Consider the following 72,089-nt stretch of genomic DNA (forward strand, 5'->3'; position numbering starts at 1 on the left):
TGAAAAATTTATTTTTACCATCATTATCTGTTTTATTATTCCTGGTGTGGCATTAGTCCAATCACTGAATAATTAATTTCTACTATATGTCACTAGCATGTGACTCTAAAACAGGTCAATTTTTCTTTAGAAGTCAGACTATATAACAAGGGGCCTTCAGCCTTCAATTTGCAGAAGTCCCTTATTTCTCCAGCTCCTGTTCTTTTATAACTTAGAAATGGTCCCATGTGCTGCATATCTGTCTTGGAATCACTTGTTATCTCTATCAGACATTTTTTGAAATGTACACGTGTCAGAGCATTTCAGATTACATCTTATCGTTTGGTTATTGTCTTAGCTACTCAGCAATCTCTGTAGACATTTCCTCTAAGAGTGAATTTAGGCCTCATCTAGAATGTTCTAAAATCTGAAGCATAGTTCAAGCTAGTGTGTAATGTTTAACAAAAAAATGTCCTGAATGCTTAGAGTCACCAGGAGTATGTAGTAGAGATGAGTTGGACTATGACTGAAGTTGGACAGACTTCTTAGGACTCAGAAGCCCTGCTAAGCACTGGGTAGCCTAGCTCTGAGTGGCTTTTTACCAGTTATGGCCCAACCTAACCTTCACCTATGAGAATTTCCAAATGTCTCCATGTGTCAGAGTCCAGGTTCCCAACCATTTCAGTCACAAAGAAAGAAGTCACTTTTCCCTCAAAATCTAGTATCTCATTCCTAGCACAGTGTCTGACCCAGAATCACAGATTCAGAATAGACAGTTGTATGTCTTGTCTTTAGTTACTTCCTCATATCAAATTAGTAATTGAAGATGGGCATGGTGGTGTACACATGTAATCCCAGCAGCTTGGGAGGCTAAGGTAGAAGAATGGAGAGTTCAAAACCAGCCTCACCAAAAGTGAGATACTCTAAGCAACTTAGTGAGACCCTATCTTTAACAATATACAAAATAGGGCTGGGGATGTGGCTCAGTGGGGTGGAGTGCCCTTGAGTTAAATTCTAGGTATCCCCCTCCCCCAAATTAGTAATTGTGAATAATACCAAGAGGTACTTAAAAGATGATTTTACTCTTCAAGTCATGCCAAAAAAGTGACCTTGGAAAGGTCTAGATGAGGCACATCTCTTAACTTTAGACTAGACGTTTGGTTGTATCCCTGAAAGGAATGTGTATTCTTTCAATAATTGTGCAGATCCATAAAAAATGCTACTAAGCAGGACACTCACCCCTTAAATCTATAGTGTCTGTATCCAGATTTCAGTGCCATCACTATTTTTCTCCAAGAACCATCAAGAGCTGTTTGTCTTTCTTCATGAAACTTACAAGGTTCACTTACTGATTTCTCAAATAAAAAACATGAAGGAGAACTGATGTCTTTGCTACCAGAAACCAAATACTACTAAGTTTTAAATAGCCCCTCTCCTGCAAAAGCAAAAATCAAGTTAGCAAAACAACACAAGTCCAAAATCAATCAATAAATACAAGCCTTTTGTTTTCCCCATTGCACTTGTTAATCTTAGGATAAAACAGCCATTGCTTTGCACCAATAAGAAGTTCAGTGGCTGCCTTTTTCTTGAGTGGTCTTCTCCTACAAGATCATGTTCTTTCTTTAGGACAGGGTCCTATAAATCTACAGGGGAGGAGGCATATCAAAATAATTTCAAAGGGGTAAATTCCCCTTGGGTAGACTTCAAAATGTATTAAAATATAGAAAACATGGATCTAATTTAACATTCCCTGCAGGATCCCAATACATGTCCCTCTTTTTTTTTTTAAGAGAGAGAGAGAGAGAGAGAGAGAGAGAGAGAGAGAGAGAGAGAGAGAGAGAGTTTTTTTAATATTTATTTTTTAGTTTTCGGGAGACACAACATCTTTGTTTGTATGTGGTGCTGAGGATGGAACCCGGGCCTCACGCATGCCAGGCAAGCGCGCTACCGCTTGAGCCACATCCACAGCCTTCTTTTTTGTTTTTTTATAATTTTTAAAATTGTAGATAGACACAATACCTTTATTTTTTTTATGCAGTGCTGAGTAACAAACCGTGTGCCTCACATATGCTAGGCAAGTGCTCTACCATTGAGCCACTACCCCAGCCCACATGTCCCCTTTATCTCCCTGTCTAACCATGAGACATGGAGCAGTGCTCCCTCAGTAGAAATGGGTGATTTGCCCACTTAATATGCTGACCTGATTATTCATTCTTTGTAGCTGCTTGTAATAAGATGTGTGTTTGGGGTTTTTATCCATGGTTCCTGGCATATTGCTTTAGTAGTCTCCATTATTTTCTAAGTGACTAGAATAATGTTTGGGTGCTTTAAGCCTCAGAGTCAGGCCTTGAAAAGCTATGTCTCTTCATAAAAACCCAATGGAACAGTGTTTTGAAAGCTTAGATAACTGAGCACAAGGAGAAGGGCACAAAAGCAGAGCAGGGACTCCTCCATGTGCCAGGTCAGAGGCATCACCCAGATCCTGAGCTTGGGCCATTACCCTAACATTCCAGACACTATCCCAACAACATAACATGTCTCTGAGTTCTGTGAAGTACCCTAAAAAATTAATTGAATCCGAGAAAGAGGTCTTGGGAACTGCAACAAGAAGCCAGTCCATCAGAAGTTCTGGAAGCCTGAATTTACAACTGAGACTGATCTGGGGGCAGTGTCAGAATTGAATTTAGTGAAGTGGGATTTGCTAGAATGGCTCTGCCTCCCAGAAACAAAAAGAGGAAGGAGCAGGAATGAGAACTCCTGATTCCTGAGTGGCCACAAGGTCGCCCATAGTGTACAGCTATAGCAGTTCTTACTAGCACAGAGAAATGCCCACATATTTTGGAATCACAAAAGTGATCTCTTTGTGAGTGTATGGTGAGGAAAATTGAGTCTGAGGTTGTATTTTCTACTCACCTCTGTTGGACAATGCCTACTACACTACCTGGCATATACTTGACATTTCTTAAATAGTTTTAGAATATATAAGTGTTCATGGTATATCAAATGCTATTTGGGATGTTACGTACTAAACTGGGGGTTTTTCTCCTAAGATGTGAGTTAAAATAAAATATTAGACATATTTATACACAGAACAAAGAAGACATATAGAACAAAGCATAAGGTACATTGGCATAAGCATGGATTCCTAGGATGCAGAGTTGTTTTGAAACATGTTAGTCTATGGACATAGATATGGTGCATGTAGATTCTTCACCTTCCAAATAATTTCAGATGGCTTACAATTGCACATGAAAAACAATATGCCACATTATCTTAAAACATAAATAAGAGAAATATAAAAGTATAGGTATGCATAGCAGTGCCTCAAAACCCTAGGAACTGTGAGTTGATTCATGGAGGAAACAAGACTTGCTTTTTAACCTTTAAGAAACAATTTAAATGTTCAGAATGAGATGCAAAAGGCATACGGGGACTAAAAAACTCAGGTACCCTTTTAAGATAAGAGAATGTAATAAATGTGTTTGACATATGAATAAAAGAAGTTCATTTCTTTTATTTTGGGGGGTAAAATCTCTTTAAGCAGAGGAATACAGAATTATGAAAATAAAATTAGGAAAAGCCTTTTGGGGGGCCTTTGCAAATGAGAGGTCCTTAGCTTTAAACTTGATTGACTTCTAGACACAACTGCCTGTGCATGTGGTAAAGAGCTCTGTTCTAGTGAGATCTAGTACATTTTGGTGAAGGAAAAATGATACTGGAGAGAAGATGTGAAATTTACAAAGATGCTAATATCCCAAGATGTGAAATTTAAGTTTGACTTCTATTAGAACTGACAAGCTATTCAACACTTTTCCCTTGATGACATGAAAAGTGGAAACTGGTGTCCTTAAAAGATTAATTTAAACAGAGATTGGGTTTAGAAAAGAACTGATAAAATGATAACCTTTAAAAAGATGTAAGTGTAATTCAAGAAGTAATAAACATTTTAACAGACTTCATGTAATATGCTATGAGAATGTACACACCCCATATCTATGTCCACAATTTCACCAATTCGTGAAAATTATACTTTTCAATAGTGCAAAAGGCGACAAAATAGACCATTGCATGTGAATAAATCAATTACATGCAGGGAGGAATATTATTCTATTAAAATCATTTTGTCTAATAAGTGAGAAAAATAATGACTTAGAGCTTTCCACATAGTCTAATAATTACTAGAAAAGTCAGGCAAAACAGTCTCCACCTGAGGTATTTTTTAAACCAAATGTTAAAGTTATTAAGAACTTTCCCTTTCTTTTGGTTTTGATTAATATGCATGTGTTGAAATATGGTGGACTCAAATCTCTTATCACATTTCCTTCTGTATTTAGAAGTTCTGCAGACTGCATAGAAAGTTTCCTGCAGTGATAGAGTCCTTCAGTGTTAGAGATACATAAAGGGAGATGGGAAATCAAAGCAAGCTATCCTGTTCTTCAATTGGCAAATGAAGCTGAAATTTGATTTTTTGGTATTCCAGTAAAATAGTTATGTTTTCTAACAAAATGTCAAGATATCTTCTTGAGTTAAACTAGATCAAAACCAAAATATTTGTGGGAAAAGGAAGTTTCTGATTACTTTTCTTTAGTATATTTTTAGACATTGTTGGACCTTTATTTTATCCATTTATTTATACGCAGCGCTGAGAATCGAACCCAGTGCCCCACACAGGCTAGTCACTTGCTCTACCACTGAGCCACAACCCAGCCCCATCTGATTACTTTTTTAAACTCTTATAGAGACAGGTTCAGGGGCATGCCTCTAATCTCAACTATTCAAAAGGTTAAGGCAGGAGGATTGTAAATTTGAGGCCAACCTGGCCAATTTAGCAAGACCCTAAGATAAATAAAATAAAAAGGATTGAGGATGTATCTCAGTGGTGGAATGCCCAGACTTAGGACAAAATGGAGTAAATGGTAATTATTAAATTGAAAAATAAAATTGGGGAAATCAGTATTACAATGTGCCTGCTGAGGACCTTCAATGTATACGGAAACTATTGCTGAAAAATGTTGAGGGCCACAGGTATCCATTGGTGAGAAGCTATCCCTCAGTAGATTCCTCACTTCCTGCAGTGGGACAGTGAGAAATAATGGGCAAACAGGATTGGAACTGTATTTGAAGAAAAAGTCTATTCATTATAAAACCATTTGGGAGAAGGGATACCCGGAGGAAATTGAATATGAATTAGTCACCAGGAATGAAATGTATCATCCAAGTATATCAAATAACAGTTTGGGCCACTTGTTTTGTGTAAGTGTGGGGGTTACCCACCTGGATGAGTGTGTCATAGGGGTGGATGGAGATGAGGAGAGAATCTTTCCAATAGACTCCTGTGGGATGTGTCTTAACGAAGAGATTAGCAGACAGTAGAGAATGGAAGATTGAGCATGTAAAACAAATATTTATGAAGCCATTCTCCCATTTTGTAGCCTCTGTTTTCTATGGTTTGCTTTTTACCCTTTTAAGGTACAATTTCTCCTTCACTGTTTCTCTGGAAGCCCTTCAGTGTTTTTTTTTTCTGGAGCTCCCAGAAGAAAACTCCAAAGCTTCTTTTTATGCAGGAAAAAATGATAAAATTTTGGATCACACCTATCTCATATTTCACAGTTAAAAATATTTTTGAATTATTTCCTAAAATAAATAAGTAAATAAATAAAAATACAAAAACCATTTCCCTCAAGTGTCCACCTTTATCAGCATAAAAAGCAAACAAAAAGCTTGCTTTACATACAGTCTCCTCTACCACATGCAGTTTTTGGGTAGCAGGCTGGAGAGCATACATTGTTTGTTTAATAAAAATACTAAATGTTAAGGGCCCTCTAACCCCTAGTATCCTCAGAAGATGCCCACTACGGTTCCTAAATACGGCATGCATTTTTAGATTCTGGCCTCTGTTTGCATACTATGTTACATGGGCACACTTGCTTTTTCCTTGGTCTCTTGGCTCAACCCTCCTTCCAATCTTTTGTTCGTAGGCATTTGATTTGTCAAGTTCTACAAGTTCTTTACAACACTAAGATCTTTAGAGGCCTGCAACATGGGGGAGCCATGGGTGTGGTTGCTGAGTAATGATAAAGACCGAGAAGATCCAGGCTGGTACTGCATCATAGTGTCAGAGAACCATTGTTCCTACTCTATAAGCCTGAGCTGAGCTGGAAGTTTTGGTCATGTGCCCATATGACCATGGCATATCTACAGCATTGCCCTCTTCACATTGTGGGGCATTCAATTTCCTTAAGCATTTCTATTACAGACGGGTTTGCCATGTATGACAAATTAATCAGTCTGTTTCCCAGTCTATCAATAAAGGGTTCATTACACAGTGGAAATCTTTCATGTTGCTCCACTTGATTCCTCTCAGGTAGTTGTCATGACCACTATCTCTGCAGAGGTGAGAAGCAGAGGATCAGAGGGGAGAAATGATGGTGAGATCACAAATCACACCCAACAGAGAATTAGGTGTGAGGTCTGGGTTTCCTGCCTCTGGTTTCTTTATAGCATGAGGTTAGAGAATGATGTTAAATTTTATTTGAAATGTTATCTTTGTGCTTGCACTTGTCTCCTTCTATTATCTTTTCCAGCCCTAGCCTCAAGTGGGGTCATCTGACCCCATCTTCTACGCTAGACAAAAGCACAGGGGGCAAGACATTGTTCTCTTTTCCTTGACCACCTTGACTACTGTAAAATGGTACTGCTCCCCAGAGCTCCTGAGAGTTCATGAGAGGCTGCTCTCTGACCCCTTAAGGAAAAGAATCAGGGTCAACACTTTAACTAAAGTTTCTGGCCATTTCTACTCCCTTTACACCAAAAGGTCTTTTCTAATGAAACGTGGATAAAGATAAGATGAATTTTCAGGGTGGTAAAATGGCCTTGAGATGCAGAGAGAAATACAGCATGATTGTTGCGAATCATTTATTTTTCTTCTACTACCTTCCCTTCCTTAACCTTCAGGGGTCCTAACATCTGTGTCATTGCATTGATTTTTGTTTGTCTCAATTCAGGCATCAGAGTTATTGAACTTCTCTTGGAATGTAAACTCTAGAATTTCTGTAGCTGGATTTAGTAAATGAGAATATCTTCTCTAGTACGTCGTATGAATTTCTCACTATTTCTGGCCTTTAATGAATCAATATCAAAAGCTCTGGTAAAGTTATTAGGGTTGTGTTTGAGTATACAAAAGAAGCCTGACTGCCCTTAAGGAATTTACAACCTGGGCTACAAGACAAAACGAACTTGAATTTTAAAAAGATCACTCAGGAGAATCTACAAGGGCCAAGTTATGAGATGCCTCAGTGACGATAGAGAGAAAGAAGAAAGTGATCGAAATATATACTGAAGAAAATATGGCGGTGATCTCTGGGAACTCATGGGTATAAAGGAAAAGGAGGAACAATTATTTGTAAAGCTTCTTCCTAGGATGATGGGAATTTTTAGTGGTCCCTGGAAAAGAACTTTGAGTGCAAAAGGATGAAGTCAAGGTCTATATTTGAGACCTTGGAGGTGAAGAAAGAATTGCTCAACATTTCCAGTGATCCTAGAGTCTGGATTTTCTTTGGCGTTATGTGGCTCTCATAGACACTCTTCAGAGAGTTTAATCAGTTCAAGGGCTTGAACCCACTTATCCTTGACAAGAAAATACGAGAAGGAGCAAGCTAAGAAAACACCTGTTAATTTTTTTTTCTGTTTGTTAATGATGTTTAACCTGATGGAAAACAGAAATTTTCAGTATCTTTAAAACAAGCAACTTTTCCCATTCAACATACTACTGTTAAGAATTATTTCTATCCATCTCAGGGATAAAAAAAAGGGAGGGCTACATTTAAAATGTCTTTGAAGGAACTAAACATGATTTCAGAAACCAGCATTTGAGCACTCAATAGACATAATAAAATCCTATATGTGTTCTTTAAAATTTCTATAAGTTCTCAGAAATATGTTGGTAGCACACTTCAAAAATTTAGACCACTGTCAGCCACTGGACCAAAGTTTCACTGATGAACTGAAGAGATAAGGCCGTACGCTTTTAGTAATAATATAATACTTTGTACTTCTGATAATGCTTTTATCTGAAGAGCTCAAGGCACATTAAAGGAAAAATAGAGATAGGAGAAATGGGAGTAATAATAGCACAGTTAAAGCAAGTATAGAAATATTCTGTATAGATCAAGGTCAAGAATTTCCAAAACGGATCAATATCATAACTGCATCACTCCTGATCTCATACACAAATGTAGCAGCCCCTGCGGATGTGCAGCAGAAAACACAGCATAGAAATTGAAACTACAGAAATATTACTCCAAAGAACTTCAGCCTTGCTGCAGTTCTTTAGATAGGAGAGTTATAAACCCTTTAAACCCCTGGAATAATATCTTATCTATTTACTACTGAAGTACTGAACATTACTGTGTCGACAGTAACAAGGAAAAATATATACCAAGTTAAAATGTTTTAGCACCACATGCTCTATGAGGACAATTTCATAGTAAAGCTGGCAGAATTGAGTTACAAAGTTGTCTTAGCCCCTTTTGTGTTGCTATAATAAAACACCTGGTGCTATTATGATGAAAAAAAATGCTCATTGGACTCACCATATAGTGGTCGGAAAGTCTGAATAGCACAGCACAGGCATTTGGTGAGGGCCCCTGGCTGCATGATAATGTGGTGATGGCATTGCATGACAGAAGCATATGTGAGAGAGATGAGCAGACAGGGATCAGGAAAATGCATCATTTCCCTTAAAGCCTCAATCACATCTTGATAGCCTCATCACCTCAATACCTTTACACTGAGAATTAAACCTAAATATGAGTTTCTGGGTGAGGACAGATCACATTCAGACATAGCAAAAGGAGAAAGGTAATTTCCCCAAGTGTTCTCTAGGCTACTGTGAAATTTCACTAGGCATTATGACTAGAATTATACATGGTCAAACACACAGGAAAGAGTGCTCATGCTTACCACTTGTGGAAATTAAATAAATACACTTAAACCATCTACCCTTTTTCTAACCCCAAACACTTAGTAACATCTTTTGGGACACCTGTTTTTTTTTTGTTGTTGTTTTTTTTTTTTTGAGAACAGAAATTGAAAAAAAGCTTTGTGGTGGAAATAAAATGTCTCCAGACATTAGAAGATCTTGTTTCAATGTCAACTATGAGGTAGATGAATATAGATAAGCCCGTTTGGTTTTCTAAGCCTCAGTTTATTTGCCAATAAAGTGAGGATTTTGTATCATAATCCTTAGTTCTTTCTGGCAATAAAATTATGTGACTCTATTTGAAGCATCCATTTAGAGCTCGGCATCTGTAAATATACCATATGGATATTATGCTAAATTTGCAAGAATTTATAAGAAACTTGAATTCTTAAGAAAAAAAAACAGCATTAGTATAATGATTCAGACTTACCTGCAAACTCTCATTCAGGTAAAATTTGTTCTCTTGCCAGGGAAGAGTTCATCAAATTCTGCTTTCACATGGAGAGCTTATTGGATGTAATTTCTGCAGCAATAAAATTACATAAAAGATTGGTGAGGTGCATCTTTAGATGATGGTACTTTTCATGGGAGACCAAAATGTCCCATCCAAGGACATCTTCCACAGTGAACACTTCTAATTAATTTCTCAGTGGCAGCAGTGCTTAATTTATCAGTGCTTTGAGAGCACATGGCACCTGTCTCCATGGTAAAAGCTGCAGTGGAATATGATCATGCTCAAAGACCCTCAGTGCCTTCTGTACTCCTTCAGCTCCCACTTTTGCTCAATTACCTGGTGTTAGAGACTGTGCTCAGAGTTGTAAAATCAAGAAAAAAATTCACTCAAAAATTCACTTTTAGAGACACCAAAATAGAAAACTATAACAGAAGCTTTCAGAGACTTTTCTCAGGTAGTCTGCTAAAGTGTATTCTAAATCTGGCTGCAACTCAAATGACCTGAGAACATTTAAAATGCTAATAGAGCCTCCTGGGCTCTAGCAGGACCTGTTCAATGAGAGTCTCCCCAGCAATTTTGGAAAGCTCACCAGATAGGTCTACCTGGTCTATCAGACACCAGCATACTGGCCAAAATAGGTGAGCAAGAGTGGAGCTCCTTGACCTGAAGGATGTGATCTCTTTGAAATAGTTAAACACCTACTTGGGAGCTTGGAAAGGGTGCAAATTCTGAGGGCCATTTATGGAAACGGATACTGATCCATATCCAACTATGGACATTGTTGCCCATTTAATTAGCTCATTGATGTCATGGTGAAACAGTTCTGTTTTCCTGTGAGGTAAGTACTTATGGCCATTTGTGTAAACATCCTTTGTAGACATAGCATGCTTCCCTGTTAGAGGAAATGATGAGGCCAATTTTGCAAAAGGAACACTAATATTCTTACATATAAAAGTTGGGACTGAAAGAGAATTACAAACATGTTAAAGAAGGCGAGAAAGGTATTAAAGTCTTTCTGAGTTTATGGTCTTCGCGCTCTTAGATAACTCATATGAACTCCTCTGAGCCTCAGCACCTGTAGGATATTTGGACAAGCGGGAAGAAAGAGTAAGGTGGGAGAGATAATTGTAGTTGCTCCTTCAAAGGTCAACGCGTCAAAAATTTATTGAGTATTTTAATATGCCAGATCCCATTGCTTGGTGCTTCTATGTATACCATTTCATATAATCCTCACAAGAGCACTGCAGAATGTTCAGTAATACTGTAACTGATATGGATGAAGAAAGAGCTAATTAGAATACTCCATGAATGTGTGGCATGTCAAAATACATTCTACTGTCACATATATCTTAAAAGAACCAGTAAATACAAATAAAAATGAGCTAATCAGGAGGTCCAGAGGTGGCAGATTAGACATACATGTTTATGTCTACTAACTGATAATAAAATAAAGTTGTGAAATATATACACTCAGAAAAGCAAAGAGAAAGGGAATTATACAACCCCAAGTTTAAAACCTGGAAAGCAAATGGGTCAATGGTAATTGATTTATCAAACTCCAGACCGTTGTATCTAAAATCATCAGTGACCAATGCTAATGAGCAAAACCTTTTATACCACAGAGCCCATTAAAAAGTACAAAAAGTAGCTACTACACATACATCGGAAAGTGTTCCAAACTGAAGCTAAAAAAGAGCAAATAGTAGAAAGCCTGTCTATGAAGGGCTTAGTCACTCTGCCTCATTCTATCTTTGTGTGCAACTAGGCAACAGTCCTCCTCACCCTGGCTGCAGAATGGAAGTTTCTTTTTTGAAGAGAGTGTAATGGAGGAACTGTGCATAATAGTTGTAGTTGAGAAAAAGTACACTGTACTGAACACACCAGTATTGAATGAATGATTACAAAGGAAAAATTGAGTTTTCTCCCGTATTTTTTTCCACTTGTTTCCCAGAGTACTGTCAACTAGACTCTTATCCTCCAGAAAGAAGATCAAAAGAATCTTCTCCATAGAATTTGACTAGCCCAAGAGAAAAAGACCTAACACTAAAGTCATTAAGGTTCTTTATCATTACTGCACAGCTAAGACCATCCTCCACTGAACTCAGCAATGAAGATTCAGTTCCTTGGGTATAAAGCTTCCAGTCAGCTGTTCAGCTGTTTCCTTATCAACAGGCAGCCGGAAATCACCAGGCAACCCAGGGCTTCCTCTACTATCAAAGGCAAAGACAAAATCACCCCAAGAAGAGGACTGTTTGGAGGAAATTGAGACTCTGTAAGACATGAAAACAAAACCAAATATAAATAGAGAGATACGAAAGGATATTGACTTTATGAAATAAGAACAGGGTGGTGTTATAGTTTAATATTTAGAGAACAAAAAGTATAACTTGGAAATTAAAAATATAAGAGTGGAAATTCTTTTTTAAAAAAAATGGTTTGAAAGATAAAGCAAAGAAAATTTTTCCTCAAAGAAACCAGAATATCAATAAGATCATATAAGAAAGGGTGAAAGAATTAAAGGGCCATTTCAGAAAAAATAAGAAACAGAGAAAATAATTATCAAAAAATAATTAAAAAACACTTCCATTATTGAAGGACACGTGTTCAGTTTGAGACCTCCTTTTGAGTACCAAGCAGAATAAGTAAAATAAATCGTGGACTATAATCATGATCATGAAATTTTGAAACACTGGGGAAAAAATGCTAACTATTCTCAAGAAATAAGATTCTATAATAATGATTAAAAAATAAGAATGCCATTAAATTTTCAACAACACCAAGGAATCTTAAAAATAATAGATGAATGCTTTCAAAATTTTGAGACAAAGTAAATTCTAAAAAAAATATTTTCTTACTTAATATATGTAAAGAATAATCTATGTTAAAGTACAAAATCAATAAAAATGTTTACCTCTCAAGTATGCTTTCTCTGAAAGCTAACCAAAGTGTACATTCCAGCAAAATAAAGGAATAAAGCGAAAGAGGGAGGCAAGGGTCCAGTGGACATTGATTTCAACTAAAGGGATAAGTAAAGAGAATTTCCAAAGATACTGAGCAGGGAGAGCCTCCAATGAGAGCTGACCTTTGTTGGAGTGAATCCAAAGGCTCCATGAGTGACTACTGCAGAGGAATGAAATGGATATTGAATATGTTTTAGTATTTAGGATTAAATGATAGGCAGAACCTTTGGACTTGAACTAGTGGCACTAATACAGGAAATCAAACAAGCTATAAACAAGACAACTTTTGGCTCCAGAAAAAGCAGAAGTTATGTAGGAAAGAAAATAACCCTGCAAAATGACACATAGATCCCATGACTCAGGTCAGTACCTTTGCATGGTTGAAATAAACACTGAGCAGGATTCTACACCATGTTATGTATGCTTGTATGAAGAAGGTGGAGGATAGAAACCCTGTGTTATAACCTAACAGGACCCAGGGAAGGGAAAGGCATTATAAGAGAGTAAGATCCTCACCCTCCAGAGCTGAACCGTAGTTAGTGAATGACCATATCTGAAACTAAGTGGTAAACGATGCCTGTGGGAGCAAGAAACTGGGATGGTAGGATGAGAAGGAAAAGAAACTGATCCTTTTCAAAACAAGCTCTATGGGAACATTTGACTGTCCAAACTATTCGATGTGTTAGTTTGATAAAAAAAAAAAATTAAACAGAAGTGTATTTTTGAATACTCTTCATTTCCAACACAGATCCCATTGTGATTTAGAGACCTTGTGACACAATTTGACATTTTTTATGGGTACACATTCAGAGACATGCAATTCATCAGTAAAGCACTGGTATTTACATTAGTATTTCTAATGTAGGAAATTCTCTAAAAGAAGTTATGAATTTCCTGATTCTTTTGTTCTAAAATGATTTCACAGATAAAGAGATAAAGTAATGTGTTCAAATTTGGTATTGCCCAATACCGCTATTTTATCTTTTCTGTTTTTGTTTTAGAAATGGAACTTCAAGAAAAACATAGCTTTCAAAATCAGGGAACATTTCTCATGAAAATGTTGGCAAACTGTCTTTAGGTCGGTTTTATTTAAATGAAGATTCTGTGGGTGTATCTAAGCATGAAATGTTGGATTTGAAGACATGAAACAACTCATGTTGTCAAGGAGAAAACATATCCTGTTTCATGTGTTTATAATTCTGAAGATCTCATTGAGATCAGAGGAACTGTCCAATAAGATCACAACTTTGCAAGCTGCTTTAAAATTTTAAAACCAATCCAGTAGATTTTTATACATTTACCCAGTTACTTCCAGTAATGATTATTCTAGAGCCTTGCAGAAATATCATAGTAAGACTTTGTTTTAGAATTCACAGCCCAAAATTCTAATTGTTTCATAGTGTGGTTTTTATCCATGTATGGAGTAACAGACTCACTATTTCCATGGAACACCGGGCAACCTGTAAAGGCTGCTGTGAGGGCATTCCTGTTGATGTGGATCCCTGAAGCTTGTCTGCCTCTGAGACTGGTCTATTCCATTCTTCCCAGAAATTTATGACTATTCATTCAGCTTGGGTTTTTTGTTTTTTTGAGGGGGGTGGGGGGGTACCAAGTATTGAACTCAGGGACACTCAGCCACTGAGCCACATTCCCAGTCCTATTTTGTACTTTATTTAGAGACAGTATCTCACTGAGTTCCTTAGTGCCTCCCTTTTGCTGTGGCTGTCTTTGAACTTGCAATCCTCCTGCCTCAGTCTCCTGAGCTGCTGGTATTACAGGCATGCACCCCCACGTCCGGCAACTTTCTAGTTTTGATTTTCCAACTTCTTTCTGTCATTCAAGTTCCAGCTCAAGAATATCTTCATTTGTGAGTCATTATTAGACTATTCCAACTGGAAGAATCTTACATGTATTGCTTTGTAAATTATTTTAGAATTATGTCTTGATTTCTTGTGCCAAGGCATTTAATGTTTATTCTTACCATCGTGTTTTCTCTTATATTTGTCTCCTAAACTAAAAGGTAAGGTCTTTGTAGACAGGACCCATCCCCAGCATGTTTTTCTATCACCCCTCTGATTGCCTGCACACAGTCAGCACTCAATATAATCTTGTTAACTTATCTCTGTCATTTGTTAATTTTTGTGCCAGCCAGGATCTGCTAACCTGATCATGAATAAAAGAGTTACAATAACAGAGAACATAATCTACTGGGGAAAACAGACACAGACAAAATGATGAAACAAATACATAAGCCATATGAGAGGTACATGATGCTTTCGGAGCATCTAGTGTTAGAGTCAGAGAAGACTTTCTGAAGCTTGTGCCAACATGCTCACTGAGGGTAGACTATGTCTAGATATATTGGCATGGATCCATGCCATTTGAAAATGTAAGGAGCATTAAATCAAATATGACAAAGTTCAGGTATCTAGACTGCTGTGGAGCAAAAGTTGGATGTATTAGTCAGTTTCGCATTACTATAATGAATCATCTGAGGGAATGCACTATAAAGTGAAAGGGTTTATTTTGGCTTATGGTTCTGAGGTTCCAGCCCAGTCAATATTGAATGGCCTCAATTACTTTGGGCCTCTGATAAGGGTGCGTACCATAGAAGGAATGTTTGCAGATAAAACGGCTTGCATCATGATCCAAGAAAGAGGTCCAACAATCCCTTTTACAGTATCCCCTAATGACCTATGGATTTACCACACCACCATTCAAAGATTCTCCACTTCCTGATAGTGTCACTCACCCTAGGGAGAAGAATTTTTAATATGTGCACCTTAGGGGGACATTCAACATCCAAACTACAGCATTCTGTCCCTGCTCCCCAGAGGTTCATTTTCATCTCTTGATGCAAAATGTATTAATTCTCATCTCCAAATGTCCCCCAGATCTTAACCATTTCATGTTTACTCAGAACACAGCCAAAAGTCTCTTCAAGACTCATGTCAAACACAGCTGTGAGCTTCTGCATACATAAAAAAGAATGTTACATGCTTCCAAGATAAATTGGTGAGTAAGCACAGGATATACATTCTTACTCCAAAAAAAAAGAGGACTAGGAAAGTAGGAAGAAGGTTATCAGCCCAAGGCTAGATCAAAATCCAGGAAGGAAAATGTTAAATCCTAAAGATCCATGTCCAGCACCAAGGGCATATCGTAGCAGCATGTGACCTCCCAGGGGCTTGAGTGTCTGTTTGCAGATGTATTTGCTGGTTGCAGTTCTCATGGCTGCTCTCATGATCAGGTTTTCCATGCTGCCTGCAGCGGCCAGTGGCTGTTGCTGGTTACTAGAGTCTCCACATTGATGGGGTCTTCACAGCCTCTTTGAATTCACTGTGACAGCTCTACTTTGTTTTGCCCCAAAGTCCCTGATTCTTGCAGGGACTCCATACCTGCAGTATACTGCCTGGCTTCCTAGACTTTACTTTGGGATCTGAATGAAAACCACCATGATTCCATAACTCTTGCATTCTGCAAGCCCGTAAAAACAGCATTATGTGGACAAATTTTAAGATCAGCTGCTGGCACAAACTGTCCCTGGGCCTGCTGGAATGACAGCATCAGAGGCCTTGGGAAGCCTTGTGGCCTGGACATGAATCCCAAGTTGGTCCTGAGTCTTTTCTGAAACCATTCTTTGAAACAAGTTTGCATATCTACACTTTTGAGCTTGTGATGAGTAGAGTGTTACTGTCAATCTCTAGGAGATTTTCAAGGCATCTTGTTGTCCCACTGCATATTACTTGGTTTCTTTCTATGAGTGGTTTTTTTTTTTTTTTTTTTGTAGCAACCATACCTTCTTTGGCAGCCTTTTTACTTGGTTTCTCACTCCCTTCCAGGTCAGGTTGCAAATTTTTTATATCATTCCACTGCACTAGTTTTTTTTTTTTTTGTTCTTAATTTTCATTGTAAAACAAATTAAAAGCAGCTAGTTATACTCATGCTGTAGCCCAAATATTTTACTCTCTTGAAATCTCTCCCAGATAATATGGAGCATGGTCCATCACCTTTAAGCACATGTCTCACAAAATATTATGTTCTCTAGACTGCTTCCTGAAACTCTCCCAAATTCCTTCCATAAATAATTTCAAAGGATCCTCTACATCTTCAGGTGTAATTATGGCAATAACCACCCCATTCCTGTTACCAGTTTTCTATATTAACCAGCTTTACATTACTGTAACAAAATATCTGAGGAAAATCGCTTGTAAAGAGAAGAGGATTGTTTTTGTCTTATTGTTCTAGAGGCTCTGGTCCAATATTGGCCATCTCAATTTGCTTTGGGCCTCTGAGGACAGTTGTATATAATGGCATACTACATAACAGAGCAGTGTACTGACATCATGAGCCAGGAGCCAAGATCAGATCCTACAGTGCCCTTTGAGAATACACCTGCGAAGACTTAAGGACATTCCACAAGCCCTCACCCCAAAAGGGTCTACTCTAAGAACCATCCTTTAACACATGAGCCTTTGGACACATTCAACTTCTAAAAAATAGCAGTGATAAATAGGATAAAGAGGGAGAAGCTATACATAAACCTGGACAGATAGAGAAGGTGTGACTATATATTGTCTTGTAGATCCTATAGTTAGATCTTTGCTTTCAGGCTAAATCCAAAGGAAATCTATCAAAGTGTTTTTAGTATTGAGAATGTATTAGTCTTCCATTTAGAAAAGGTCAACCTAGTCACAATATAGATAATAGATTGGAGTGACTAGAAATAAACTCAGGGGGATAAAGTTAATAGATTACTGTAGTCATGCAAGATTATTGTAGGCCACTGGCAATGTTAGGTTGAACTTAGTAAAGGGAGAAAGGCCAGTCGAAAAGAAGTGGAGGGAATTAAGAGATAGGTAAGAGTTAGCATCAAAGGGGTGATTGTAGATACAAAGGTCATGGGTAAGGACGTGTTAACAATGATTCTTCAAATTCATGTTTTTACCATTTAGTATGTACTAGTAACAGTATTGTGATTCTGAGCACTTGATTAGGAAAAGGATGGGAAAAAGGCAGAGGGTGAGGGACTTCAAGATATCCAAACAGAACATCATAGCCAGGATTATGGCGTGGAACACAGGAGGTCTGGGTAGAAGCATGCATTTGCAAGTTGCCTCCATGTTGGTGGAGTCAAGAGGATCCAGCAAAAACCTCCATGTTGGTGGAGTCAAGAGGATCCAGCAAAAACCTCCATGTTGGTGGAGTCAAGAGGATCCAGCAAAAACCTCCATGTTGGTGGAGTCAAGAGGATCCAGCAAAAACCCAGGGAGAACCACCAGAAATTTGGAATCAGGAAGAAGGGGATTATCCAGTAAAGGAGACTCAGAAGAGGGCAGAAATAAAGGGAAACAATGTGGTGTCACGCAGGCCGAGGGAAAAGAGTATTTCCAAAAGGATCAAGAGGTCAACATGTTGATGTTGTAGAAAGGTCAAGTTTGTGAGGATTTAAAATTAATCATTATATTTAGTGACATGGAACAGCTACTAATAACACAAAGGCTTAGATGAGGTCAGATTAAAGTGTGTTGATATAGGTGATGAAATAAAGGCAGCGACTTTAGGTAGATTGACTTTTTGAGAAATTTACTTGTGAAGTTTAGGAGAGATCATAACAATAAATCCTGATAGGAATATGGAATCAATTAAAGAGTATAAAACTACCATCTGTGGACTTACAAAACGCCCTGTTCACCATCATTGTATTCCACATAGTATTTTGATATAGTAGCTCATTTCAGAATACAGTAATTGCGACAATGGATACATGCTCATGGAATCCACTGGTCTTGCCATGTTATCCATGATTCTGAAGCAGCTGGATTGATAGAACAATGGAGTAGCCTTTTACAGATTCAGCTTCAGCATCAGCTATATGGCAGTGCTTTGCAAATCTGTGTAAAGTACTGCCATATAGCAGTACAAAATTTCTCCGGAATTTTGTTTATGTTCTAAATCAGGATAGAATATATGGTGCTGTTTGTCTCATAGGCAGGATGCAAGAATGAAAAGGCAAAAATGAGAGTGATACCATGTACTCTTAAACCTACTTTGGTTTCCTGTTCTTATGACTTTAAGCTATGCTGGCCTAGGGACCTTAGTTATTAAGGAAGTTATGCTGCTATCAGGAAACAGCAGTGGTTCACTGAACTGGAAGGTTAGACTACTATCCAGGCCCTTTGGGCTCCTCATACTTGAATCAACAAGCCAAGAAAAGAGTTTGGGTGTTAACTGGAGTGATTAATCCAGATCACCATAGATAGTGCTCCATAATGGAGGTAAGGACAGCTGTTTCTAGAACATGAGTGCTCATTTAGGGCATCTCTCAGTCATTTTAATTGCCATATCCAGCAATTAAGATAAAAGAGTAAACCACTATAACCCAATCCAGGCAGGATTACTAGTGGCCCAGAGGTGTCGGGAATGAATGCATGGGTCACCTTACCAGGTGAAGAATCACAGTTAGCTGAAGTAACAGTTAAAGGCAAAGGCAATGCAGAAGGATAGTGGGAAAAAAGTTAGAAATGCCAACTCTGATCATCTGAACAGCTACAGAAATTAAGACCATGACCTTCAAGAGGTACTTCCTCCTATGAGTTTGAATATGTTGTGTGTGTTAAACAAATATCTTTTTCTTCCCTCTCTTATTCCTTCATCATAACATAACATGAATTGACTTTATATCATAGAGTCTAAGTATTGTTAATTATATATTTTGATATTGAAATTACAAGATATCAAGGAGAAGAGTAAGCACCACTCAAGGATTTTACTTCCACTTCTGGGTAAGCAGTTAGGATGTTTATGGTGGCACAGATTAGCTGTTGTATCATGTTAGGTAGAATTATAACCTTGTTTTCTTTTTTGGAAATTAAACAGAATTTAAGGAAATGTGCATGGGCACCACATTGACAAGGCATGGACTTAGTGATGACTAATTTTTTGTGTCTATTTGATTTGGCCATGGGATGGCCCAGATATTTGGCTAAACATTGGTTCTGGCTTTTGACTCAAACTGAAGCATCAGTTTGTATTGTATCTTCAGCCTGTTAGCTTTCAGGCTGGAATTGACACCATTGACTATCCAGGCTTCTAGATTGCTGAACTTGGACTGGAACTGGTGCTCCTGGATCTCCAACATCCACAGCAAATCTTGGGTATTCTCAGCCTCCGTAACTGCATGAGCTGATTCCTTATACTGCTGTCTTTTTCTCTCTGTATTAGAGAACTAATACATGCAGTTGTTAAAACAGAGGCTGAAGGGTTACTGGTAGTGGAAATATGTGGGCATGTAGAAAAAAATATTGATTTTAAATCTAAATTACATAGTATTATTGAGAATTGAGATGGCAAGTTTACTTACATAATTTTTTCAAGTCGTTCTCACAAAATTTACCACTTTCTTACTCATCGTCTTGCCCTTGACTAGAGTTTTAGTTCTCTGAGAGAAGGCGTTATGATGCGTGGATCTCAGCAGGTGCCAAATCAGTACCTACTGACTAATTAATTAGTTGTGTCATCATGCAGTTTATATCTAAAGAAAACCTGTCTTGGGAAACAAGGAAACTCTTGGAGAATATACTCTGAGCTGAATTTAAGGGTTATTGACATAAGTGAATACACTTGGTGATGCAGAAATACTTGCTTTCTACTGCACAGCTTAGCTTATAATGCAGCAAGAATTTTTCCTCCAAAGATTTTGTCAGACCAGAAAAATAAAGTTTCTTTAGTTTCATTCAGGAAGTAAAAATCTCATTTTTAAAATGCCTGACAGAAATGGTTCAGTAGCTGTTTTGGTTTTTCTGTGGATGGCATGATCCGGTTCCTCCAGAGAGGTGGTCAGACTGTGAAACCTGACTTCCACTAGCTAGTTTTATCTGCACTGCCCAAGTTTAAGCACAATCACCTGCAGAGAGAGGCTGGAAGCTCTAAATAATGCACCAGAATATCTGTGGGGAGCCACACACCATATGAAGGGCAAGCGAGTCTCATTTCTCAGAAACCAGTTTCCCCTAAACACTCACATATCAACTTCTGTAATAAAAGATGAAGAGCTAAAGATTTGCACAGAAATAGAAAGCAATGCAGCTCTTAGTTTCTGATGCCACTAGTATGCAAAGGGAAAAGTCTCAAGAGCAGAGATTCCAGAGGTCTATGTCTGCAGCATTGAGGACTTGTGAGACTGTCATGAGTCAGGTGTCTCAGTTTCTACTTGTATTGTCTCTCCAGGGAAGTATATGCAACAATTTTCCTTTCTGAGTGTTGAATTCAGAATCTGGTGAATGCAGAGTAGCGACTCTATGTCTTTTGTAGCTCCAGTGAGGATGCCTCATTTTCAAATACCATCACATTGAATTTGGGGAGAACATAAACATTCAGTCTACAATGATGCTAAATAAATGTTTTCATGGTTTGTCTTAAATCTGTATTAAGGTAGTAAATAGCCATCATAGACAACATAGCACAAAGATTGCAGGCTAAACAGAAAAGACATTAACATGTAAAATTTTTAGAGTGTATTCGAAAAACTGTGAAATTAACCTCACCAGAGGAATTCTCTGAGCAAGGAATATTAAATTAAATATGGAACCCAAATTAATTAATTAAAGGGATATTTATTATTTTGTTTTATGCTAACGGTTTTGTTTTGTTTTAGTGTTTTATTCAATTGTACTTCTTAGAACAAGATTGTTTTACCTTTGGTTTCAGTACCGATTACATTATATTCAGGTTACTGATGGAATGCAGTTTTATTGGTGGATTCATATGAAATATGAACCTAATCACATGGCATGCACAGCCCCTTGGTCCCTGACCTCTGTCTCTTTACTTTCTTTACTTGGGTAATAAGAAAAATAAATCAGCAATGATTTATTATTGAGGTGATATCACATGAGGTTTAGAATAAGAATATTAAAATTATGATTAGGTCGTTATATTCTTTTCTTTTTTCCTGGTACTATACAGTATCAATAATAGTGTAGATATTAACAAGAATGTTGAGAATTTATAAATTAAAGGATGTTTGATTAAGCATTAGAGGCAATGTATTTATGAATACAAATGAAACTAATTTACTTTTACATATCTGGATCAGCAAAAGATGAAAACTATAAAAATTTCTTTAAAATCTAGGAAAACATACAGACTTCCATGATGGACTCTTGATTTTCTCAGAATAACAGAAAGGTGACTTAAAGAGGAACATAGATTCTTGCATTAAATAGAAAAACCAAATATCCCCACAACAGTTGGCCAGTGAGTTAATTACATATTTTTTTAAATGAACATCAAATTGTCTGTTTGACTAAACTTAAAGATTTACAACAGATTTTGTTTTTCCCTTCAATTGATTGGCTAAATTAACCATATAAAACTATTATCCTTTGAATCTCTAAATCAATCCAAGAATAACTAAATTCTCAATCAAATTTCCCCAAGAGACCATTAATTTGAAATGTTGGTGTAATCTTCATAAAAAATAATGAAGAGAATCAATAGGAAGAACCTTTTCTATAAAAGATTAATTCATCGCCACACATGCACAAGGGTTTCAGTTATTCCAGTAAGCAGAGGAAATAATTCATGGCATTTTCTATCTGGCACATAGTTTCTCTAATCTGAGTGTTCTAGATTGTTTTTCTCTAATTCTGAATCTCATACCTCTTGCCCTTAATCATCTGTTACTTTATTGATTATCTTCTTATGAGGTAGTACACACGTACTATTTCCTGGAACTTTTAGAATCCAAATATAAAAGCCTATATTTGTTAGTGATCTTACCTATGAAACTAAGTAATTAATTCACTAATGCTCTTATACTTACAGCTAGAACCCAGGGCAAAGCTAGGAATCAAGAGTGTAGCAAAATGTTTTAGTCCACGATGATTTCAATCTAATTAGCTACTTACTGGCTACAATTAATGGACAAAAATACATTGCTTTAACTAAAATTAGACACTGAAAATCATTTTCTTTTAATAAAAATAGATGACACTAATAAATATTTGTAAAGTAACATATTTAAACCTCACAAAGGAAATTAGAGGCAATGTTGACTAAATGGAGCGCCAATACTTTTTAATATTGATTAAAGAGTTATCACTATCAAAGGCTTAGAAATTTTATTTTTTTGGTTGGATTTTTATCTTCTTCTCCCATTTACTGCCTTTCTGGCTACTCCTCTCAACCTCCCTTCTATTCCATTGCATCCCATTCCTCTTAGTCATGTTGAACCCAAGTTATCTAAAACTAAGTTCACCAAGTAGACTGATACCCTGGAGCTAAAAAAAAAAAAAAAAAAAAAAAAAAAAAGCCAAGAAATCTCTTCTTAAGGGATTTAAAATTTGTATTTATCGATTATTTTTCCTTGTCAAGCTATTCATTATGAAATAAAACATTATTACCATTTGAAACATTATTATCATTTAACAGATAGAAAAACAGACACACAGAGATTAATAACTGGCCTATATTAACACAGTGAAAAAATATGGATCCAGGATATTTAGTAGTCATTGTGCGTCTTGCACTTTATCACAGTTCTGTTGTATATTAGAAAAGATCAGCATTTGTGGCATGAGAAGTCTGAATATCTGAATGTCTTTAAGGTGCTCCACCCACATTGGGTAATCACTATGAAGACTTCTGAACCCTTCCCAGTCTTGACTTAGAATGTCCCCTCCATATTTGGGACAGGGATATTGCAAGGACAAAAGAGTCACTACCATTGCACGAAGGAAAGTACTTTGTTGGAGGATAAATAGAGAAACTTTAGCACATGGAACTGTAAAGAGGGGGAGAAAACTGCGGAGGGGGAAGGTCTGAGGGGAGGATCTAGTGCAAAAGTGTGGCCAAGGGCTGACATTAAGAAACTAAAAAAATGGTTTCTACTTATGCTAAAGCTAAAGGGCAAATTTAATATCTGAATCACCACTTCTCAAAAATGTTGGTCTCAAATTATTATTATTTTATTTAAAATGTGTTGAGGATCCCAATAAACTTTCGTGTTTTATTTATAGATGTTAACAGTGTTAGAAATGGACACATATTTTTGAAGTGTCTAGTTATTTACAATAATGAACAAATTACGTGTTAACCTACATTTTCTAAAATATAAAATGAATTCTTTGACTTTTTTTGCAATATCTTTAATATTTGGTTTTAATAGAAGACAGCTGTGTTATGACATTTATTTCTGTATTGAACCGTTATGCTATTACAAGTCTTGTAGATTCTGGAATGCTTTAAAAGAATAATGGATTAAGAGGCTCAAACTGCTTTGACATTATCATGAAGATAGTTTTGATTTGGGGGACACACCAGGGCCACTTCGAGAACCACAGTTTTGGAGAACTCTTCCAGCTTTTTCATCATCTTGAGGCTCCCTAAGTATTAGGATGGTTTTTTCATGCCAAGTTAAAGAACTGAATGAACATTATTTGATGTTCTGGATGTATGCATAACTATAGGATTGCTTTGTAATCAAGTATCTCCTTTTTTTCTATATAAGATTAATGATGGAGTTGGTCTAAAAATTTAAGCTTTGAATAGCAAAGCTATTTCTACTGTTATCTTTTAGATTTTCAGTCTTCAAAAAGGAAAGGCAATGTTTGAGAACAGAGAAGAGGAGAAAAAGTATGTTATTTATTGACAAAAGTCATAAAGTCATTCTTTTTTATGGCTGAGTAATATTCTATGGTGCAAATATGCCACTTTTTCTTTATCCATTCATCTGTTGAAGGACACCTGGATTGGTTCCATAGCTTAGATATTTTGTGAAATGAGTGTCTATAAACATTGATGTGGCTATATCACTGTTATATGCTGATTTTAGCTCCTTTGGATATATACTGAGGAGTGGAATAACCAGGTCAAATGGTGGTGCCATTCCTAGTTTTTTGCTTACCATAGTGGTTGTACCAATTTGTAGTCTCACATTCCCGCCAACATCTATTGTTATTTGCATTCTTCATTATTGCCATTCTGATTGGAGTGAGATAAAATATCAATATAGATTTAATTGGCATTTCTCTATTTGCTAGAGATGATGAACATTTTTTTCATATATTTGTTGACCATTCATATTTCTTCTTCTGTGCAGTTTGCTCTTTTATGATTGGGTTATTTGCTCTATCTGAGATGTAGGTGGCAAAGATTTTCTCTCATTCTGTAGGCTCTTTCTTCACATTCTTAATTTTTTCCTTTGCTGTGAAGAAGCTTTTTGGATTGATACCATCCCATTTATTGAGTTTTGATTTTACTCCTTACACTTTAGGAGTCTTATTAAGGAAGTTTGTTCGTAAGCTGACATGATAAAGAGTTGGGCCTACACTTTTTTCTAGTAGGTGTAGGGTGTCTCTGGTCTAATGCCTAGGACCTTGACCCACTATGAGTTGGGTTTTTTGCAGGGTGAAAGATAGGGATTCAATTTCATTCTGCTACATAAATATTCCCAGTTTTCCCAGCACCATTTTTTGAAGAGTCATTTTCCAATAGATGGATGGATCTGGAGACCATCATGTTCATTGAAATAAGCCAACCCCCAAAAGACGAAAGTCAAATGTTGTCTCTGGTATGCAGATGCTAACACAGAGCAAGGGTTAGGAGGAGAGGAGGAATAAAAGTTCAGTGGATTTTATAAAAGAGAATGAAGGGAAGGGAGGAGGGATAGGAATAGAAAAGAAAGACAGAAGAAGGAATTGGACATAACTTTCCCATGTTCATATATGAATACACAACCAGTGAAATTCCACAGCACGTACAACCACAGGAATGGGATCCTAATTAGAGTAGGTTATACTCCATGTATGTGTAATATGTCAAAAAACACTCCACTGTCATGCATATCTAAAAAGAACAAATGGGGGGGAAAGAAAGTATGTTATTTTATCTAAGTATTATGTTATTTAGTTAAATATTTTAAAATTTATAGAAATTAAATAGTTCATCCAAAACTAAGTACCATATGAATGATTGTAGAAATCTGAACCCAGGATTATGGAAAGCTCATAAGCTTAGCTACTATAGAATAAAATTTTAAAACAATATATATAGCCCAAAGCTTGGAAAGAATAAGAAATGATACAAAAGCTTCCTTATACTGTAGTGTTGGGCATTGTCTAGCAGAAGTTTAGGGGGTTTTCTGGTTCTATAAGGGTATACACCATAGATTGTCTTTTGCTTGACTAGATTATATTTTCTTCTGTAGGGGTGGATGTTAAGGTACAGACAGAAGACTGTAAAACAATATTTCTGATTCATAGAAATACAAATAAATATTGTGTGACAGAGAGGCATTTGATTTCTACCCTGTGGAAAAGATGCCCAAGCATCAAATTTGATTGCTCCATATAGGTGTTAGCACATGATGGCCTAAAGGCCAATTCCAGTCTGAAGGCTGTTTTTAAAATGGCCTGTGAGCCAGGGGGACAATGGCACAGGCTATAGTCCCAGCAATTCCAGAGCTTGAGTCACGAGGATCACAAAATTCTGAAGCAGCCTCTGCCATTTAGCAAGACTCTGTCTCAAAATGTAAAAAATATAAATAAATAAAAGGACTAAAGATGTTGCTTAGTGGTAAAACACACCTGGGTTTAATCCATAGTACCAAAAATATTTTTTAAAAAAAATTAAAAAAGGCCTGTGAATTAAAAATGTGACTTTTTACATTTTTATTGGGTTCTATAAAAACCACACACACACACCTCAAAGAAAAAGATGGAATCAAGACCAAATGCGGTCTGCAAAGCTTAAAATATTTTTTACAGAAAACGTTTACTGATTCCTACATCTCTCAGCAAATCCATTTCTGCATACCTGATTTTCAACTGCCTTATATATTATTTATAACTTCTATAGGTCAGGAGAAATTATATACAAATTTTTATTGAAACTTTAAATCTCTTAACTTTAATTAGTGTATTAAAGACAATTTAAGTTAAAACAATTTAATTTACTTCTCAACATTTATTGATGTCTTTTGATGAAAAATAATTATATCAAACAATTTTCCGGTTTATGCATTTTAGCTGAAAAATCAGAAAAAAAATTTAATTTTAAAATCAATAATTTTGACTGTTAGCAAGTTAGAGTGAATTCCAAACAGAATATGATAACTAACTAATTTAATTTGCAAATTATGAATAAAAATTAAAAATTATTATTCTTATTTCTATATTTCCTTGTATATATATTTAAGTTTATCAGAATACTTTATCTATATAGATAACAGATGTGCATTTCAAAATTAGACCATTTATTATAAACATTACCTAATTTGAAAGTAATTGCTGGATTTATGTTATTATCACATTTTACTGGCTACTATTTTTATAGAAAAGGAAAGAAAAATAAATGGAGAATAAGTTTAGTAATTTCACATAGGATTGTGATTTATTGATCATCCAAAGAAAGCCTGTGCCATCCATTGCCTAAACCCAGGTGGTTTATTTATATAATGGTAAAATCCATAATGGTCTTTTGGAGAGGAAAATAAGACTTCGGCATTGAGTTAATCTGATGGTCTTTGGGATTTTAAAAATAAATGAAATAGCTTGATCTTTTGATAACTTTTTATATTGTTTATGACAAATTCACAAACCTACTAAATGAATTGGTTATAAATCTACAATCTCAGTTTCCAAACAAATTCTGACAAAATTTGCATAGTATAAAACAACAACAACAAAACCCCTTCCCACACCACCATCATATTCTAATATTATTTTCTGCATTGTGATTAGTCATCCTCATGGAACATATTTATTTTGTAACTTGTATTTTCTTATGAGCAGAATTTTCTATTTAGCTCAGATTCTATCTTGCCACATATATTTTGAGTTGAAGTCAAAGGTAGAATGAAATAGCTTCCCTGAAATATAATTGAGGGCTGAACATCATAGAAGACATGAGATATTAAGCAAGTGATAAGGATTTCTTCAGACTCTCAATAACGTATGCATAGTGGACCTAGTGAATTAATGTGGCAATATTGATCTAAGGAAAAAGAAACAAAAAATCTAAAATAAAAAAATAGTCCTTGGAAGAGAAATTAGCAAAATGTCACTTGTTATTTCTTCCAATGTTCATGTGTACATTCTTGAAAAACACATAATACCACTGTGGAAAACTTATTCATTTAAAATTAAAGGCAGAAGTATTGTCATAGCATATTGGGAACTTTCCTAATTTATGTAGGCAATTTTTTTTCTTTTCCAAGAGGTAAAATAAAGAAATTCTGTGTGGGAGATAAGAATGAAGTATTAATAAGGCAGGTTCAGTGATTGAGGGTTATATGAACTTCTAAATATGCTCCATAAATTGTTGATCTCAAGTAGGACGGGGTTTTTTTTCCATTTAAGGTGTTGCTGTGGTGCTCCAGAAATCATGTGTTGAATGCTTAATTCCCAATGCAACACTGTTGTGAGGTGGAGTCCAGATAGAGATGGTTAGACCTTGCGTTCCCTTGCTCTTGAACTTCCCAGCCTCCAGAACTGTAAGCCAACGAATCTCTGCTTATTTTATGCTACTCGGTAGCATGAAATGAATTAAAATAGGTGTCTTTGAACTTATATGTTGAGATCAAATATTAAGATCAAATAATGAAATAGAATAATGAAGACTATAAGACATAGAGATGGGGCTGTTTTGACTTTGAACATAAACTTAGGTGCAGGAAAGCTCTTTACAAAAAAATATTTGAAATGTAGTATTTCATTGTGAAATGTTCTTTGTTCCAATGAATGGCTAAAATTAAAAATAGTGCCAATGAGAGTAACAAAAACAATCAAGAAAAGGAAAGTATTAACATGCTACTCCAAATTAAAAATATATAACACATTAATTAAAATTACATTATAGCCATAGTTCCTGTTTTAAGGGATTATATCTATCTACTAATATTGCTATTGCACAGTGTATAGTGAAAGAAAAAAATACAAAAATTTTAAAATTGCAAAGAAGAGGCTAATTTTTTGGTTCTATAACTTTGTATAAGCATTCATTTGAAATATTCGTAATGATTTACAACTGCTTAATTATTTTCCTAATATCCTGTGGAGTACTGGGATTGTGGATTGAAACTGAGAGAGGAAAATTTAAGGCACTTCCTGACATAGGAAAATATTGGGTTACAAGAATAGTTTTGCAGGAGAAGTGAGTGATAGAAGCTTAATCACCAGGGACATACAAAAGTCAACAGTGCTAAAATATTAGAAGCTTTATTTTAGGAAGCAATTTTCCCCTGCTGGAGTGTGTATGTGGACCAGTTTGCTTACTTGATCTTTCCTCATCTCGGTTGTCCGTTTCCAAGCCTAAATTTGAGCATATAATGCAACAGCCTTAACACTTGCGATTGCATTATTGATCTTGCGATGCCTGATTCATTTGGCTATCCAAGAAAAACATGGAAAAAAAATTTAATGCAATTCTCTTGATAGCTCATCAGTTAAAAAGAATACATCATATACCTGATGGTCAGCACCTCTTAAAATGACAAGCTAATGCATTAATAATCTGTCACTAAATACAGAAAACCATTCTGAAATGGAGCACGATTTACTTTAGTGAATGTTTTCACATTGGAAATTTTTCAGATACTGTATGAGTTCATTAAGGCAATTATGTCTTAAATTCTAGAAAGACACAACTGGCTTGGTCATGGTTAGTGTTAGTGATTTCCTGTGGTGTGGTGTTTATGATAGTAGCATAAACTCAGCATGAAGTTACATTTGCCTGGGGGCAGTTGTAACTTAAGTGCTTGCTTTTTTTGACATTTGTTCATATTCTTCAGGAAGAAAATGTATTCCTGTTGGTTTGTTTGACCAGTCTTAACTGTTAAAAAAAAAAAAAAAAAGACACTCGGAAACTATATGACTTATAAATGAATGTAACAAATGTACTTGCCAGAGGTGGTAGAATCCTGCTGTCTTTGGACAAAGCTGACTATTATTTTCTGCAACATGCTCCTAATGCCAAGATTCTTTTCCTTAAAAAGTGTTATTCCCCTAACTGATGTTTCTCTTCCTTAAGTCAAGAAGTCATGAAAAAAAAAATGCTGCTATGGAACTGAAAGACATTGGTAACATCCTGCTTACTGCTATAGAATAAGGAAACTTTCAATGTTGATTTCATTAAGAGCCAATAAATAGAGATGGTGCTACATGCATATTAGTTGTATCTGTTTGAGTTGTATTGTTTGCAATTTATGAAACAAGCAGTCATAGTTCTTGCTCGTCTTCATATAACATTTTGGATTTTATAATGAAACTTTATTTTTTTGTACTGACATCTCTTTAAAGATACCATCTGTATACCAGTGCACTACATGCAGGATGGGGTAATTTCCTCAATAAGACTGAACAGGGACTTAACTGCTGTTGGCGCCACCCTGCATTTGACAGTCTGAAACAGATGGGGGCTTAGGAACTGCTCCGTTTTACTTCTATTTGGTTGCAATCAGTTTGAGGATGGCCTAAAGCCTGACAGGTCTGCTTTGCTCATATATCACAAAATACTGTCAATTCACATAAACATGTACCGAAAATTGAGAGGAATATTTTTACACTGATGTCTAGAACAAACACTCAACTGGCTCATAGTTTAATATTCAAGAGTCTAGAGCAGAAAATCAAAGTCCTCACCCCCCCCTTTGTCTTTTGAAAGTGATTTCGCACAATTTGTTTGGACATTTCTGAGTTCCAAATACCAAGCATAGTAAGGGAGACATTTGGTGATATCGGATGTCACTCTTTATTTACACGTATTGTCTAATCTCGTTGGATAAGACTATATCAATTTTTGTGGATCTTTTCATTGGCAAAGTTGAATGTACTAAACAGAACAGTGAAGCTTTAAATAAGCTCTGTGACATACTTACAATCTCTGTATTTAAAAGATTATGCATTGTAAATCTTTTGATAGGGGCCAAAATTAAATAACCATGAATTATTTAGTGACATGCTGCGGGATTCAAATGCAGATTGGTTCAGGGAACTATTTGCTAAAGCTAAGCAAATAAGAAGGGTTTGGCAGTGAGCCTCCTCCCTGTTTGTGGGCTGTGACTTTTCAAGGGAATCTGGCCTTCTCCTTCTGCAGCCACTAGTAGCCCATCCTAGGGTAGCTGAGCAAGAACCGTTGCGTCACTTTGTTTGGGTTTTTGGACTGGACCCAGGGAAATCCCTGGGAAATAACAAGGCAGAGTTGTTTATATACAAGAAAGAGACTTACTTAAAACAGATTTAAAGCACTTAATCCATTTTGCGAAGCATAATTAAGTAAAATAAACACGGAGTTGTAAAACAAAATAATAAATAAATAAAAATCATTTGGTACTAGCAGAGCAGTATTCATGCAACTTAACTTGGGGTAAACTTGCGATTATGTGATATTTATCAAAAAGGCACAGTAAGTGGAATCAGACAGAGTTGGGTTGCATCCTATTCGGTAACTTTCTAGTCATATGGACCCTGGCTTAAGTTCTCTGAATCCCAGAGAGTACTTTGTTGTTATTATTGTTAATAAAAATGACCTTGCTGATAGATATCCAATACTACCACTTCACTTACAAACATGGGGTCAGGAGGGAACACTATCATTTTCTTTTTGATGATTCTGAATGTCATTGTCTTACTTTCAGAACACCTTAAGGTTATATGCTTTCTTCCCATCCCTTCTCCCATAATCTCTTGATTTTTTTTCTTATAAACTTCACTATCTACATTAATTTTTGGAGCACATTTCCTGAATATCTCTGTAATACATGTGAGCTTGAAACTTTTCTGTACCATTCATACATTTACTGATGGATTCAATTAACATTTTATAGAAGGGTTCCTCTGAGCAAAATTTTGTTCAAAGTGCTAGAAAAGTTATAAATAAGCATGAGCCTTGCTTTCTACTTCAAAAAACCTATGATAATATAAGGATTAAAAAAGTACATGAAAAAACTACAAAATAAACTTTGACAACATTTATATATAAGTATTTACTAGAAAACTACTAACCATAATGATGTCAGTTGCTATCTACCTATGATTTTCTACAAGCTTTTCAGGTATGAACTGATTTAATTCTACCTTTAATCTGCAGAGATTAGCACTATTATGAACTTCAGTTTACCAATAAAGAAACTCAGGCAAGAGATTAAATAATATCCTCAAAGTACATCAGCCAATCAGTGGTAGAACAATCCTTTAGGAAGAAGCACTACATATCTGGGTTCTGGGCCAGTACTTGGACCTCCCATTGAACACACATTTAATGCTGGTGCAGCACAGGCACCCAGAAGCACCACCCCAATGTGGAATCCACTTAGTGTCAGTTTCTTGAGCTGTAATTTTATTTAATTGCAGTAAGAGACCAGTCAGTGGGGGAACTTCTTATTAATAACTGGCTTGTACAGGTAATGTTTCTTGGAGAAAGGAGCTTCTGAAAAATTTTTAAAAAAGAGCAGATGAAGTATTTTTTGTCATATTTAATGTTTTTATAATAAAGTCAATACAAGCACATGGCAGAAAATTTAGAAAACACCAAAAAAAGAAGAAAATTTAAAATTCTCTCTCTCTCTCTCTCTCTCTCTCTCTATATATATATATATATATATATATATATATACACACACACACACACACACACACACACACACACACACACTCAGAGTTAATAATGGCTAATGACTAACATTTTAGTATGCAACCTCTACATGAGAGGATGGGTAATTTCTCTACTTCTTCATGCTTTGCTGTATTTTTCAAATGTTTCCCAGTGCAAAGAATTAAATTTACAATAATGTTACACTTTGGATGGATTATCTCCCCAAAGCTCCTGTGTTGAAGATTTGGTCTCCAATGCAGCAATGACCAGAAGTAGGACTTTTGAGAAATGATTGGATCAACAGGGCCCTAACCTCATCAGTGGATTAATCCATTTGATGGATTGATAATTTGGACAATTGGGAGAAGGTGAAATATGTGGGAAAGTAGGGCATGGTTGGAAGAAATAGGTCTCTTGGGGTGTGGCCTTGGGGACTATATTTTTCCTTGTCCCCTTCTTCCCTTTCTCACTCTCTGTTTCTGTTCTACCATGAGCTGGTCTTTTTTTTTTTTTTTTTTTTGCTCTGTCATGCCCTTGTACCACAATGTTCTGCTTTATATCAGACACAAAGCAACAGAGCTAGACAAATCATGAATTGAAACCTCTAAAACCATAAGCCCAAATGAATATTTCCTCCATTAAGGTGTTCATACCAGGCATTTTGGTCAGAGGAAAAAGAAAATACTAACACAAATAAGAAAAAAAAAAAAAAAAAAGCACAACATTTAAAAAAAAAAATTTTTTTCTTCACCCTTAATTTCTGTTTTTAGAAAGTTTTCCTTATGTAGGAACCAGGATTGAATAGAATACAAATATTTATACATTGATATGATTATACTTACACACTTATATATAATATTTCAAATATAAATACAATTTTCTATAAGTTTATTGGTATAACAGTTACCTTCTCATGTTGCTACATATTTTTCTGTAGCCCAATCTTTATAAACATGTTATGATTTTTGAGACAATAACTTAGTTTTGGACATTAAATGGAGTGGCAAAGATACTATCTGAGAAGGCTGCCCTCCCTTTCTATGATAAGTTGCTGCTAGATAGTGGTCACTCAGCTTAAATTTCATTTTCCCAATATCCCTCTGTGTCTTGGTGAGGCCAGGTGATTTTCCTCCATTAAACAGAACTGGGCAGAAATAATTTACAGCACTGGTATTTCATGGACTCTTCCCCCTATTCCTCTGCACTCTGTCTTTTTTCTTTCTCTGTGAACAAGACCAAAGTTTTACAAAACCCTAAGGGATGATAACACCACATGATAGAAGAAGCAGGTTCAGTTTTAGCATGTGGCAGGCTGCCATGAGACACCTGCACTGAATGTGAGCAAGGAATAACTTTTATTACAAGGAGCTATGACTTGGGAGTTCATGTGTTAAGCCGCCAGTCTCACCTTAATGACTAGAGATGGTTTCTGAAATTTTGTTTTCTAAGATTTCAAAGATACTTCATTGATTTTCGCCCTTTCAAACAAAAAAGTAATACATCTTTTTTTTTACATTGTGACATAAAACAAGAATCACTTTTTCCTTCTCTCTATTCCTTCTTTTTTTTCCAACAAGACTTTCTGTCCTACACTGTCTAAGTACTCTATGATCAATATTGTTATTTATATTTCCACTCTTACCTTTATATTAATTTTGAATGTTCGCAAACCTAAATACTTGTTACATTTATGCCTGATTCTAAAAATAAAAACAGATGAAAAGTAGATTTCAAGGTATTAAGCAAAGGATGGATCCATTTAAAGATGAAAACATAGCATTTTACATGAACAAATGAATATTTGTGTTCAAAATTAATCTAATGTAACTCTGAGGAAATTTGTGTTGGGATAAAACAATAAAAATTGAAACAACAGATAAAAGGATATTCACAATTTCCACTATGCTGATCCACATAGCAAAATTGCCTTTCAGAAAGACAGATTTCATACTTCTTCAGCAAGGTCATGGCTGCTGCTCTTGTTCATAGTGTTCCATATTTAATAATACCATGGAATGTTTGGTTTCATTATGTCAGTTCTATAATTCACCTAATTTCCTTTTCATTTCAGTGTGGTATCTTATAATTATCTTTCTTTTTTTATTTTAGAGAATCTTTGTATTATTTTTTTGAGAACAAAAACAAAGTTTCAGTTTAAATTATGTATCAAAGATGAATAATTAAACAAGACTATCTTCTGAGTTTCTGATGTGTAATATTCTTTTCACTATTTCTGAAGGTTTTGGCTTTCTTTTTTGGTTGGCTGGATGATTGCCTTTGTTTTCCTCATTATTTACCCATGATTTTAGGTCTGATATTTGCCCATAAACAGTACAATGAATTGTTTTTGAGACTCTTATTAACTTTTTCGGTGATATTACAAGGCCTTTCTCAGATTTTAAGCTACTTAGTGGCCAAGTTCACATGATCAAGTCATCCATGCCTAAGAAATGTGAGGAGTTACAGGTGGATGTGTATTAGACTAGCACCACAGTTTCACCTCCATTTTAGAGGAAATCAAGGGCAATCAACAAAGTCATCAAAGTAGTAAAATGTAAGGCAAAAGACCAGTTGTCAAAAGGGAATAATGAAGAGATAAGTTGAAGTTGAGGCCAGGTGTAGAGAACCTTGGAGAAAAGAGTAGAGTAAAACTAACATTTATATTATGCTGCACAGTTTTCAAAGTACACGCACTGTTTATTTATTGTTACAATGACTCTTAGAAATAGATATTACTTTTATTTTTCAAATGAGCCTTAGAAAGTTTATGTTCTGTGCCCAAGTTATTTGACTTATAGGCAAAAAGCCAGGATTTAATCCTGAGCCTTCTGGTTCCAAAACTCATACACATTCTGCTGTACTCTGCTACCTCAAAAAAAAATTATAAACAAAGATTCATTTTGTATGAGGCTTGATTTATTGGTAATGTGTATAATGGACTACAGGAAGAAGATGCCTGTCTTAGTATGTTCAGACTGTTCTGACAACTAGTACAGACTGGGCAACTTACAAACAACAGAAATTTATTATACAAGGTTCTCAAGACTGGGAAGTCCAAGATCATAACACCAGTATCTTGGGTGTCTAGCTCACTCTCTGCTTCACAGGTAACATCCTAACATGATTAGAGGGGTAATCAAGATCTTTGGAGCTACTCATCTTAAAGGACAAATCCCATTCTTGAAGGTAGAACTCTCATGAACCACATCCTAAACTCTTAATACTATTGCATTGGGAGCTAGATTTTAGCATGTGGGTTTCTGAGAGACAGAGTCCACAGCAATACCAAAGAAGATCCTTCCCTCCTTCTCATTCAGCTGTTGCAAGTAACTAAGCATCATCATAATATGATGTGCTTCAGAGCCTGTATTTTGGATTCAGATCTTCACTCATCATTTCCAAGTCAGGTAATCTTGGGCCAACTGAGGCTTAACCTTTTGTAACTCAGTTTTCTCATTTGGTCTCCTGTATTTTACAGAGTTATTTTGAAATCAAATAGAGAAATGTATGTAAAGTACCCAACGTGATAACTAGCACACAGAAAGCTTCAGTAAGTTGTAGCATTTATTCTTTAGAGTAACCAACTTTAAGCCACACACATTATGGCACAACCTGGGCATTTCATTTCTAACCTCACAAAGTTGCTATGTCCTCTATGTTAGAGATAAAGAAAAGATCTGAAAGAAAGTTTCTAATATCCTCCATATGAATCTTACTTTTTGAATGACTTATTCACTTATTGTCTTAAATTTTCTTGTATTTAAATTGTATAGTCTCAGTTATATGGAAAGGAACTGGAAGTATAGTGCTTTGTTTTTTCTCTTGTACCTGCTACGATTGCTAGTTCTGTTGTTCTGTATCTAGAACACAGGCAGTGCTCAGTGACTCTTTATTGATGGTAGCAGTGATTGTAACAATGTTGGTATTCTTAGGAGGCAGAGTGACAAAAAGTATTTCTTTGTGGGAAAAGAAAATACTTCAGAGAACTTCTAGTCTGGGGAAAGTTTCACCATGTTTTTCTCCCAAAGAAAGCTCTGGCATGGAGCTTTCTAGAATCTACCTTAGAAAAACTTACCCAGAATGATTCTTCACTACTTTGCTTATTGCTATTCTATGCTATTCTATGGTCTATAAAAGCCATGATTTTTCCAGACTACAAAAGGCACTCTGAAAAGCTGATTCAGAATGTTGACCAGGCTATACGAATTCAATGGGGCTAACCTTATTTTTTTCTCTCTATTGCTGACACAACCATGCTGGGAAAAGAGACTACATCAGAAGCAAAGGGCATTTATTGCATTTCATTGTTTTATCATCTTTTGCACAACATCTGAACCTAAGAGTGAGTCTGAGGCAAACAAAAGGAAGATATCACTTATTTCTGAAGTCAATCGAGCTTCCAAGCAGAGTGAAATTTTTGATATGTCACTCATGATTTTGTAGAGCTTCTAAGAATCTTAAGCTACAAGTCAAGGCAGGGATGTGTTACAGGCAATGGTTTAAATTCTTTAGAACCTGCAAGCTTCTTGATGACTCCTGTTTCTCGTAGCATAGCTCAGTATTTAGCATGATGGCCTGATATTAAGAAATTGATAAATATATGTGCAGAGGTGGATGATGGCCACATAGTCATTGATCAGTGTGATTCAGTGAATTCCACTATATTCTACTTTTAGGAACACCTGCTCATTAAAGGAGTTTAAATTCTTAGAAGTACATAGAACCATTCTGTTGCCTAGGGCAGCTCTTTGTGTTTGCACTATCATAACTTTCATGTCCCTTAGTTGATATCAAAACCACTGCAATTATAGCACCCTCAGTCATGATGTGCAAGACCAGCAGGTAAAGGAGTGAAATTTGGGGTTCTTAAAGGGTGAGAATGTCTTCAACTCTGGAGACTCATTTGGGCTATTGGATTGACAAGGACTCTCTCTTAGAGGGTGGCTTTGAGTGTAAGTCCATAAGGGGTGAAGGAGCAAGTCATATAGACTTCTAGGGAAAGTACTCCAGAGAGTAGAATAAGCAAGTATAAAGGCCCTGTGATGGCAAGTGTCCATTGTGTGCTGGGAGCACTAAGGAGGTCATGTGACTGATAAGCAGCCAGTGAGAGAGAAGGAGTGGGTCCTAAGGTCTGAGAGCTAATAGAGGGACCAGGAGAAGAAGGCTTGGTGGTATAATTTTGAAGATCAATGTAAAACTTTAGATTCTTACTCATGGTGTTATGGAAACTGATTTGGGAAGAATTTAAAAGAAGAATTTGCAGTCAAGACATGATCTCACATTTTTTAAAAAATAAACTTTTAATTTTAGAACAGCTTAGGTTTATAGGATTGTTGTGAAAAGGGTACAGAGTTGGCATATAGCCCACATCTGGTTTCCCCTATTGTTTACTCTTACATATCTGTCAGAATTAATCCTCTATCAATTCATTATGATCAAATAATATCCAAAGCTCATTTCCTGAGTTTTGCCTTTATATCCTTTTTCTGTTTCCAGGATGCCACACCATGCTTAGTTACCATATTTCCTTAAGCCTCTCTAGACTACAAATGATTCTCAGACCTTCCCTGTTCTTGATGACCTTGGGTGTTTGAGAACCACAGGCCAGTTATCGTATGGAATGTATTTCAATCCAGATTTGCCTAATAATGTTCATCTCATGATTAGACAGTGTTTATGGATTTCCAGGAAAAATGACTACAGAATTGCCATTCTCACCACACACTGACAAGAGTGCATTTTATTTTTATAACATCACTGTAGGTGTTGATCTTGAACCACAGACGAAAGAAGCGTTTGTTAGATTTCACCAACGAAAATTTACTCTTTTTCCCTTTCTCTTTTCTTTCAAGGAAAGTCACTGTTTAGTCAGGGTTCACAGTCCACACTTAAGGAATTGGAAGCTGTGCTCCTTGATGGGAAATTACCAACATAAATTATTTTGAAATCTACAGGTGAGATTTGTTTAATTCTTATTTATATCCTTTGAAATTTAACGTTTCTTTCCTTCAATGCCTGATAACCTCATTGAGTATGATATAAAATATCTGAATATTAAGTCTTTAAAAAAACCAATGATGCTCTTGTACAACAAACTTTTCTTATCCACTTAATGTGTGCATGTATATTAAGAGCATAAGACCATCATATTTTCAAAGCTCATCTTGACAGGTAATAAGCATTGTTGAATATAATTGATACTAGCACTTATTGAGAGTGACCAAGCATTTAATCGTTTCACTCTTCATCTCCCTAGTACTGTAAGAAAACAGAGGGATTATAAATGCCTGGCCTATTCTGGTCAAGTTTTTTAATTCATTTATTATGAAAAATAGATTGAGACAATGAAGTTGTCATATGTTACCATGCTAGTCCCAAAGATCCAGTTAATGTTTAATAATGTTTATATATCTGACATGAAAAGCCATAGATTGATTTGATAACGTCTAATAGCTGCTCAAAATCTGGCACTTTTGTAATGGTTTCAAAGAAACTGGATCAAAAGGAATTCTTTAATAGACTACTTCACACATTAATATCCTTTAAAGAAACCATTTCGATTGACTATATTTAGTTGATAAATCCTCAAATTCATCTAAGAAACTCATGTAACCCATTTATTGTTCAAATATATAAAGGATTTAAATGAGATCAAGAATGTATATACTTTGCCAATTATACATGTGAAGATATTAGTATTCTCATTTCTTGGAGGGCTCTAATTTCTATAAGATGGTATTAGGTAGCTGGGTGTGATAGCCCATGCCAGTAATACCAGTAGCTCAGGAGGCTGAGGCAGGAGGATCATGAGAACAAAGTTATCCTCAGCAAAAGTGAGTCACTAAGCAACTCAGTGAGAACTTGTCTATAAATAAAATACAAAATAGGGCTGGGGATGTGGCTCAGTGGCCAGCTGCCCCTGGATTCAATCCCTGGTACTCTCCCCTCCAGGGATTGTAAATTTTTCAATGTTATACTTCTGAAGACTTGCAACTTAAAAGCATTATGCATACACTATCTCTTTAATCCTCAAGATAACCTCACAATATTAGTAATGTGACTAATACTCTTTCCATTAATAATATTTATTATTTGCATTTTATAAAAATAATTCTCAGACCAACAGCTAATCAATAAAGAAAGGGCCAGGACTAAAACCCATCTTCTGCCTTTCAAGCAAATACATTCAATACTAGGCTATATCAGAATTCAAAACAAGTAAGAGTACACCATATGATTACTACCCTTGCTACTAGTTTCAATATATACATCTGGCAAATGACTATAACATTAATTCCTTACTTATTCCACAAATTTCAGTTAAATCCATAAATTATGTGAATTATTGTTCATAAAAGTTCATGGATTATTTAATATTTGAAGGCTTCCTTTTCCTCTGGAAGGCCCATTTTCATTCAAGTTGACCATATTCATTTGAAAGTGGACCAAGGGTTAAAGGGTCCAAACTTCTGCCTATGTTTCAAGATTTTTTTGCACATGCCTAAAAGACCACTGATGGACCAATGTGGGACTAATTACAAGACAAACAGAAGAGTATCATCTTAGTTACTTTGAGCTGCTATAATAGAATACCTGAGACAGAGTGGCTTAAAGAATAATTTATTTTTTGTAGTTTTGGGGGCTAGAAAGTCTAAGATCAATGCACTGGCAAATATGGTAAGATCCCATAAGGAAATTCTTCGGGTAGCAGATAGCTGCCATCTTGTCATATCCTCATATGGTTGAAAGATGCATCAGCATTTTTGTGTCTCTTCCATAATACCAAACATGAGGGCTCTCCCCTTATGACTAATTACCTCCCAAAGGCCTAACTCTTAATGCCAATACATTGGCTGTTAGGATTTTGACATATGAATTTGGGGGAGATGCAAACATCATTCCATGGGAATTACTAGACTAAGGAAAGAAATTTGAGGGACCTCGTTTGAACCAGACGGTGAGAGTTGAAGGCAAGTACGTGTCTTGATGTTCAGTTGGATTGTCCTCTTCTCTTCCCCAGGGCAACATTACCTGAATTCTGATAACAAGAACAATTAAAAACACTCAAGTAAATCATTTTCTGACTCTTCATAATCCTATAACATCTAAATTCTAGGAGCTGGGTGCCAAGTGAGGAAGAAATTTCTTTCTGTGCATGTCTTTTCAAATTGAAAACAACATGAAATGCAGACATGGACTATCACAGCAGAGCAGAGGGACAGGATAGGACACGTTGTTCGATGCCTTGGTTATCAGATCAGGACAGGAAAGTGGTGAAAGCCAGGAGATACTGAGAGAAAGGGTTCCTTACCCTGAGAACCAGGTTGGAGGAGTAGACAGCCTTGTCTCCAATAAGCTGGGTGGGTCCCACTGAGACTTCTCCTGGTCACCCCACGCAGGAGGGTTGGTTATAGTAGGGAAGAAAAGAATATTTCATGGGCTCTGCTTCACCTTTAGCTGGTGTGACCACCAAAAGTACTAGTATCATTGCACTAGTTCACCCTTACACATACCAGTTAAAGCAGGTACCTTTAACCCACAACAAAAAAGAGAGTTAATAAAGTTTTAGTTCCAAATTATATACGAAAATACATTTTAATTTTTTGAAAAGTTAACATTTGATATAATTTAGCTTGCTGTGTTTTAATAAGTGAAGTTTTATTTGTTTAAGTTGCATGTGTTTTCTTGAAACTAATTATATGTTGAAATGGCTATTCTTCTTTCAATGGTGAGAAAGAGCTGCAAATTGGCCTTTCAGCTTATTTGTTTTCTATTTAATTGGATTGTTTATTCCTGACATGTGTATTCATCATAAGTATTCTGAAATTAATTTTTGTGGATACTCTCCATAATCTGAATTCAAGACTTCAGTGATGAACAGAAATATTCAGAGTAGGTTTCCTTTTTCAGGATATGCTAAAAACCCCAAAATTGTATTGTAAATGTGGCCATCTATAAGAAATTTCTAAGTAGTAGGAAAAAAAGACTGTGTTTCTGTTTTAATTTATGAATTTTCAAACTAACTTTGGAGTATATATTTGAGCAAGTGCTTTTCTGAAAAGCATACATTTTAAAATGTCATTATAAACATTTTAGCTAACCTTTATTTGGAAGCTGTGTGTAGACTACGTTTTTATGATCTTATTTGATTCTTATAACATCCCCATGAGGAAAGAACTGATATTTTATTATGTTTATTTTTCTTCCATTCATGTATAAAAAATAAACAAAAAGGATGTGTTTAAAATGATTCAAGTGCTTCTTTGTGGGATTCCTTTATATGTTATCCATAATATATCAAAAAAGTTAAATTCTCTTTTAAATAATTCATGGTAAAAATTTAATTCATATTAAAAAAATGGATTTAGGATATTTCAAATGAATACAAAGAGACAAAATAATTACTTGCATATGTATACAATAAGAGATGTTTGTGAACTATTTTCATCAGAGATAATTTTTCTTTTCCTAGAGATCATCTATCACTATCATAATTTCAACCCACCTATGTTTGTTCACATGTGGTTCACTATTCTTTGTAGTTTGAGGCAAAATATGTTTATTAACTTTAAAATTATTTAGAATCATTTTTCTAATTAAGATTTCTACAAAAGCACTAACATCCAAATATCAATGCATATTTTGAAATATAAGATACTCAAAGTTGTTGACTCATGGTTTTTAACTCATTCATTTCTTTAATAATTCTGCTATGTGAAAATCATTTTTCTGAACTCTGATGTTATTGTAGTAAACCAGTCAATGCAGAGTACTGTTATTATGAAACATAGATGGGAGAATGAGAATGAACAGGTAATCAAAGAGATAAAAAAAAAAAAAGAAGTATCTTTTCATGATAGTAACTGAAAGGAGAATGTAGAATTGAATGATGAGATTGCATATTACTGTAGAAAAAAACTAAAGGAATATCTCTTTGGAAACGAACCAATTAGATTTAGCTTTACATCAGTGCAGTTTTTCAAGAATAACTTAAGCTAATATTTTATTTCTCATAATTATGGGAATATTTGTCAAAAAAGACTAGGGAATCAGAAACTAACATAATGAAAAACGCTTTAGAGACTGTCTACTTGAATACCTTCAGTGGAAATCAGAAAATGGGGCAAGAACAAAGAGTTGGTGAATCATCCAATGTTTTATAGTAACTTTATCAGATTATTGAATAATGCATAGTTCTCTGGGTTTCCAAAACTATATTCTTGTGTTACTATCTTGGAAGAAAATATATTTTTCCATATGTTATGGTTTGGACCTGGAATATTTTCCCAAATCTCCTGTGTTCAGAGTTTGGGCTCCAGGAAAGTGATTAGATCATATGGGCTCTGACCTCATCAGTGGATTAATCCACGGATGGCTGAGTGAACTACTGGAAGGTGGGCCCTCTTTGGAGAGGAAGTAGGTCACTTCCTCTTTGGAGAGGAAGTAGGGTGCTCCCTGGAAAAATTTATCTTCTCCCTCGCCCCTGCCTCTCTTTCTCTGCTTTCGGACTCCATGCTCTTCCACTGTGAAGTTTCAGCAATGGAGATAGCTGACCATTAACTGAATCCTCTAAAACCCTGGGACAAAATAAACGTTTCCTCCTTTCAGTTGGTCTCCTCAGGTATTTTGGTGATAGTGGTGAAAAGCTGACAATTACACCATGCTCACATAGACTCAATAGCACTAACAGCACCACCTTCTCTAAGAAGCTTGATAATGTATATTTTAAAAAACAATAAAAAGCTCAAAAACAAACAATAACAACAACAACAACAAAAACAAAAAAAAGCAAAATAAACGAAAATGTCCGGTGGGCGGTAACTAAATAATAATTAGATATAATTAGATGGGCCTACTTACTTAGAACAATGATATCAAAAAATTTAAAGCAAAATTATTATAACTAAGTACAAAGTTTAGAAAATAAACTTTCTGGTCACGGAAAGATAAGCACAAAAATAGTTTTTATTTTATAACTCAAATAAGCTTCTCAATTTAACCAAAAATAAAATAGAATTTAGCTATGAATATTATTTGCCAAATGAATTTTTACATTTGGCATGGTGAAAACTTATGAAGGTCATCATTTTCAGTCTGAGTTTGCAAATGCTTTACAAACTGCTATAATTATATGGGCTCTCAAAGAAAGGATAACAGTTAATATTAAATTTTAGTCTTTAATTAAAGACTGAGAGAAAGGGACAAGGAGTAGATGACACAGTGATATTATCTAAGAATATGGACAATTATGGGCTTCTGGTTTTCTGATTTGATATTGGAAGACATTTTAGAGAATTTTGAGGTGAACTTCTTCGATTTCTATAAGGGAATCTTTTTACTTCTGATGTATTAGCAGTAACGGAAAAAACTTTTCAAAATAAACATACAGAATAATGGTCCCAACTAAGAGACAAAGTACCAACTGCAAATTCAGACATACTCTTACAAGTCTGAGAGACAAGTAGAGCAAATTTGCTTAAAGGATAAATACTGAAAACGTGAAGACTCAATTCAAAGGAAGGGACAGTCAGAATACTTCAGCTGAGCCACAGATAAGATAGGACCTTTCACTGTGTTACAGGGTGATTTCTACAGAGAAAGTCTTCTCCACTTCCATTTGTGATATTTTCCCTGAGTCCTGGGTACAGGAAGAAGTTATTAAAGTTTCCTTTTAATCTTTACCATATGGGATAACTTTTATGCCACTGAGATATGGATAGCTTTACATGAAAATCCCAATCCCATCATTGGGAGTAAGTTAAAACTTTCTAAAATTTCAGCAAACTCTTGGAAGATCTTTGCCTACTGAGATCATACCAACTTCATCCTATGCCATCCTTAAAGTAGAATGTTACAATTTTCTTAGGAAGTTTGATTAAGCAAGGTTTTTAAGGAAAGTTTACTGAAATTAGTAGATTAAGTGAAAATATGGGGATTACTGAGAGGTCATATAACACTGTATGGTCTTTCCTCTTTTCCTCTTTTTCTGCTCCATTTTTTTTTCTCATTCTCACCCCTTTATGCTCTGACATATCTTCTGTTGTTTGAAAATGTCCCTGGCATCTCAGTCCCCAATCCAGTGGCCCAAGAGAAGCATATCAAGATGTATCTTTAAATAATCTCAATTTTATCACTGAGAAATTCAGTTGTTTATCCATCCTATTATTTAGTCATATCACCAAAATCTAATTTAAGGCATTGAGAATACCTAGCAGCACAAAAGCTGGGTACCAAATGGAACAGAACAAAAAGGAAAACAGATTTGTATGTAGGGCATTTCCCCTGCTTCCAGTGAGGTGATGTAGGACAGAACTGAGCTATCAGCTCAGCAGTAGCAATAGGAGACAGTTGCAACTGGCCCAGTTTAGACCAGTGAATACTGATGTAACAACCAGAAAACCAGGTTTTCTGAGACTGGTGGGAGAGGAGAAGAACAGTCTCCTTTTTGGGTATTGAGCCCTAGCAGTGATATCAGGCTCACTGTAACTTCTTAGAGGATTAGAATTGATATGCAATCTGGGAATTCAAAGTTATAATGCCAGGAGAGGAAAGAAGAAGGATATTACATGTTAAGTAGGATTTTTGCCTCAGGGAGTGACTATGAGACATTCTCTGGGGAATTCCTGAAATATTCAGAGGAATCTGAGTGGGATCTGAGGTTTCCAAAATATTCACGTGCTGTAGATGAGGGTTAGTCCTGAACAGTTCTATTGTGTCACTGCTTGTGACTTTATTCCATCCCCAGCTTGATGTCCTCTTAAAAAGCATGTATTATACTTTTATTGCACAAGGAGGTAGCAATTAGCCAAAGACCTCCTGTTCAAGTCAATAAAACCTCTTAGAAGACCCAAGTGGACTCTGATGCTGGTGCCACCTTTTTTCTGAAAGTATTCAAACTCAAACTCTCATAGTGATTTTTTTTTTTTATGGTCTCAGAGTTCTGTTATCTTCATTTAATGTTTATAGCTAGAAGGGACATTTAAAGTAATAGAGAAGGCCAAGGACATGAAAAGCATTTGGGAAAACTTAGATTTTTAGCATATCATATCATTTTCCTTATCTCTTTTGTTACTATCTAGGTATATCCTAAGGATAGCTACTTTTAAAATTGGCACCAGGAACTTTGTAATTATGGCAAAAAAAAAAAATTGTAACTGGGGACTAATTATTTGGTTTCTGAATTACTTGCCTAGTCCTTTTCCCCTTCAGTAATTCTCCTTCCAAGTTTTTGACATTTGCTTTAGCTTTCATTATTACATGCATGGCATTCACTAAACATACTAAGAATTCAAATAAGCTAATTATTTGGGGTATTTGCCAAGTTCTAGGTGCTTTACACACCTTATGTCTTTGAATCCTTAGTGCAACCCTTGAACTATTTACATTATTACCTTATTTTGTAGTTGGGACTAATGAAAGGCCAAGTTTTCTCATCTACCATGGGTAGTAAAAGGCAGCCCTAGGATTTCTGGTACCAGAGACCTTCCTATTAACCGTTAGCCTATATTGCTTCCTCAGCTTCAGTAATAGGCAGGCAACTGGCAGCATGAACAAAGAACTATTTGCCATGTTAACAACTGTGGTTCTTTTATGACTCCTCCAGTGAGTCGGAATTATCTTTCCCAGAATGCCTCCCCTGAATGGCTGACCACAGAGATAAGTGAGATTTGGGAGGCAGAAAGGGAAGACACAGCCATGACTGAAGCTTGAGTGGTCAGATTCAGGGAGAGACAATTGCTGAAGATCTGGCAGATTTTTGTTTGGCTTCCTAGTTGCTTGTCCACCTGTTTTTCCTGACTGCTTGGCATTTCCTAAGAGCAACAGGACTGGAATGGAGAGTGCCTACAATATTGTGTTGAGGGGGTCAGTGGACCAAGATTAGGTCAGGGACATAACAGGGAACGATTTTATAGGAGCTTGTAAGGACTTTGGCTTTTACAATACAAAGACGTGTGGGGGGTGGGTGGCAGAGCTTTGCAGAACATTGGTCTTGTTCTCCTCACCGTTTTGAAGGCTCACTCTGGCCCTGGTGAAGAACAAAACTGGAGCCACAGGTAAGGGTTTTGCAACCCTCCCTGTTGGGAACTCTCAGCATACAGATAGTAGTTAAGAGTCAGGTCAGGTTGTGATCATTCAGGGAATGATATCCTTAGACTGGAGAGGAGGTCAGAGGAAACAGGACCCTGGGACACACCACACCAGTTGTGACTGAGGTAAAGAAGGGAAGGATAAGCAGCCGAGGAGCCTGGGAGAGAGCATTCTGTGAAATAAGAGAGAAGATAATGTTTTCCATGTCAAGTAGAAAGTGAAGGGTATGGAAAATATGCCCCAGGGGACTTCCCTTATCTTCAAGTTCCCCTACCTGCCCTCCTACCATGTGTGTGGGGAGGTGTTTGTGGTAAATTGGAGATTTTTGTCATGGCAGCGGGATAAAATAGAAGCCCAGGCCTCAGCTGGAGGGAAGGCATGCAGGAAAAATGGGGAGAGCACAGAAGGGCATCACACCTGGCCCCCACCTGTAGCTGAACTGGTTGACCCCAGTACTGAGCCCTCCCTGGTCTCTATCCACACCCTTTGAAAGACATGGAAAGTTACAATCCCCAAGGAGAAAGGGAGAGTCATGGGCCCTTAATTTGGTGAAAACTTCCTTATACAGCTGTTCCCCTGACTGTCCAAGGTCTCCATCCAGCTGTGAGGACTCTGCCCCTCAAAACCATCAAAAACCCAGACCCTTATTGTACCCAGTATTCATTTTCCCTCTTGAAAATGTGCCCCTCTGATGCTTAATAAAGCATTGCTGATCCGTTGAGGTCTGCCTCCATTTCTTTTCCTTTCTGTATTCTCTTTCGTTTGCTTTCAGAAAGTATTACATGAGGGAAAGAGTAATTAGCTTTGTTAAGCAATGCCAAAAAAAAAAAAAAAAGGATAAGATGAGTAATAAAGATTGACTAAAAATTAGTTCTTAGCATTAAATAAAAGAAACTCAAACTACCCAAAATAAAAGGAGACAAAGTGTAAGAAATGATATCACTACTTTTTAGAAAGCCCTATTAACCTGCTATAATTGAAGCTTCTATACATTTGATGTTATCAATTTTTTGTTGTTTTTTGTTGTAATGAGGATTGAACCCAGGTATGGTTCACACTGTAGACTAAGCTACATCTTTTTCCCTGATTTTTAATTTTGAGACAGGTCTTGCTGAGTTGCCAAGCCTGGCCCTGAACTTGCCATCCTCTTTTGTCAGTCTTCCAAGTCACTGGGATTACAAGCGTGTGCCATTGCACACAACCTTCTCTATCTCTTGTTTGTAGAATATTGTGCTGACATTTTCTGTGTTCCCCTAGCATTTTCTTCATACTTCCATTGGAAGATTGCTACAGTGAATTGCAATTACCTTTAAAATGTGTTTTTCCTTTTGCAGAAGGTTGTCTTCTAGGAAGCGTGGACTTTGTATTCTCCAAATCTGGTATATATGGATGTATAAATTTAATGGAAAAGAACTTTTACTGTGCACCTAATACAAACCAGACATCTCATCAGGAGATTAATATTTCTGCAGCAATTTATTTGATACAATTTTTAGTATAATCTAATTAACTAATTTCAATCCACATTTTACATTTTTGGAAGCTGCGAAATTCATAGCTTTTAAATGTGCACATGTGTACATATGCATATCCACAGAGTAATGTATGCACAACGGAAGAACTGCAATCTGAATCATATCTGACTCCAAGACTCATGATATTTTTAGAGTATCACTAAATAACTAAACAAATGAGCAACGAAATGCATGTGTAGTACTCTTTTTCAAGAGTGTAACTATTGAATGGCTACCTATCCTCAGAGTGCTCATAGAAGCAGCTTGGATCCTGGATAGACATGAAGACAGTATCTTGGGCAGCAGTGGAAGAGTGTTAACTTCTTCATCATGGAAATTCTAACTTTTGTATATTACATTATTATGCAAAATGCTTTTCATGAATATTTTTCAAAAAATAAAAATAAATAAAAGGGATCTCAGATTAGTTTTTTTTTTTTTTAAACTCCAGTACCAGAAGTCAGCTTGGCTTTTTAATAGTATTCTTTTATAAATAGCCCAGATTCTTATATTTCCATATCTTTCCATATTGAATGAGCCACCCAGGCCCTTCTGCAGAAATAAAGACTTGTTTCCTCAGCTTCTGGGAGGGCTGCCAGCTGCAAGCCCTCAGATGACAGCCCCATACAGGGAATGTGGTGATCAGTCAGGCTCAAGGTCACACCCTCTTCCCAGGGATTCTTGTATCCAATGATTGATTGATGGGCAAATATAAAGGCCTCCTGCTTGAACTCAGGACAGCCCTGACTGGTCATCACATCTTTAGAGCTCCCAGTAGGATAGGTTAAAACAAGTGTTGAGGCTGCCTTGAAGCTCACCATTTCTCTCCAATCCTCCTTCCTTCCTTTCCCTTCCACCAAAACAGTCCCTGATAAATCTTCTGCTCCCTACTCTGTATCTCAGAGCCAGTTTTCCAGGGAACTCCACAGAGTTTCAAAACTATCACTACATTACAATCTTTTCTGTCTCAGAAAATTCTGGTGGAATAATAAAGTCAGAAGACATGACTGCAACTCCACATTTATCATTCATTAGCTGTGAGGTGTGGAGTAGGTCAGTTAACACCTCTAAGTCTTGGTTTCTTTGCCCGGAAAATGGCATTAGTGATTATAAATGAAACAAGAAAATACAGGTAATACTTCTACACATTTATCACTAGCATAGTGATTAACTCATAGAAGCTCTCAATACATGAAAAAATTGGGTTATTATTAACGAAGACATCCAACCTCTGAAACGCTAAAGAAAAGAGTCAGTGGAGATGATCTAATCTGACTTAATTTCACAGACGAGAAAGGCTTAATTTGTTCAAGATGCATAGTTGGTTAGGATAGGACTGAAACCAAAATGCAGGTTTCTTGACTCCTCTAAGCCATGCTGACTTCATCTTCACCCATCATCTTGACAATATAAAAATGGTGCTATAGAGAAACAGTTGTATTTTACAAGTGTATGCTTAGAATAGCAAGGTCTTCAGAGAAGTGGATATAATTATGCCTGGGTTATGAATATAAGACACTAGGATTCAATTACATTTTTAATTCAAGTGGACTTTTGGAAGCATTTGTATTTTTGCAGGTTTCTACTCCTGATCCAAGTTACATAGAAATGAAAGGGCGCCAGTAACTCTAGGTGTAAAAAAAAAAAAAAAAAAAAAAAGTCTTCCATTATTAGAAGAAGCTTCAGGACATGACTTAAGTGTACTAAGAATTTATGGCTCTATTGATCATCTCATTGCCATAAAATAAGGAAAGTCTTTCTATTCCTCGGGTATAAATTTATGCCTTGTTTTTCTCATAAAAATTAAGATCCAGAAAAATCAGTTTTAAGGAGAAAATTACCAAAGATAGATAAAAGTTACTTTTATCTGAATTTTAAATTACATAATAAGTGACCATAGCACTCAGTCCAAGGATTCTTTGAGCCCCGTTTAAGATATAAACTTTAATTTATTTTCCTTACTCTTTTGAGTCAATGCTTAACCAATCAACAAGTATTTATTGAACACCTATTATAAACCTAGCAGCATCTATCTTTCATTATTTCCCACAGGAGTAAAACAAACTCCATTAAAATTTGAACTTTTACTCTCACACATTTATAGAAGATATTTAAGGTCCAAGTTTAAGAAACAATCATCACAAACATCTTCCTTGTATAAGCTTCAAGAAGCCACATTTCATCCAAACCTTCATCCCTTCATTAAGGCTTGCTAAAAAAGCATCTCTTGATATATAACAATAATTAAAGATATAATTGATAGGGCACTTACTGAGAGTGACCAAGCATTTAATAGACTACCTAATTCTGAAGGCTCATGCTATGGATTGTAGAACATTTCTGTCCCAAATTTATTTTATAATTCAAGCTTTATAAGTCAATTAACACTAAATATATTTCACATTGAAATGGTGTCACAGGTGAGTGGAATTTTGATGCTCCTTTCTGAATATAAAGCAAGACGTATTGACAGTATCCACAAAGAACAAATATCAATAAAACAGCAGGTCTCTGATCAACAGATATAATTACCAGAAGGATCTGCCCATTTACACATTAGGGCAGCTGTCTTCATATATTTGTATAATTATCAAATAAAACAGTAATTCCAGAATGAATAATAGCAGTCACACAGAGTCCTGCATGGTTAAATATTTTCATCTTGGTAGGAAGACATTTGTATACAATATCTAACACAGAATCATTGCATCTCTCTCTGAACCACGAATACCAACCTGCTCTCTGAAAACCTAACCAGCCCTCATGAAAAGGGCATTTCTCTGGTGATGTTCATGTTTTTCACTGCACTGGGAAAAAAAAAAAAAAACCCTGGAACTGTCCATTTTAAGACATTGGTGCTTTTTCATCTTTAACTTTTAGTTTGGGGGGATTTCCTTTTGTAAAACCAGAAGTCCTTAAAAGAGTGGATTTGGCACTGTGACAAGAGCTTCTTTTGCTTTTCAGGCAACTATCTCAATATTCTTTTTCTTCCAGTGCTGTGATGGGCACACTAAGAACAGTTTCTTGCTGAGCTGCGCAGCTCCTACAGATGAGGACAGCAGGAGACCAGGCAGATAGCCAAGGCAGCGCGTGAGAGGGGCTGAGATCAGAGCCAAGAACTGCAGAAGGAGATCTGCTACACAAAGGCTGAAAAAGGAAAAGGTCTGCTCTGAACCCTAAGGTGCTCCTTAAAGCCTGCTGGGTTGAGTTCTCGCCCTCCCTTGACCTGGCCTTCTATAGACTGGGCCAGAGAGCTTTATGGAGTGGCCTGGTTTAGAGTCACAACTTTGCATCATAATGGGTTTGGTAAAGTCTCATTGATAGAAATAGCATGCAGGTGTATGGAGCCCCTGGGATTGATTGATAGGCCTCTTACAAGCTGTCATTCAGATGACTCTTCAAGTTCCCTCATTGGATGAGATTTTGGTCTGTTTCTCTCCAAACCATTTGCTTTAAAAAAAAAAAAAACCCTCTCTATTGTCCTTTAGGATTAGTGCCACTGTCCTTCAGACTGAGCAAGATGGAGCATTCCAGTGTCACTCACAAGTCAGTCAAATGGTGACAAAAGGCAGTCCTTCCTGTCAGGATCTTGGGGAGGAGGGGAGACTCCCAGCAGGGGCTCCTTTTGCAGCACTTAAGGCTGTCTTCCTGAAAAGAAAGAGTGGGAGGGAGCAGGAAATTGGACTTAAGTCACCTCCCAATCAGTACAGAGTTCAGTCCTAACTGATGTTTGTTTATAAAATAACTGTATAAGTAATTCCCACTGTTTCCCGTTTAACCTCTTGGACACATGTTGTTCGACCTACTGAGGAGTGTTTTTTTGGAGTCATTCATAAATGTGCCGAGTTTGACACCAACAGAAAGGAATTTGGGGTCAGTATTAGTATTTTAAACTTAGGCTTTGGGGATTTATAAAAGATGTTTCTGATATGCTAAAGCAGCTGGGAAAGCCTTTGAGATGTGTAGAGTAAGCGAGGGGCTTCCTAATTTGTATTACAGGTGAGGAAAAACAGGCCTGGGGAGACTGACTGCCTTTCTCCTGCACCTTTACCACTCTTGATCACATCTTGCAGTCCCGAGGCAGGGAACTACTAGAGGGGAAAGCAAACCCCTCGGAGCTCCCCAGACTACAACTTAGTTAAAGCTGCTCTTGAGGGGGATCCCCTGTCTCCTCCAGTCCCAGCTGAGGGTGTTTCCATCTTCTACAGATGAAAAGAAACATTCGAGGTCATTAGCCCAATTCTTCTCTCTGAGGTGGGGCTGGGATTGGCAGCTGAGCGATTCTGATGACCCAGAAATTACATGTATTCATTTCTTTCTTTTTAGATAAAAGCATTTCTATTCCAGTTTTTCTATGGCTCTTTTTCAAGAGAAGGGGAGGGGGGAGAAGTCCAACATCTTTGCTAGCAGACACTCCTTTTCTATGTGCAGTCTTTTATAATCTATCTTGATTCTCAGCCCATACCTTCCTCTTTTTTTTTGTACTTTGTGTCTTTTAATCACCTAAAGAATCTGACTCAGTGTCCTTCCTTCTGGATCACAGGCTACTCTTCCTTCATCTGTGTCTCCCAGGAGGACAGGGAGGGGCCAGAAGCCTTTTTTCCTATGTTGGCTCCTGCCCTGCCAATATAACTTCTTTCTTCTCAGGCCTTTTTTTGGGGCTGTTATTCATTCCTGAGGTTGGCTTTTTAGAAAACACTTTTATGTAATGACAGGAAAATCTGATAAGTTATCTCATTGTTAAAACAGTTAAGAGGTGGTCTCATAGATATGTGCTTACAAATGTTTGTATATGTATAAACATATATACCTACACAAATGTGTGTTATCTAAGATCATAGATGACCTTTCTTTACGTAATTGTTTAAAAATTTTGTGCAATAAAGGAAAGCCAAAATGAAAAAGTCAGAGCATTTAATAGATTATTTTAAATAATTTTTTTTCTTTGAAAAAGGGGTGGGCAGTTACATGATAAACCACTTTCTACTTCGTAAAATATTTTCTATATCGTATCTTATCGGAAGTCTTCTTTATAACTGCACTTTGCATGAGATCTTGGTAAAATAAAGGTAAAATAGGTTTCCATTGGTAAAGGAAAAGAAAATAACAGTCACTAGAGCATGATGAAAGTCATTCAAATAAGAAAAGTATTGATGGAAGGGCCAGACAAAACCTGATCCCATTTTAGGCCGTAGTTACAGTTTTGACTACAGGCTTCAGAATCATGGGCAGATTCCTTTTTCTTTTCTTTTCTTTTTTTTTTTGGTGAGAGGGTGGGGGTAGGTGAAATGTCTGCTCAAATTTTATTCTTTTCCTTTGAATTTTTTTTTTTTTTGCTGTTTTTCATCCCATACTTAAATATATTCAGTTTTGCCCAATTTGTCTGAAGGTTTATATAAAACAATGAATTTGACAGTCTATAGTCTCCTTTTAGTTGGCATTTCTAGCTTCTCTGATATGCCAGGTAGTGAGTTATGTTTAGAGTGTTATATTGCCATTTAGTTTTTCACCAAATACATGGGTGATAGGAAATACATAATTTGAAACAGCCACCACAGTAGAAATATAACTTTCATCTTACTTTGGATGCTTACTTTTTTGATTTATATATTTATCCATGAATCTCAGTAGATGAAATATCAGGAATAGAAATTTAACTCACAACCTTAACTTCCATTTGCTTCAAAATGTCACTGTCTATCTGAATTCTGAAAATCTTTGTGTTACTTTCTCCTTCCTTTTATGACAGTAAGGGAGATAGGAAAGAAAGACATATTCTGAAAAACCTTAAATGAACCATGGGTGAGAGGAAGCACTACTCTTATTTTACTTTATGCAAGACAATAAGGACAATGTTGCTCTTGTCCATTATATTATAGAAAAATAAGTCTGTACTTGTATGAATATGTAACAACAAATTCCACTTTTACATATAATTATGATGCACCCATTAAAAAAGAAAAAAAAATCTTCATATTAGAGGTACAAAAGTAACATCTCTTAAGACTCTATAAGTCTTAAGATCTTTTACATATACCACATATCACGATCCTCACACACAACCACAAGAAAACAGAATTGCGGAGGTTTTCATGTTATAAGGTCACATCCATCAAGCTTCATCAGACTCTAATGTAACCATTTTGTCTTCAGTGGCTTGTTATTTCTTTATTCATTTATGTTTTAAATATGATTGCATATTGTGTAGCAGAACTGTGCTATTTGTGAGGAATTCAATGCAGGGTTCCTGCAAGAGCTTATAAAATAATGAAGATGTATGTTAATCAAGTCATCATGTGTACAATTACATCCTCACCAAATGCTATTCTAGAATGAAAGAAATGGGGTGATAGGATGAGCAAGGGTTCCTTGAAGAAATCAAATTTGATGGTGTAATCTAAAGGATAGGTGAGTGTTAACAAGGTAATGGGGGAATGAGTAGCTGTTCAAAAAAGAAGAAATAATATAATTGCTAGCCTTTGGGGGAAAGGAAGCATACCACATACACAACCTAAGAAAGCTCACAATGCTGGAACATAGGCAGAGGGAGAGTTGGTGCAGGTAAAAGATAAAGCAAGAACCCTGAAGACCAGTGAAACCACAGTTGTGTGAGAGTGGATAGTGAAGGGCAAGCATGGAATGGAACCAGGGTAGTAGTACTTGAGATTGGAAAGAGGTGCCAGATGAAGAGTATGAAAGACGCAACACTAGTTGCCGAAGTCTGGCTGGGCACAATTCAGGAGCCACTTGTCAAAAGAAACGAACTTTATTTTTAGAAAACACACACCAAACCACACAGCTCCTCAGGAAAAACCCTCAGAGCCCAACTGTCACCACATGCTTCCCATAAGCCTCTCAACATCCCCCACTCCTCCTGCTCTTGAGGCCACTTGGCTGGGTCGTGTGGGAGGAGCCAAAAAACGTCCCCCAATGAGCAGCTCTGTGGTCTGAAAGGACGGGGAAACAGCCCAATGAGCATCACCGCAGAGGAGCCAATCAATTGGCAGCTAGAAGTTTGCTGGGGCCGCTGTGAGCCAATCATCAGCCGGCAGCTGGAAGTTTGCTGGCAGCTGGAAGTTTGCTGAGGCCCCTTCGGCTGTGGCTCGTGGCTCTCAACAACTAAACATATTTGGTGAGTGGCAGAGGGAGAAGAACTATGGAAAACTCAGGTTTTAGATATGAGTGATTCAGATGCTCAGAAGATGGTAAAACAGTCTGAGTAAGAAGATCAACTCAGAAGGTAACAAGGATGAGATCAGTGCTTTCTGAAAACGTGTTAGAGATGGTTAGCAGGCTTTATGATAATGACTCTAAACATCTGGAGAGACTGTGCTGTTAATATACATTTGGGAATTTTAACATTTAAGTAGTGTTTGAAAGCTTGAAGAGTGAATAAGATTTTCTGGTGAGAGTATGTCCAATAATAACCATAGTGCCCAAGGATCCTTATGAATACTAACTTTTTAAGGCGAAAGTAGACAAGTAGGAGCATGTGAGGAGAGACATGTGGGCATTTTGATTTTTAAGAGGGGAATTGATAAATTGGGGCAGTGATGAAAGTCATGGGGATGATAAAACAATGTCGAGTGTAGCACAGCCATCCTTTAAGACCAGGGAATTAGGGAAAATAGCAATCAGGGGTTCACTAGCATCCAAAGTGAAAGAAGTAGAAATGATAATGACATGATAATGTCAGAAATCAAATCTCACTAGACAGGAAGTGAAAAGGAGAAGAAAAGGCAGAAGAGAATGGAGACATGAGACGTCAGTAGGTCTGTGATGCAGCATCAAGAAAAAGAGTGGTTAATGGTGGTAGGTTAATACATACAAGTTAGGAAGGAGCCAATGGATGCAAAAGGTACAGGAAAGAAGGACAATAACCAGAGTAAGGATCTGGAGGACAAGCAATGGGTTAGCCTTGGGTAGAATGGGGGAATACAGACTATGGAAGCAAAGGAAAGTGGATATATGCATGTGGATCATTGACGATTTGCTTTCTTCTTTTCACTAGGAGTTCCTTGCATTAGGCAGGGTTTTCTGTTAGAACATGTAGATGAAATGATACTACACAAAAGAAGAAGAGGAAGAAGAAGAAGAAGAAGAAGAGAAGGAGGAGGAGGAGGAGGAGGAGGAGGAGGAGGAGGAGGAGGAGGAGGAGGAGGAGGGAGGAGGAGGGGGAGGAGGAGGAGGAAAAAGGACTGGTGATTTTGTGTCACAGAATGAAAACCCTATGTAGTTCATAACCAAGATCCACTGTTTCCTATTATTGTGACCATAAAAAACATAGACACACACACACAGACACACACACACACACACACACACACTTTAAATTTTATTGAGCCTTTGTATCCTGTGTGGAATAGTGATACCTTCCTCACAGTTTTATAGTTTGGGTTACAAAATATAGTATATATGTTCATTATATTACCAGTATCCAAACAGGAAAACAAAAGCCATTCTCCATAGTTCAAAGGAAGAAATTAAAACAAGAAATTGGTTACACAGGTGATTTTTTTTTTTTTTTTAGCTGAGAAAAAACAGAAGAACAGAGGCCATCTAGATATTGGATATAGGAGATAGTCACAACCACCCTTACTCTTGGAAGAACAAAGACAGAGAGTGGCTTTTACTGGAGCTTCAGGTCAAGGATAACTTGTAAAGGATGGAACCAGGTAGGGTTGGTCCCACACTGGTTGGGACTTTAAGAGTTAGCTAATATAAACCAGAGCAAGAGAAGAAGCACCAATGTTACCAAGAGTGTCAAGCCAAGTGGCTGGTCCAGGAATGCCTCCCATTGGCCAAACCAACATGGAAGCCAGGGGGAAAAGAGGTCATGCAAATGTAGTTCTACATGAAACAGCAAGCAGGAGAAACACCTGAACAAAATAGGCAAAGGACAAATGACAGGTATGTGAATTTACCTAACAACTTGCCTGGCACAGTGTAAGCACTGAATAAGTGTGACATTCCTTGGTTGCATCCATCTGTTTTAGTAAACACAGCTAGCAGTAGGTGGTTGAAAGGTAGAATGAAATGTGAAAGAGTTACATTAGAGTGGCTGCTTGTAATATCTGAGTTGATCTATGGTGCTGCTTATACAACGTAGCTAAGTTAGCCTCTGGTTACTGAAATATTTCCAGGATTTGCTCCATCACAAAATGGCAAATACATTTTTTGAGAATTTTAGGAATATTTTAATCATGTCTTAAATTTCATAAAACCCCTGGCACTGCCCAACCACTCACATTTTACAGCCAGGAAGCGGATGCCTTGTATTCCATTCTCCAGCTCCTGTACCTCATGGCTATTAATATAATACCACTACCAGCACAACAGGATATACTGCTTGAAGGATCTTGTCTTTGAAGTAAAATGAAACCCTAAAGCTTTCATTTGCCTAATGAAAACCTCAGCCAGAAAGTTTTCCCCTTTCTGATCACATATGGAGTCTTCTAAGCTCACTTTGGCTTGAGACACCAGATGCTGGCCCTGCACGTGACATTCTCATCCAAATCTGGAGCAGGTGCTAATTATCAGAACAGGAAACAGACACTCAATCCAAAGAAAATTCCTCCCTTGGTTACATAAGGAGGGCAGTTCGGTGATGAATTATAAAAAGATCCCTATTAGCTTACTGCTCGAAGTTCTAACCGAGGCAGGTTATTGTCTTCTCCCTGGCCTGTGACTTCTTCAGCACTTGGGCACAGACATTCAGATCTCAAATAAGAAGGAGATCTGTAAATATGGATGTGATCTTTCTTCCATCTAAAGGACAACATTAGGCCCACTCTGATAGCCAACCTAGTCTGAAGAAAATTATTCCAAGTGGATCTGAGGAAACGGGCACTAACCCAGATGTTTCTGTGTGGGAGCCTCTGCCCTTCCTCCCTTTTCCAAATATACAGCCCTGAGTGGTGGCTGTCAGGGTCAGGAGAGGAGGAAGTTCTCAGATGCCAGCACCAAGCAATAATCTTCAAGTGGATGCCATGCTGACAGAGGTATGGTGTTAGTTACAAGGAAGTCAGGAGGCCGAGACTGAGAGTCAAAGAAAGTTAAAAACAAAATCAGTACGAGGGGAAGGGGTCACAGAGGGAAGCAGAGACTAAGAGTCAGAAGGAAAACATCTGCAGGCCTCGCAAGAGCTAACAGGGAGGGAAGCAGGAAGAATACGACTTTTTCTTCCCTCTGTTGCCCATGGCATGGTTTTGATATCCTCTCATTGTTCTTGTAACACAAGTCCAGACTCCTCATGTGGGGAAATGAGTCATTCTCTCTTCATTGAAGGCCACCAGGCAAGCGTTAACACTCACCCCTCTTCAGTGCTATATTCCTGCTTCTTAGAACCAGACACCCAGCCCCCATCCAGAAGTTCAGCTGGGGTCTGGACTTACTGTGCTGGGAACATCAGAGACACCCTCTGGCCTCTGTCTTGCTGCATCGTCTTCATCATTGCCTTTTTCTGATATTCACTGAATAGGATTTATATTTATATTCATTGACTTCTGAGATTTGGGGAAGTGACTAAAAGCAACATTATTTTTTTTTAATTGCTTTTGCAATGGAATGAATCTGATATAACTTTCCTATGAACAAATATGAATACACCACAGTGAATCTCAACATCGTGTACGTCCACAAGACTGGGGTAATAATTAGAATGAGATATATTCCCTACTTGTATAAATATATCAAAATAGATTCTACTGTCAAGTATAACTAAAAAGAACAAAATAAAAAAAATATTTTTGTCCTTATAAGCAGAGAAAGGAGACATACTCTCAATTTCACAGCACATTATAAGGTACAACCTCTCTTTTTATTGCATTTTATTTTCTTGTTTTTCCTCCATCATCTCTCCCCACATTCATCCAACCCTTTTCCATAGGCACCTGCACTAATATGATTAATTTTTTTTTTAATATACAAATGGATCCTCATAAACTGTAATGCTGGTAGGACATATAAAAAATGTAAATGGTATTATCCTGTAAACTTCTTGCTGCTTCTTTTTTTCTACTCCATACTGTACTTCTAAATTCTGGACATATTTCTATGTGTAGATTTATATGTCTAGATTATTAATCTACCATATTTTCATTATCCATTTATTCATTCTCATACTGATGGATTCCTACGATGTCTCAAAGTCTCTTCTTCTGTAAAAACAGTCATGATGAACAATCTTACACATGTTCCCTTAGGACTCACTATGAGAAGTCCTTTGGGACTCATACCCAGCATAAAGATGGCTGGAATTCTGGCTATACACACATATTATTCCCCTCACTACTATCAGATTGTAAAGCAAATATTTAACAATTCTTTTAGCCATCTGGTTTCCATTTGACCTCCAAACTACACAAAAATCTCAAATCAATACTCTTTAGCCTCATCTCTCACTGTTCCAAAATTTCCTGTGTAAATTTGCTTCTTCCCACCTGTCGTCTTTTGTAAAACCACATTATGGCCCACAGACGTTTTGCTGCATCAAAAATAAGACTGGGCTTACTTCTGAAACATTTGAGTTACCTTTATTAGAATTAATATGGATTGAGATACCACAATATGATTTTAAAGCCATTACTACTACTAACCTGATCATTAAACAATTGAATTTGAAGTATTTTCAAACCATGCTGACAGTTCCAGGTAAGATGTACTTTATGCTGAATAATGTGGGTAAAGAATTCAAGTTCATTTCAAAGTCCTCCAATTCTGCATGAAATACTTTTGCAGCATGAACAGTCATAACCTCTTAAGAAGATCAGAAAACATTGCTTCACTAGCAAAGGAGCAAAAGCTATGAAATATGAGTCTTTCATAAATAGTTTTGTCAAGAAATCTTATGAAATTTCTGCAACTCTTTCATTTTAATAGCCATAAAATGTTGGCATTTGTTGATGGCAAGTATAAATTCCCATTTATAAATCCTCAGCAAAAGACGGAACTGCATACTCTCCTGGTTTTCCTCCAACTTCAATGACTGCTGCTCAGCTGTCTTTGCAGCCTCCGCCTACTGTACCTTCTATCTGCACCCTCTTCTCAGCTTAATATGACTTCCTTAGAGGGAGCATCCCTAGAAGAAATGTAAAGTAGCCAAAAAGCCCATCTCATTCTCTTTTCTTCCTCCGTTCTTCTCTGCCTCTCTCTTGCTATTAGGATACACTTCCCCATAAAACACACATTCTACAAAAGCAAGGTCCTCATCTGCTTTGTTGATTTGTGCACCTAAAACAAAATGGATGATTTTTGGACAACCGAATAACTAATGGTAAAGGGAATGCTGGTGGCTTGTTCAGGAAGAACTTTAATGATAGGAGATGAAGCTCCCTAGATCCTCACCACTTCTCTTCACAGTGTTCTCAAGAGAGAGAGTCTTCAAAGTGACAATGGCACAAGAACTACAATCTCTTTATTGACACCTGGGCTTGTGCCCAGATCCCAGTACAGAGCTCTACTCTTGAGTTCTGAGGTATCTCTATTAAATTCTAACCTACATCTTGGAGTATTTTCATTTTCTGGTTGGCATGATAGAATTGTGGAATACTAAAAAGAAGAGAGGATATATATTTAAGATGGAAAGTATTAAGAGGTCAGTTGGCCGAGACTACCTCCTTATGTTATTGTCAGGGTGTGCAGTGGGAATCCAGGTCTCTGGTGTCCCGAACAAAGAATCGAACAAGACACACAAGTAACTGACAAAGTACAGTTTCATTAAAAGTGGCAGTGAGGGTAGCATTCTTTAAGGTAGAGTAGAGAGGTCAAGCGAGAAAGAGAGGCTCAAGGCCCAGGTGTCTGGAAATTAGTGTCTAATATGCCAAGCTGTGAGGCATTCTCTTTCCTACAGGAACCAGATTAAAAACTTACCCCATTTGTTCCCATTGGTTACCTTATGTTACTTTATTAAAATATTTTCCCCCATTGGTTAGTTTAGAAAACCTAATTATAATACCACCCAATTTACCCCCCAATGGTCATCTTAAAACACGGAAACTGTGGCAGGAGTTTTCATGGAATAAGTGCTCAGAGACAGGAGTTGTCTTGGTAACAGGACTTATTGTCAATAGGGACATGACTTGTCTTCCTGTCTTATTCTTCAGCAACATCTTTCTTATATCCTGCCTCCACCATCTTGGTGTCCCTAACTCCTACGGAATACTTGGAAGTCAGCCTTAGAGAGCAGGGAGGAAGAAGAGAAAGTCATATCCTTGCATGGCTTTCGCTGCACCCTGATCCCTCTCATGAATAACCATGGCCATGCATGGTCTGGAATCAGACAAATCCACTAATTTTGTATGCTTCTTGAAGAGCTACAGGAATAGGAGTGTAAAGAGGAGGTGACCAAAAGGGCCTCTGTCCCATATGCTTTCACTTAATCTCCATCTTTTATCCAATTTACTCATTGCCTGTCCTCCAGCTGTCACTTTGAACTTTAGAGGAGGAGCGGAAGAGATATTTATTTAAGCGTTTTATAATATTCAAAGCACTTTTATTACAAAATGATCTCTTTGGATTTTACTACAACCTTGTGTGGTAGACAGGGCAAATACATCATCTTCATCTTAAGGAATAAGAAACTCTTGGTTCCATTTTCAGGAAGTTTTGCCAGAGCCCTTGGCCAAATGCAGTAAAGTGCTCTCTCCTTTTGTTCTTCTAATCATTCTTCACATCTGTCAAGGGGCTAGGACAAGGCTCTCTATAAACACAGGCCTTTGATATATCAATTTCTATGATTGATCCTACTAATTACTTGGGATTTAGTTATTTTGGCTTTATACGGACAGTTCTTCAAAAAGCCCAAAGGCATATTCTATATCATTTTTACCAGCTTTCTGCTTTATAACTGATGAGACACAACCAAGGTTTAAACTGAAAAAAATAAAAACATAAAAAAGCAAAATGCATTTCTATACTGTGGAATAGAGGAATATATATAGGAGTTTACAGTCTATATAATCATGGTTGAAAATTTAAACTTTTAATTTTATTATGTTCATGCAGAAAAGATGAAAGGTCTACAATTTACGCAGAAAAATCTCAAACTCCCTTGCAGTAATCAAAGCAAATGTCTCTTCTCTGTGAGAAGAAAATCCAAAGCTTAAAATTTTGCAGATGGAGATCCTTAAAACACAGAAATTCTGTCTCCTTGGCATGAGTATTAAATACCTTTTACTTAGATGTGTATTAAGTTGCTTGCTTTTAGTTGAAGTTTGAGTTTATACCCGTCTATGCCACACTTTTTGGCTCAAGCTGAAGCTAAAGCAACAGGGAATGTGTTTTATCCCTGAAGGATATTACTGTGTGAGACACCCTATAAAAGTTAAATTTATTTAATACTTGCAGCAAGTCAACACTTTTATGATTAATATGGCTATTGACCACAGCCTTTTTATATACTATTTCTAGTTTGTGTTTGAAGATCTCAATAAATCATCTAATTTCACTGAATTTGGGGCCTTGCCTAAGAAACTTTGATCCATTTTATTGAGCCACACACAACAGATTTGCCATAAATAATAATGTTTTATTCATGGCTTTCCCCACTCCACTTAATAAAACATAAAAACAAATGATGGAATAAACTTGGAAGAATAATAGTAAAAGCTGGGTAAATTCTTTCTATCCTAACTAAATAGCTATACAGAGTTACTATATTTATATTGCCTTGTTGAGGCGTGTGTGTGTGTGTGTGTGTGTGTGTTTGTGCATGTGTGTACACATGTGTGGTATATAATATTATTTTTTCTCTGACACTCAGCAGCCAATCATATATGGATGTATTTCATGTATTGTTGATTGTCTTTTAAGATTTCATATACTTATTTGATCTGCTTAATTTGTGATTTTATTGTAAATAGTTAAACAAGTAAGTACCTTTAACGAGACACTGAATGGTTCTATCATAGACAACTATTACTGATTTACCTTCAATCACAAATGTTTCTTTCTCTTTATAATTAGAATCCTTTATGACTATGTACAAAATGTAGAGAAGAACTCCAAATAATGCACAGAGTGGAGCAGCACATGAGTGCAATCAGCCTTTCCCCACCTTTGTATTTACTATTACAGTAGGAGAAAGCTGAATATCGGAAACCAATAGTGACAGAGGCTGTCACTACTTTCGGAAAAGGATGTGAAAACATTTTTCATCTAATAATTTGCATTGGAGCAAAAAAAATCGAGGTAGACTGATAAGAGAATCTTAAAATCTATTAGTTTTCTCTTGATTTCAAATTGCAATATTGTAAATAAATGAATATCATATTTTGAAGTACCTAGCACAAGGGTTATACAAAGAAGCATCCAACAAACATTTATTGAATGTGTATGTGTGGCTTTGTTATCATTTGACATCAACTTCTTTGATGTCAAATAATCATTAGAGTCAGTTTCCAGGCAATAATAACTTGTTTCCAAATAGCAACTTAGCACCCACATTGTTTACTTGAAGAAGTATGACTGCCCTCACTATAGAAAGACACTGTCTTGTTTTTGTGCCTGGGCTCCCAGCTGACCTGTGGCATAGGCTTTGTTAATTATATAATGAAAGTCCTAGAGTTGTTCAAATCACTGTTACTCAGTGTCAGGCTTCCACTCTGAGTATCTCACCCATGTAGACCTATTATCTCTGCAAGTTCTCCACACATGTACACAGTGGGTACGTAAGACATACTGTGTTCTGCTCTGAGAGTATTGCTTGGAGTTTGATAACCATGGGCCACAGTGTGAGAACTCTTTAGCACAGAGGAATATCTCTTATCTGAACTCAGGATAAGACTTAACATTTAAACTCAACATTCCCTGGTCACCTTCTAAAAGCAAAAAGGATTTGGATAGGGAAATAAAAATCAATTTCAACTCGTTAAATCCTCCTAAAGGTCTATGATGAATGCTATTATTTCATTACACAAGGGAAGAAATTAATTAATTATTCAAAGTCACCATATAGCCAGTTTACAGTTAGGTTTCTGGAGAAGTAGAGGCCTATGCTCAATGTGGAAGATCAGGGAGTTTAATAAAGAAGGTACTTATAAGGTGGTGAGGAAGTATTATGAAAAGTTATGAAAAGGATTCTTGCTGCATATTGAGGCTGATAATAGTTGGGAACTACCTCCATCCCTCAACCTGAAAGGGATCAGAGGACAGAGAGTTCCAGTGACCCAAAAGTGGGCCATTACCTAGGTTATTTGGCCCTCAGTGAAAAGCCACAGCTCTGGGAGGAAAACAAAGGAAAAGCACACTAACTTCATTCTTCTCCTATCCTCCATATCTTCCTTCCTCCTATTATCTAGGAATTTTGGGAAAAGTCGAATTCAACTCATCATGTGTTTCTGTATCTAAACATATAGTTTCTCTGGGACATTTACAATTTTCTTTTTCTAAAAAAATTCTTCTCATTATAAATAATTATCCTTTGATTTACATGCCTTACTTTTGCTTTATCAAATTTCAAAAAATGGGAAATGTCTGCATATTATTGTAAGAAATAGGGCTCATGTTATTTTTCTTGAGTTCAACTTTCTTTTTATTATAATTATTAAAGCATATCAATTGTACAGATTAATGGGTTGTGCTGTGACATTTCCATGCATACATATATTGTACTTTGATCATGTCCCCTTTTCTTTTTACTTCCTTTTTTTTGAGGTCATGCGAATGGGATTGCTTTCCTGATTGCTTTCTCAGCAAGTTCATTATTAATGTGTACAACAGTTATAGATTTTTGTATGTTGACTTTGTATTTTGCTACTTTGCTGAATTTATCAGTTCCAAGAGTCTTTTGGTGGAGTCTTTGGGGTTTTCTAAGTATAGAATCACATCATCTGCAAATAGGGATAAATTGACTTCCTCCTCCTTATTTGTATTCTTTTTATTTCTTTCTTTTGCCTAATAGCTCTGACTGAAATTTCAGGTTCCATAGTGAATAAGAGTGGTGAGAATGTACACCCATCTCATTTCTAATTTTAGAGAAAATGCTTTCAATTTTTTTTCTCATCCAGTGTGATGTTGGTTATGGGTTTGTCATATAGAGCCTTTATTATGTTGAAGTATGATCCTTCTGTACTTCATTTGGCCAGGACTCTATTGTAAAGGGATGGCGAATTTTATCCAAGCATTTTCTGCATCTGTAGAGATGATTTTATGATTTTCACTGGATTCTATTTACATGCTGTATTATATATTGATTATATATTGATTTGCATCTGTCCCTCCAATGAACCCAACCTGAACATGGTGTATAATCTTTTTAATTGTGCTGTTGAACTCAATTTTCAAGTAATTCATTGAGGATTTTTTTCATCTCTGGTTTATTAAGGATATTGGCATACAGTTTTCTTATATGTCATTGTATCCTTATCAGGTTTGGGTAGCAAAGCATACTGACTTTATAGAATGTATTTAGAAGTATCCCTTTTCTTTCTATTTTGTGCAACAGTTTGAGGAGCACTGCTAATAATTACCCTTTAAAAGTTTGATGGAATTCAGCAGTAAATTTTCTTCCCTTATTTCATCAATGGCCCACCATTCATTCAAACATGGATTACTCAATTTCCATGTATTTGTAAAATTCATGTAGTTTCTCTTGATATATTTTAGTTTTATTTCATTATGTTATGGTAACATATAAGAAATTATTTCATTTTTTTAATTTGGTGAGACTTGAATTTTTTCCTAATATTTGATTCATAGTTGAAAAATCTTCAGGTGCTGAAAAAAGGATGTGTATTCTGTAGCTATTGGATGAAACATTCTGTAAATGTATCTTAAGTCCATTTGATCTATAGCATAATTTTATTCTGATGTTTTTTGGTTTATGGTTTAACATGGGTGATCCATCTATTGGTGAAAATGGGATATTGGACTTACTCACTATTATTGTATTGGGGCCTATGTCTCCCTTTATGTCCAGTAGTGTTTGTTTATAAAATTGTGTTCCAAAAATTTGGTGCATATATATTTAGAATTGTTATATTTTTAAAAAATATTTGTTTATGTTTTAGTTGTAGATACCTTTATTTTATTCATTTATTCATTTTTATGTGGTTATGAGGACTGAACCCAGGGCCTCGCACATGCTAGGCAAGCGCTCTACCACAGAGCCACTACACCAGCCCCAAGAATTATTATATATTCTTGATGAACTGCTCCCTTTATCAATATGTAGTAATCTTTTTTTCTTCAATGTTATTTTGAATTAAATTCTGTTTTTGTCAGATATTAGTTTAACTACTTCTGCCGACTTTTGGCTTCCATTTGTTCGGAATAACATTTTCCATCATTTTACTTTTATTCTGTGTGTATTTTTCCCAGTAAGGATAGTTTCTTGCCAGCAGCATATTGTTGGGTCTTGTTTAGAAATCCAATCAGCCAGTCTGCATCTTTTCATTGGAGAATTAATACTATTTACATTCAGGGTTATTATTGAAAGGTATGTACTTGTTCCTATCATTTTGTTCCCTGAAACTCTGGTTGTTTTAAACATTCAATTTTTATTTTTTCCTTTCTTATGTATCTTAAAGTTTGAGAGTATTATGTATTAATAATATTTCATTCTTTTGTAATTCTACTCTTCTAGTGAAATTTATTCTTTTCCATGGTTACATGATTATCTTTCCTCCTCTTTTGGGTGTAAGGTTCCCTTAAGTAGCTCTCGTAATCCTGGTTTGGTGATCACAAATGTTTTTGGTTTATATTTATCATGGAGGGTTTTTGTTTCTTCTTCAATTTTTAAGGATAACATTGCTGGGTATAGTAAGCTAGGTTGGCAGTTTCTTTCAGGACTTGAAATACCCTATTACACTCTACTATCCTTTAGAGTTTCTGCTGATAAATCTGCTGTGATTCTGATATGTTTGTCTTAAAATATGACTTTGTGTTTCTTTCTTGTAGATTTTAAAATTTTTTCTTAGTTCTACACTTTTGACAGTTTAGCTATAATAAGTCATGGAGAGGTTCTTTTTTTGGACATGACTAATAGTGTTTCTAATGCCTCCTATACTTGTTTTTCCAAAGATTTGGTACTTTTTTTTGCTGTTATTTCACTATTAGATTTTCTATTCCTTCAGCATGTATTTTTCTTCCTTGTCTATTCCAGTTATGCATGTTTTGTCCATGTATTTTGGATGTTCTGTTCATTGTTTCTTATTTTTTTCTTTACAATTGTCTGACTATGATAATTCTTTAGCCTTATATTTAAAAACATGATATTATATCTTCAGCTTGACTTAGTGTCTTTGTGAGACTTTCAAATGAGTTTTTAATCTGATTTATTGAGCTTGCTATTCCAAGATCTCTGTTTGGTTCTTTTTCAAAATCTCTCTCTCTCTTTATTAAATCTCTAATTCATTTACTGTACTGTCTTCCTCAATTCGTTCAGCTGTTTATTTATATTATTTTGAAATCCATGTAGATTTTTAAAAATCATTCTTTGGAATTTTTTTGCTGACATTTCATCCACTTTGATATCTTTGGACTCAGTTTCCAGAGAGTCGTGAACTTTACGAGGTGTCATATGGCCTAGCATTTTCATATGTCTGGTGTGTCTATTTTGAATTTGTGCACATGTTGATAAGAACATCTCTTGCCACTATTATGTGAAGGCCTTCTCAGTAAACAGCTGTCTCATTAGGCCATGTTCTACAATATCACTTTGTTGTATTAATTTCCATTGAACTTCCTAGTATAATTTCCCTGTGGCTTCTTTGGCTTTGATTAGTGAATTTTGACTTGATATGTACTTTTTCGGAGCTTCAAGGACCCCTTTCTCACAAGGTCTTGCAAATTCGGGTCCTTTTGATAGTTCAGGCAGATGTGGTATAAACAGCTGAATATATGGGGTACACCCTCTATGATTACTCTTACCATCTTCTCAGCAGTATCTGCTCTGACAAGGTATAGGAGTGACCTATTCTGAGGTTCCTTGTAGATAAAGTGTATATGACCATTTCTGATGTTGCTACAGTGGTAAATGTCCAGGAGTGGAACATCAGACCCCCTTATCATCTTCCTTGGGACTGGGTTGACGACTAAGGACTTTTTCTCTCTCATTGTTTAAGTTGAAGTATCAGTCAAGGTTCCAGCAGGGATAGGTTGTGACTGAATATGCAACATGTATGGCAAAGGTTTCCTCTGGTGCCCTTTGTGTTACACATTCCAAGGACAGGACTGTCCTCAGGTATTGCAGGACACATCGAGGACTCTGGCACCTTTTGTGCTGCATGCTTGGCAGGAAGGTGGGAGAGAAGCCATTGAGTATCAACTCTCTATGCTCATAAGGGTTGGGGTGGGGATAGGGGCCCACTTTTTATAATCCATCAGCCATGACTCTGGTGTTATAAGATTTAGCTCTCATGTGCAATCACATGTTACTTCTTGTTCTCTTGGACTCCCGCAGCTGACCTTCTGAACCACCAGTTTAAAAGTGGAAGCATCCTCTATTCCGTTATATGCTACAGTCTGGTTTCCTGTCACATAGGATTCTCAGTGGATTTGTGTCAGAGGCTCTCCTTCTGGGCCACTCTCAAGTCTGCCACCCATTGAGATAGTATAATAATATTGCTGTCGAGACTTCAAAATAGGAAAATGCAGTATTTGGGCTGTTGACTTCTAGAGTGGTAAGCTCGAGGAAGAATTTCTTCAATTGACTCACAATTACAGCACCCTGAGAATATGCTGGGAAGTTCAGAGGACTTCTATAGAGCCAGTTTGCTAGGCAGATCCCATCCTGGGTCTATTGTGTTTAGACTGTATTTCTGCAAGGTTTCGACTCCTGTGCTAGCGATGCTCACTGGGACTCTCTTTCACCTTTATGCTTGCCCTCTTCTGAGCTGCTTTGTGATCAGTGCTGAGGTGCATCTTATAACTCTGTTCCAGCATGCAAACTCTCAGGGTTTCTTCAAGTTTCTGTCTGTCTACTATTTAACTTCAGTGTTCTCCCACAGTCACCCACCTAGATACACAGCTGTTCTCCAGCTGTTTTTATCTATTTTGAAGAGAAGCAGGAAAGTGCTGGATGCCTCTAATCTGCCAGCTTGAATCCTCTGAGTTCAACTTTTTTTTTTAAATAAAAACTAAGTGATTAGTCGTGAACTAGCATAATATCATTATAAATGTGCATATATATATGTCCATGAAGATATATATGTATGTATGTGTGTGTGTGTGTGTATATATATATATATATATATATACATGCATACACACACAAATATACATACACATGTGATTTTTTAAGATACAGCTATAGTTTTTCACCATAATGTGGCATATTTACTGATATTCTAATTTTCTTGACTTTTTCTTTAGTTTTGCTCTGCATTTCCTACGGGCTCACCTAGTCCTAAGTTATGTAGTCCTAAGTTTAGTGTAGGGCTTTAACTGTACTTGTATGGCCCAGCAAGTATAAACCCATACAGTAACCTTTACTGAAAGCTAATGGAAAGAGAAATTAGGAGCTGATAACTATAAAATATTGATCCCTTATTAATTGAAAGTAACATTGCTAAGTTTTTTTTTTTTAAACATGGATGTGGAATGGTGCTAGGTGCTGAAATGAGATTGGTCCTGGATTTAGACAAGGGGTACCATCTAAAATCTGTTGCAGATTAGTTGTACAGCTTTAGAGAAGTTCTTCTGCAAGTCTGGATGGAGACACGAGGGTATACTAAGTAGCACCTTCAAATCCTTCCTTAGTTCCCTATTTTGAAGAGCAACTGAGCTCTTCAGCGGTAACTAAGGAAAAGGAGGATCTCTGGTGGGACTGTCCAGCTCACAAACTTGCTTATCTTTTTTGCAATAAAAAGACTTGTCTCCACAGCATAAAGCTTAGAGGTCCTCCGTAGTTACCAATGCCACTGGATTTTAATCGTCTCTTTTCCCCCATCCCTAGACACTCCAGGCAATTTGTTGCCAAAATATTTCTTCTTCAGCCCTACTATATCCCTGAGAAGAGTTTTTATAAAATTTCTTTCATCTTTTAAAAATTGTAATGCTATTTGAGCACCCACATCATGTCTTAGTATTGTTAAGGATTCGTGCTTTCAGACAATAGACAATTTTCTTATCTTCCAAGTAGCATGGTTGCGTGAGATCAATAGTTTCCTAGTCTAAGAATCAGAATCATCTGAGGACATTAACACACACACCCACACACTCACTCACTCACTCACTCACTCACCTATTCTCTGCTCCCTCCCTAGACAAACCACATGAGAAAATTCCGGAAGTGAAGACTTAAGATGTATGTCTTCATAAAACTTCCTTGGATGATGTGGATGCATTGGGTCCACAGACTGGTACCTGTGACATGCAACATGATTTGTAACGGCTTTCTCACTCTGAAGACCCGGAAGTGAAAGACATTAAGTAAAATAAATGCTGGTTAAATGCATTACTATGCTCCCCAAGGAGGTTTTTATTTCTCAACAGATACGTCATCACCACTTTAAGGAATTCACTGCAGTCATTATTACCCTTGGCTACACAGGGGACCCGAAAAGGTAAGGAACTTTCGAAAGGTCATGGGCCTTGGAAGAGGATACAGAGCTCCTGATTTCTAGTGCAATGATCTTTAAATTATAGTGATTCTTATCAGTGGAACAATACTAAAGAAGAAGGGTTTAAATGTCAGTATCGACTCATTAATGCTTTCTCCTTCCTTCAATTCTAGGCCAAAGGAAAGAAATGACTTCTTCTGGGTAGGCTGTGGTTTTCCTCTTTAAATGAGCCCATTAAAACCGTCCTCTCCTCTTCCTGCCTAACTAGTCTCTCTTGGTTCTCAGTTGATGAAATAACGTACACTACTTAAGATTCATATTTCCTTTGTAACTATGCCTTGAAGGAGAAGGATTAACTTTCTCAGCTTCTTCCCCAGCAGTAAACTCTAATTGGCTGACAGCTTGCTCAGACAAACACACAGCCCCTGAGGGCTTTTATGGTAAAAGAAAAGAAAACATGGTCACAGATTCACCATTTCTTTATACATTTCTCCCACAAAGTATAAAAATAGGACTGCATCAAGAAGGCTGAAACAAAAAATGCTAGACACTGGCCAATAAAATTTGAAAATCACCCAAATATCATTCCTTCTTCCTTGAATGCTCTTTCTATGTCTCATATAGAAAATATTCTCAACTTTGTAAATTCCGGTCATGTGTCACTATATAACACAATGCTTTGAAGAATCACCCCAGACAGAAAGCTTGCAATGGTCTACAAATTGACCACTCCTATGCTGTCTTTATGTTTGCTTTATCTATACCAGTGTCTGCAGGAGACATTGCTAAGTTTTTTCTTCAATTTCCATTATATTCCTTTTTGACTGCTAGAGGCAGTGGACTTTAACAAGGTCGGACCCCCATCTACCAATGCAGCCTCATGTGCGTGGACATGGATTGAATAAGGCTCCTCCAGGATAAACAACCAGTGCATGAACTCTCTGGTATTAGGGAGAAGTATGGACCAAAAGTCCAAGGCTTTCTCCAGGAACGTGGCACTGAAGAGTGATTTCTTCCAAGATAATGTGAGCTTCAAAAGCCTGAACTGCTGCAGCCATTTTGCGATCATGAGTAAAACTGTCCTGCAGATGAAGCTTGCACGGTGGAATGAGCAGAAACAAGAACATCACATAGAAATACTGCATGATCCATTTCTTACTGCCTATTTTACAGTGATAAAATGTATCAGAAATATGCAGAGCTGGGATTTGTTCTTTCTATTCTCCATTAAGCCAAGTATAAAAAAGGGTTTTAATAAGCTTATAAGAAGATAGATGAAGAGGATGTCATAGATTTCAGAAAAGCTTTGGTAAAATCTTTCATGAAACTTTTAAATCCTATGGGAAAATATAGTTTGGGTGAATGATCAATCAAGTGTCAAGGTCTTCAGAGTTGTGTCACAAGGCTCTGGGATAATCAACGTTCATGTAACTGATTGGAGTTAAGAAACAGAAAACTTGCTTAGCAAATTTGTAGATCTGATAGCAGAGATATTATATTTAATGATTGAATTTTAATTTAAAATTATCACTTTAGTCTACAGTGAATATAGAAGAGGAATTTAAACATGTATATAAATTTTTGCATTTTAATAGTATTTAAATAAGGATAGATGGGCACAGAAGAAGTGTAATTCAATGAAAAAATTATTCTTTTGTTTGTTTGTTTACTACAGATGTCATAGGAACCTAAAGTGTGACCTGGCTATTAGAAGTTAAGACAGTTTTAACTCTGTGATTAACAATAGAATAATGTCTTCTTCTCCCCCAAGGGAATAAAAACAAATTCTGCTTTTCTTACGGTTGGATACTATTTGGAGTTTCATGTTCAACGTTAGCATTTTTATCATTTAGTAGCTCACGCTTGAGAAAGTTCTAAATTGGGGTTGCTAGAATTGTGAGGTGTCATAAAATCTACTTAAAGAACTGGTGATTTTTTTTTTTTTTTTTGGTTTGGAAAAGTGAAGATCGATGGAAACCCAAATAGCCATTTTTGCACATTTATTTATTAAGCAAACAA

This window comes from Ictidomys tridecemlineatus, chromosome 11 (assembly GCF_052094955.1).
Source record: "Ictidomys tridecemlineatus isolate mIctTri1 chromosome 11, mIctTri1.hap1, whole genome shotgun sequence".
Lineage (NCBI taxonomy): Eukaryota > Metazoa > Chordata > Mammalia > Rodentia > Sciuridae > Ictidomys > Ictidomys tridecemlineatus.